This window comes from Rhipicephalus microplus, chromosome 10, assembly GCF_043290135.1.
Source record: "Rhipicephalus microplus isolate Deutch F79 chromosome 10, USDA_Rmic, whole genome shotgun sequence".
Lineage (NCBI taxonomy): Eukaryota > Metazoa > Arthropoda > Arachnida > Ixodida > Ixodidae > Rhipicephalus > Rhipicephalus microplus.
The window spans coordinates 66325983-66386930 of NC_134709.1; the positions used below are offsets into that span (position 1 = coordinate 66325983).

At 45.8% G+C, this 60948-nt stretch overlaps 2 protein-coding genes and 1 long non-coding RNA gene across 3 annotated transcripts; all 3 read right to left on the reverse strand.

Moving 5' to 3' along the window:
- Window positions 1–4037: 4037 nt before the first annotated feature.
- Window positions 4038–10556, reverse strand: LOC142774290 (solute carrier family 2, facilitated glucose transporter member 8-like). The gene is made up of 3 exons (XM_075874687.1): window positions 10250–10556; window positions 8607–8830; window positions 4038–4331 (listed from the first exon to the last, which is right to left on the reverse strand). Exons 1-3 carry the CDS (start codon window positions 10554–10556, stop codon window positions 4038–4040), a joined length of 825 nt encoding a protein of 274 aa, XP_075730802.1.
- A 20679-nt stretch (window positions 10557–31235) lies between these two features.
- LOC142774292 (facilitated trehalose transporter Tret1-like) lies at window positions 31236–38045 on the reverse strand. Its single transcript, XM_075874688.1, has 5 exons — window positions 37775–38045; window positions 37119–37342; window positions 35013–35299; window positions 34065–34337; window positions 31236–31578 (listed from the first exon to the last, which is right to left on the reverse strand). Exons 1-5 carry the CDS (start codon window positions 38043–38045, stop codon window positions 31236–31238), a joined length of 1398 nt encoding a protein of 465 aa, XP_075730803.1.
- Window positions 38046–49946: 11901 nt separating this feature from the next.
- LOC142774434 (uncharacterized) lies at window positions 49947–60418 on the reverse strand. Its single transcript, XR_012886396.1, has 2 exons — window positions 60225–60418; window positions 49947–51017 (listed from the first exon to the last, which is right to left on the reverse strand). It is a non-coding gene; the product is annotated as an uncharacterized LOC142774434 (long non-coding RNA).
- Between the last annotated feature and the right edge of the window lie 530 nt (window positions 60419–60948).

A 60948-nucleotide genomic window follows, 5' to 3' on the forward strand; every position in this document is an offset into this window, starting at 1 on the left:
TGTAGTCATGTTTTTACATGACACGGACGTCGTGATTATCAAGTTTGTATGTGTCATCTATGTCGTCCGTTCGCGTCGCGTAATACTAATTTTGGTACATGCCAAGCTATGGAAACGGCCGCGAGCGCATCATGAGCGTGACATGTAGTCATGTTGATACATGACACGCATCTCTTGTGTATCATGTCTGCACCAGTAATAAACCTTCGTCATCCACTGACGTCCAGTAATACCAAATTTGTTATAAGTGAACCTGGTGAAAGGGTCGCCAGCGCATCATGAGCGTGGCATGTATTCACGTTGTTACATGACACCCATGTCATGATTTTCATGTAAGGGTCTGTCGCTTGTGTTCACCATGCAATCATAACATACCATACCAGTTTTGCAACCTGCCTTGCGAACGAAACTACCGCAAAAGCGACAGGACCATGAAATCTAAATCATGAAATTCATGGCATCCATGTCATGATTTTCATGTTGCGACTAGTCAAATATGTGCTTCATACAGTCATGTTATGTCATGCCAAGTTTGGTAGTGATACCATTATCGAAACGGCCAGAAGAGCTTAAGATCGTAGGTGGCTAGATAGATAGATAGATAGATAGATAGATAGATAGATAGATAGATAGATAGATAGATAGATAGATAGATACGCACAAAGTTGCCGAAGTTTCCTAAGAAATGCTTCGCATTTAGAAGTCGCAGCTTTGCCGAAAAGGCGAAGCAATGAACATGATATCAACAAACTGGAAGGTCACGAGCAGAATGGCAAGCGATCGAAACGTGCCCCGCGTTTCTCACGCCCAAATAAGGCTTGAAACGTACTCACAGGTGCAGGTGAACACGTATAAGCATCTCAGTTAATACTTCGCTGTGTCTGAACAGCGCACCCTTTTCGCAAACGGAAGCGATTGCGGTGCACGTTGTGCGCCAGGTAACTACAACAGAATTGTTCCGGTGAAACTCAAAGGCTAGCCAAGACGCATGATCTTCACCACTTCAAGATAAAGGCTCGTGATTGAGCGTACACCCCCTTATTCTCTACGGGGGCCAAAGTTCGCGTGAGAGATGAGAGCCGCCACTAGGGTGCCTTGATGTGCGCACCACCGAGCAGAGGAGCGGGTATCGAGGCACTCTAGCCGCCGTGCGCTCACTGTGCCATCTTGCTGATAAGGCTGAAAACACTGGTCCCCCCGACCCCGAAATGTTCGCTAACAGGGGTAAGTGATAAATATAAATAGCTTGCCGTTTGGACGTCGAAAGAGGTTCCTTCCGGTTGCAAAGTGATTAACACCTCGCAATAGACGCAGAGGTCCCTCGTTCGATTCAGCGTGCCGGAGTCTTTTTTATAGATTTTGCTTTTTCGCGTTTTTATATATATAGACACGTATGAATATACCATGCATGACGCCAACGCCGGTGGTGCAGTCAAGCCGAGAGTGTCCATATAATTACTATCGCAATAAAATGCCTGCTCTATGAGCCGCGTATACCTCCTCGTCGTTGCGAAGGACATGCGGGACCAAATCCTCTCCGCATGTCATGACGAGCCCACTTATGGTCATCTAGGTTACTCTCGAACGCTCGCCAGAGCAAGCGAGACGTACTACTAGCCTTGACTTTTGGCAAGCGTGAAGCAGTACGTTAAAAGCTGTCGTCAATGCCAGCGTTGAACGTCACAACCAAGCAAGTCGGCTGGATTACTTCAGCCAATTGATCCACCCCACAAGACATTCCACCAAGTCGGCATAGACATTCTCGGCCTATTTCCTTTATCGGCTGACGGCACCAAATGGGTCATTGTTTCAACTGACTATCTGATTCGCTTTGCTGAAACAGACGCGATACCACGAGCCACGGTTTCTGAGGTAGCAAAGTTATTCATGTACCACATTGTTCGGTACCACGGTGCTCCATCTGCAGTGATAACCGACAGAGGAACAGTGTTCACTGCAAAGCTTATGGATGAAGGTTTTCGACTAAGAAAGACTAGGCATGAAACGACGACTGCTTACCATTCGCACAGAAACGAGCTCACCATGTACATCAAAGTCCAACACAAAACATGGGATCCCATTTTGATTTATGTGACGGTCGCTTATAACACCGCTGTTGAAGAAACAACGCTATTTACACCGTTTCGCCTTCTCCAAAGCCGCTAAGTTCAGACGATGATGGATGTTATGCTTCCTTGTGAAGACGCCGATAAATTAATAAATGACGCCGAAGAATTTTCAGAGCGGGCCGAGGAAACTCACCAGCACGCAGGGCTACGCATTAGGCAGCAGCAACAGGTCGATGCACGACGTTACAACATTCGTCACAATGACGTATCTTACTGTCTGGGAGACCAAGTTTGGGTTTGGACCCCTGTTCGTCGCTGTGGCCTCTCCGAAAAGTTTCTAAGCAGATACTTCGGTCCGTATACAAGTGTTGCGCCGCGTGAGTGACGCAAACTACGAATTCGTTCCGGACCCTGCGTCGTCAACATGGGTGCAACGAAGACAACCAAGCTCTGACATAGTTCGTGTGGTGCGCATGATGCCATATTTTGCGCGTTCATAAAAGAACCTTTTCCTGTGTTTTTTATTTGTGCTACAGCGATTGCTTTATCATTGGTGAACTGTTCGCGTGTAACACTTGACTATTAGTGTCCTTTTCTATAGCTTTAGCTGCTTCATTTTTGTTTCGTTTTTACAATAACTTTACACCATTGAGACGATGCTCGTTTTTGGTTGTGAAGGAGGAATGTTGCTACCTACTTCTAGTACTTGGTCGTATGCCAAGGCGAAGACTCACACCACTAAAAAAAGAAGTGCCCGCTTGCCCCAGTTCTGGCGAGCGAGCCCAACCAACGCGTTTGGTAAGAGCCCGGTTGCTCCGAACTCAATACACTTTCTCTAGACACCTGGAGCGTCGTGACTATATGTATACTTTTTTAGGGGCGAAGCTCCTTGAGGCGGCACCTGTTCATCCCTCGTCGTAGTCGTAGTGTGTAACCAGTCTTACATTTTGACCTGCAAAGTGGTGCCGGTGGGAGATTTCTCCTTTGTGTTATTGAACAATAAAAAATTCGTAGCGTGTGCGTTAACTAAAAGCCGGATTCTCCTGTCTATCATTCCCAATTAGCAGCCATTGGCATGTACGTTGAGCACTATCTGACAAGAAAGGGTTGCTACGTTATATTCGCTGGGCGTAACCTCCTTCGTTTTAGAAATGTTTAGCGAGCGTTGGGCCGCAGTGCCATGAATACAGTGAACTAGTATATACCATGAAGTCGAGGTGGTTAAAGGTGGGAAGTAGACCCGATGCGCAAGCCGTACGAAAGTGTGCGTGTGCCACATCTCGTTTAGTCCTTGGAATGTCCGCTGTATGGTGGTGCTTCTATATCGGGAATATATGATGAAAATATGCGATATGGTGGTACTTGGAGTGTTGAATAGAAGGACGAACAGACACACAGAGAGATGCATGGACGGACTCACGGATGGCTGCACCGACGGATGGACGCATGGACGGACGCAGGGGCGGATGCATGGACGAACGCGGGGACGGACGCACAAATGGACGTGTGGACGCACGAACAGGCGCACGCATAGACGGCCGAATGGACGCACGGACGGTCACACAGACGGACGCATGGACGGACAGAAGCAAGAACGAATGGATGGACGGATGCTTCGCCCAAAGCTCCATCATTCACTCTGTAGATATGCTGCCATTTTTTAAAACTTCGACCTCCCTTCTCCCACTCACTTTGACCTCTTCAATGTCCCGGGCCTTGGGAGACTAAATTGGTACTGCCTCCTGCTCGCTGAGCTGAGTTGGAGTGAGACCCCTGCAGTGAAGGAAGCGGTTGGAGCGACGTGACCAGTATTATGCCAAAATCACCGTCATGGGCCATGCGCGGAAGAGCCTGAAAACGCTCACACATCCTATGTTATGGTATAAAACAATGAGTAGTCAAAAAACACATGTTAGTGTGTTCACAGAATTCGATTTTGACCAGTCCAATGTCCACAGCACAGCTTCCCTACCTTACGTCACTGGGCCACAGGCGGCTGGAAGTAGAGGCTGGTTTATGCTCCTCGGCTCCTTTTTTCTTCCTCTCGCGGAAGTCGGGTGGAGGATCGAGACCGTACAGGCGCATCACGGACGTGTCTGCGTCCAGTGAAAGGTGCTTGGACATCAGCCACCGCGGATTCTCGATCACATAGCGCTGCAAAGCCAGCATGGGAACCGAGGCCATCGCGCAGCCGACCGCCTGTTGCTGCCATGCGAAGCCAGCCATGGCGTACGCACACAGCATGCCCACACTTGTCGACACCTACATGCCACAATCATCGCAAGCACTGTCAAGACAAATTGATTTTAATTGTTTACAGGTAATTTTCTAATTTTGTATGCGATCCACGCATGAGCTGATTTTATTTATGTTGCAAATAGCTGGGTGTTATTATATACAATTGGCTCCGAGTCTGTTTTAACGACTGCACATGCTTCTCAATATAGCACTAGAATATCTTGGTTCTATAAAACTTCGAAAAAGTCGCTAAAATGTGGTTTCCCTCCGATTCATCCAACTTCAACATTGAACATTTTGTTTGAATATGGATAGTTTATACTACATCCACTCAAATGGTAGAGCCTCAGACTCGTAATTTGAAGGTTGTGGGTTTAGATACCACATACGGGAAAGGTAATTTGTCAATTTACACCATCATTGTCACACTAAAGCTAAATATAACAATGAATCTTCTACATGCTCTCTTTGGGCTAATCATCTGTTCGATTCATTTCATTGTAGCCACCCTACCAATAACACAGTGTGCAATTGATGGAAACACTTGGACAGGTTGCTCATTTTGGGAAGCGATTGGTTCACACTGAGCTTTATAGGGCTTGTCCGCAAAGCAGCTATCTATGGGAGAGATCACAAAATGTGCTATTCGCAAGGAGCAGATGGCGATGACAGGAAGGAAAATGTGTATTTTGGCTTGATCACCAACGAATACTACAACCCATAAGTAGAATAACACTGACCTGGTTATAGGTACCCCTGGCTAATGATTCATTCATTCATCATCTGAAAAGAACGCTTACTAACCAGCACGCAGCTGCAAGAGTGTAGCAATCGCTCCTAGGAACATTTTACAAAGCAATTCAGTGTTAGCACACGTAGCGCAGTGGTGTAGAAATTCAGCTACAGTTGGCTGACTGCAGACGGCGAAAGAGTGCTGAGAAAAACCAGGCGTGAATCGCGAATGTTTTCTCCTGAACTTTCCGCCGTTTTCCGAGGACCAACAGTACGCATTTTTGCGCCGAAAATCGTGTCACAGCTTTTCATATTATTATTATTATTATTATTATTATTATTATTGTTGTTGTTGTTGATGTTGTTTTGTTGTTGTTGTTGTTGTTGTTGTTGTTGAGCAAGCCAAGAAAGCGGGTGGTCGCCCGAAATGTATGCAGGCAGGCCGAGATTGTTGTGCTTGAGTGCCAATTTTGTGCCTTCGTCTCATGGCGGTGACAATTTAGACCCTCATATTAACGTCTTTTTACATTATAATTGCCCCCATCGAAAAATATGAACCCATCCTGGCAATCTAACAGGTGGGAACAAGCTGCTTGAAGTACGGCTTGAGGTGGTCTACGTGGACGTTATCACGTCCACGCTGACGATAGTCGTTCGGTGGCGTGAGAGGTACGATAGCGTAGTTCACGGGCTATGCACACTCAACCACGCGGTAGGGACCGTAATAATTGGAGAGTAACTTGGGCGTTAAAAGAGGAGTGCAGGATGGTACATGAAGCCAACAAGTGCCCCTGAACGAACCTTGCTGCAGGAGGATGGTCGTCGTCGTGGGTGTCTTTCTGGCGCAATGTCTTCTGGCTCATTATTGCAATGTCTGTAGATAGTGGAGACCGCGACAGAGCATTATCATCGGTATGCTTGAGCAATATTGGTGGGCACTGTGGATGGGGTTAGCCGTTCGGTGACGTTTGAGGCATCGTTAGGGCGGACAAATAGACAAATGTACAGACAGACAGACAGACAGACAGACAGACAGACAGTGAGACAGACAGACAGACAGACAGACAGACAGACAGACAGACAGACAGACAGACAGACAGACAGACAGACAGACAGACAGACAGGCAGGCAGGCAGGCAGGCAGGCAGGCAGGCAGGCAGGCAGGCAGGCAGGCAGGCAGGCAGGCAGGCAGGCAGGCAGGCAGGCAGACCAAATTTTTCCGTCGAAGGTCCCCAAGAAAGACTATCGTCTTTAAAAAAGGTCAGCATACCCCACGTACCTTAATTGATGTTATGCGAAGCAAGCGAATGGAAGGTGACTGTGTTGTGATTTTTATATTCAGCAAAACATTACGAAGTGGTGTTAATTATAAGTACGCACAGACATACGTAACACAGCCACATAATGTTTATACTAGCCCTGCACTTCTTCACTGTTTCACAAGGATGCCAACAGCTACTTGGATATTAGCAACACCAGAAGCGGTCAGCTGATACGAACGCTGGTGCTTGCGCTGGTGCTCGCGAGGATGGTAGCCCTAAACACTGCTACATAAATCAACGTCAGCAGTTGGCGCATAATTACAATTGGCATTAACCGGACATGACGGTTAAAGCATAAGAGTATATATAGAATGATTATAAAGTTAGATAGCCAAAATTGTCGTCTCATGTACATTACGCTACATTTAAAAATATAGTTCCAAGACCTCGCTTGGCTCTGTAGTATAATACTTGATTGCCACGCAGAATGCAAAGCTCCGATTCCTGGTGATATCCTTGCATTTATTCTTTGCATTTGTTAAGTCCATGCTAACGACATCGGCTTTTAATTGATGCTCATGCCTTAAAACTACCCTTGTGTGTTCTCGCAGTTCCTTGGTAGATATAACTGTCTATCTCCTGTGGCACGTACCTGCATACCAGTGGCACATACCCGCCCGTGGGTATGTGCCACTGTCTGAAGGAAAGCGTTTGACGACCTACGCGACGGGATTGCCATTTTTCATGCCATGACCAGTGAGTCGTATTCGTCAAACCATCTTACCCTCCCATACTAATTTCAGTTTACGCCAAGGGGGTGATCACGAGATCACCCAGACGTTGGCGGATAGATAGATAGATAGATAGATAGATAGATAGATAGATAGATAGATAGATAGATAGATAGATGCTCAAAGAGCCTGCAGTATGTAAAGAAAGACATCGCATGTTATTTGCTTGAGATGAAAAAAACGAGAACTATCGTAAAGTGGCCAGACCTTCGGTGGAAGGGAACGTGTCACGCCGAATTCCTTAGTGCGCTTGTGTACTTGTCACATCCTGTTTTTAATAACAAAGGAATTCTCAGCGAACTTCGGCGACTTTCAGCGAATATTTAGCTCTGTAGCCGCTTAGGTGTGGGTGCTCTCGTCGTCACCCCCTTAACATAGCGTGCACCAAAATTAGCATGGGAGGGTAACATGGTTTGACAAATATGACGCGCTAGTCAAGGCATGCATAATGCCCCAATCCCGTCGCGTACGTCGTCAAACACTTCCCGCCAGACAGTGGCATATACCTACGGGCGGGTGTGTGCCGCTAGTATGCGGGTGTGTGCCACAGGTGATTGGCACTTAATATCTACCCAGCAACGATGAGAACACACATGGGTACTTTCAACGCGTGCGCGTTAAGCGATACCCGACATCGGTAGCGTCGATTCAACGAAGGCATACAATAAATGTCAGTGTTAAGGAAAACCTGACATTGGCAGCGTTGACCCCCCGACGAACGCAAATAATAAATTTCACAATCCCAGCAGGACTCAAACCCAAGCAGTCTGCGTGGCAGTCAAGCATTATAGTATAGAGCTTCGCAAGGTCTCGGAACTACATTTGAAATAGACGCTAATCTTCTCGAAACTTCAATAGTGGTTGCAGTGCTGCCTACCCAAATTTATGTGCTTTTTTTATACAGCCGTCACGTCGGGTTAACGTCAATTGTGGTTAGTTGCCATGCGCTGAAGTTGATTTATGTAGCAGTGTCCAGGGCCAGCATCTTCACGAGCATTAGCGCTTCATATCAGCTTCTGGTGTTGCTAATACGCATGTTCCAGTTGACATCATTGCGCAAGTTCAAACAACTGGTTATATAAACGTCTGCAACTCTTCATCATATGTCTGTGCGTGCAACATTTGTACTTATATTTAGCGTCATTTCATGACGTGTCGCTCAATAAAAAGAAAAATTTCAACATCGTCACCTTCCCTCCGCAAGCTTTGCACAACGCCGATTCCTAGGTACATGGAATCTGCAAATTTTTTTGTGGTACGTACTTTAACCTGCAGCTGATGGGGTTCTTTCGGCCCTAGTAGACCATCTGCCCTAAATAAAAATTTATTGCGCAGGCTGCTGCATGTGGACCCGTCCTCGCACTTTTATCTGTAGTGTGGGAGGTGTTCCATGAGCATAAGCCCTGCAGCCCTTACAGCCTCCCAGCAAATTTTACTGAACTCAGTCCTACTTAATGGCAGTTTTCGTTACCTCATTATGCGTGTCTCTTTCATATAGCTGGGATGATACAAACCTCAACGAGGCCTCCGTAGAGTGTTCTCTTGGCTGGAGGAGCGACGTCAGTGACGTAAAGGCAGACGCAGTTGGTCATGACGCCCATGCAAATGCCGATGGCCACACGGCTGACGACTATCATGGTGACCCTGTTCGCCAGCATCAAGGACACCCAGAAGCTAGTTAGGCCACCCGAACTCAGCAGCAGGGTCCTTCGGTGGCCCGCAAGGTGCAGCAGAATTCCTTCATTGCCAACAAGCATAAATTAAAAACCAACGTGAAAAATACATATTCCCGCCACAAATCACTGAATGCATGATGAGCAATACACAACAGGGAGAATTTTACGAGAATAGCTTGTAGGCCTCATGCGTTTCTCCAAAAAGAAAAGTCGGCGAGAAAACATATATGCGTAATCGGCAATGTTCATGCGTGTAGAATTCAATGCGTTGAAGACATGTCAACACCAACGGCAGAACGCTTTGTTGCACCCATCACAGCAAGCATATAATGTTGAATACTGCAGATTGACACATAGAATAATGCTTTCGGGTGTTGGAGATTATAGGGTCACTGACTGCATGATGAGCAATACACAACAGGGAGAATTTTACGAGAATAGCTTGTAGGCCTCATGCGTTTCTCGAAAAAGAAAAGTCGGCGAGAAAACATATACGTAATCGGCAATGTTCATGCGTGTAGAATTCAATGCGTTGAAGACATGTCAACACCAACGGCAGAGCGCTTTGTTGCACCCATCACAGCAAGCATATAATGTTGAATACTGCAGATTGAAACATAGCATAATGCTTTCGGGTGTTGGAGATTATAGGCCAATGTTGGTTTCACAGTTATAAGTTGCAAAAAAGTCACCTCACTACTGCATGAGCCAACGTGACTCTCGACACGACATCGTAGGCATGCAGCCTTGCGAGAGCGCACATACGAACGCTATAAAATACGTGTAGTACCGCAACACCTGGCGTCATAACAACTGATTCTCTAAATTAAGGGTCTCAATCACGTGACCCATGGGCCGCATGCGGCTCACGACACCTCCCAGCAGTCAGGCCTGCACATCACTTCGTGCCATATATCTTTAAAAGATTTTCTTAGAAAGCATCTAGGTGAGCTCCACAGATATAATAGCCGTCAGTATTATCTTTTACAAACAATCCTATGTAGACCCTATGAGTCAAGACACAACCGAAAAAAAAAGAAACTGTATATTTAGAATTGACATCTGCAGATTAGCGTTGCTATTTCCCCCGAAGAGTGCAAGGTCCAAGTTATTCTCAGAAATGAATATACTAAACACTTCAACCATGAAAGTCTTCATGGTCTCGGCATTTACAGGAGAGTAAGGGTCCTGACGAACTTACTTGCGGAGGCACAGACCGCCAAGCGTAGAATAGAACGCAGAGAGAGTAGAACAAAACAATAGTATTTATTTGCCCTGTAGTTAGCCCATACGTGGCTCCCAAAGGTTCATCGGGGAGCCCTGCACAATAACCATTAGGGCCCCTTAAATTTCAGCTGTGCACTGCCATCACGCGCAACATGAGAATATGTTGCAACGACTATCTAGAAAACCGTTATCACGATGGAATCACTGCTATGCCTATATACCAGACAAGATATCTACAACTGAAACTCGCGTACCAGAGACAAGAGCGCCAACGGTGGCACCCAGGAAGAGGCTGTCCGGGATCCAGCGATTTTCGGGTGGGCTGGACGGTTCGTCGTGCCAGAAGCGGCGCTCGATGGAGGGCATGGCGGCCGAGGCGTTGCCGAGAGCCATACTGGCGGCCAACGTGCCTGAGAGAGCCATCAGCATGGCACGCACATGGTGACCACAGGGCCTGAAGCTGTCCATTTGGCTAAACGGTGTAGCACCTTTTACCGGATGCTTCAGCTTCTGCAGCGCTTGCATGGCCGTGTTGAACGGTGGCGACGACAGTGCATCCATGCAATGACTCATCAGCGTCGACCCCTGTGCGTGCTGCCGTGGTGCCAGGGATGTGTGTCTCGTCTTCGACGGCCTGCAATTAATGAAAAGAACGTGGCTCATCCTTCTTTCTGGGAATCGGTGCAATGCGAAAGTGAAACGTGTTCTCGTAGAGGTATTCGAGCGTCTATTCTGCATTGTTTCACCCCAAGGGCGAAAAAGGTATGTTACAGGAACGAAATGCATTATGTCACAGGAAGAACGGCAAAAAGACCTAAACTTGTAGTGCCCACCCGAAGCATAAAGCACGCACAAAATGAGCGTAGACAGGATGAGCGTGGACAAACAACTGTCAAAGCTAGACACTTGAAGCGCGCTGGCCAAACTGGAAGACGCATAAAATGAGCGCACAGGTATGCACAGGACGAGTGCGAACTGTCACAATACATACTTTTTCGCCTATGAGCAGCATGCTCTTTTCGTAACGCGGCCGCGGCAACGAGCGAAGTGACGTTCATGTTCTCTTTAGCTACTGTAAATTCAGAAGTAAACTTTCAAGGTATTGAGTGCCCAAATCTAGAGATATGCATGCGCGTGAGTGAGCCATGATGCCAGAGAACTTCTATACGCACTTTGACTATGCCTTGTGGAGGCGCGTGCTCATCGCGACCCGTGGGGTGGCGCGGCACGAACCTTTAGAGACGCGCCCGTCGTACCATCTTGCTACTCATAATGAAAAGGCGCTGTGTTTGTTGAGATCAAAGAATTGCCAGTTGTAAATTGTGTATATAAACGGCTCACCATTATTAAGTTCGTAAAGGATCGTTGGTTAGCGTCGTTAGCTCAGGAGCGCAAGGTCACTGGTTGGACGCCCCGCATTGCGAGATACGCCTTCTCGTTTATTTCTTTCCGATCTGCTAATACTATTTACAACGTCATATTCGTGACGGAAATACGTCAGGGGAACCGTGGTCGACCCCGGCATACAACACCTTCGTGTTAAAAAAACTGATCTGTTGTGTCGTTTTCTTCAAATCTACGCTGACAAAGTATTATTCCAAAAGTTTGGGTGTGCTAACTTCCTTGTCACTACTGTAATTACGCCAGCAGGAAAAAGTAAAGGACTAAGCATTGATTGCATGTGCGAGGTAGGCACCGGCCTTTCAAATTACAGATGTCTGAAAGGCTGAGCTCGCCTTCCCTTTCGTTTGTTCTGAGAGCGGTCACTTTGAGGGGCACCCTAGCAAACAAACAACTGTCACGTAATCTGATGTTGAAAGTTAACGTATACCCTGTTTCTAAAGGGAACATTCTCTTCCGCGCGGCTTCGACGCATGCTGGTTTCACTGGAGCATGGCGCGTACAAGGGAGGATATTCGCATTTTGTGCTCTTGAATGACGGACCACGCTACCAATCAGCAAGGGCTCTGTAGCGTCAAGCTATTCCATCCGGTACTTGTTTTTTCTTGTTTACACAATTTTTTGTTTCCTTTTGTCTTTGATATCTCTCTACACCCATTTATTCTGTGGTATGTGGTTGCCGAGTTGAAACCCTCGAATACAAGTGGACAGCTAGGTGAAGTAATTAACAAACAAGTGAATGAGGAGTAACAACCTTTTAATCGTAAGCCTTCCCGAAGGCGATTATGATAGTCACGCAGCGACAGAACTAATTCTCGTTGCTTGTTCCTTCATCGCCTTACCAATATAGTTAGCGATATTGAACAGGCACACCACATTGGTTAACGTCATACCAGCTTGCAGCATCCTATCCATAAAGTTTCTTGACCTTTAAACTGAAATAGATTCCCTGCGCAACTCGTATGGGCGTTAAAAACTGCAGACACCAAAAGTTTGCTGGAAGCAGATTTCTGATTGATAGATTGATACGCGGGGTTTAACGTCCAAAAACGACCATATGATTATGAGAGACGCCGTAGTGAAGGGCTCTGGAAATTCGGACCACCTGGGGTTCTTTAACGTGCACCGAAATCTGAGCACACGGGCCTACAACATTTCCACCTCCAACTGAAATGAGCCCCGCCGCGGTGGTCTAGTGGCTAAGGTACTCGGCTGCTGACCCGCAGGTCGCGGGTTCAAATCCCGGCTGCGGCGGCTGCATTTCCGATGGAGGCGGAAATGTCGTATTCCCGTGTTCTCATATTTGGGTGCACGTTAAAGAACCCCAGGTGGTCAAAATTTCCGGAGCCCTTCACTACGGCGTCTCTCATAATCATATGGTGGTTTTGGGACGTTAAACCCCACAAATCAATCAATCAATTCATCGGAAATGCAGCCGCCGCAGCCAGGAATCGAACCCGCTAACTGCGGGTCAGCAGCCGACTACCTTAGCCTCTAGAACACCGCGGCGGGGGAAAGAGAATTTCTCGCTGATTATCAGATCGCTACAAAGAAGCTGTGGGTATTCGCCAGGAGCAACGTATGGACCACGCCATATATTGAGTGATTTTAACAACCTCTACTGCAGGAAAATGTTTATCAGTTTGAGCCAATGGTTTGAGCTCGCCAACGTCTCGAGGGATAAAACATCTTCGGACTCTGAATGAGCTGCTAGAGCATTTTCAATGGCACACGATCAGCGTCCTACCCCTATCAAACCATTTTCAGTGCTTTTGGCCAACTTACGTTGCATGTACCATGAAACTGACATCTTAAAAGCCATCATACAAATGTGCCTCGCATTATAGGCACCTGCACAGTACATTGCACGCACAGTACATGAAGTGCTTCGCTCCTAATAGTGTATTGGGTGCTTCACTTAGCAACACCACACCGTATTGCGTATTGCCGCGGTGAGGTGAGTCCCTTTCTCCTGGCCGTATCGAGAACAGAAAATCAAATCATTGCTTAACAACATTAAACACGGAATGAAGTAGCATCCCTCAAGGCAGACTCGTTACCGAACACGAAACTGGTATCGGAAGGGGGACCTTTCTGCGTTCATATAGAAGTCTATGACATCGTACTGCCAAAGTGTGCTCCCATGATAGCGACAAATGCAGTAAAGAACTCACACATTTGATTTTTTAAGCCAGTCCATTTTAGGAAACACAGCCTTGACTTTTTCCATCTCTTCTTCTTTACGCGTGCACTTTTTATGAGCGTGAGGCTGCTGGGTAATGACGATGAAAGTCACGAAAAATGGCACCTACCCACAAGGAAGATCGCAAAATTCAAAAGTGAGAGGTAGAGAAATATTTAAAACAGAATGAGATCAGGCGCAAATAGCAGTGATAGAAAATTAAAGCTGAAGAATTACTTGCAATGCTATTTATTCGCATATTGCAGTTTCTCAAGCATGATTTATACGCACCAGAGGTTGTGGTCAAACACTGCAGTGGAATTAGCGAAATATGCACTTTGCGAATCTGCATCCACGCGAAATGTGCACTTGCTTCTGTTTACTTAAAAATAAAATTTGAAAGCCGCGTTTACTTACAATGTATTGCTGCTTGTTATATTCGGTCCTTGAGATCTTTATTATGCCACTGCAGAGATATCTGCTACGCTGTTGAAAAATATTCACTGAACAGGGGTGGTTTTCAAACAAAGTTCGAAAATTAGCACTAATAATACTGAATGATCCCTTTAAAAGCCTTCAATATTCGTGCAATTCATCTGTTCTTTCCTGAGAGCTATTCGTTTCTTGGCCAATCACTCAGGGTGGGAGTGATCCGCATACGTGACATCCGCATACGTGACAATTATCGTGATCATTATCATGATCCGAAGCCATTAGCTTGAAAATATGCGCAAGGGCATGTTTCCCTGACGTAAATACTAATGAAATGCCCTTACAAACGAGTGAAAGTAAGCAAATACCTCCTGATGTGCAGTCTCATCACCGAAAAGTTGCCACTATTCTTGGTGCATTTTTGCGACACCATATAAAATAATTGAATCACTTTGACAGCTGCTTCAGATGTTCAGAGCAATGATTTCTGTTATGACATACGTCGTATAGGACGACACCGAATTCATTCAAGTCACTTGGGATTATTTAACGTGCACATCAAGCACACCTGTAATGGGGGAATTATTTTCAGGAATCAGCTTGGCCACCTCGTGCTCTGTAACAAAAAGCAGTGATTTCTGTAAGCCACCAGAGCAGATGGGGGCTTGCACATGAGGCACTCGTGTTCAACACGGACACTTTGCAAGAGGGTGATGACAGTAAAGCAAAAGAATGAAGGGTTCAATGTGACGCCATTGTGGTGGCCTCCACAGTATGACCCGACATAGGGAGATGGTGCCGATGAACCTTGGCTGATGCAGGCGGTATATGTTGATGCCAGTGGCATGACTAGGACATCCTCACCTCGACGGCATGGCCCTGATGAAAGAGGATGTCATTATAACGATGTTTCATCAGTATGGATGTCATGGTCATAATCATCATCACCATCATCCTGACTGCGGACCCTGCAGGTTAAAGGCCTCTTGCATGTTCCGCCAATCAACGCAGAACTGTGTTTGTTGCGGGCACGTCATACAGCAGAAGCAGAACTTCCCAATCTCATGTGCTCGTCTGACTCTCTGTCTTCCCGTCGCGCGTTTCCTGCATGTCATTCTTAAGAGGACTATAGAACACTTCTCCAAATAGCTATGGAATGAATTCACTAAAGGAGTTTATCGGCCAACGAATTCACCGTTACAAAAAATTACAATCTGTCCAGTACGAGCGAAGCCACAAATATATGTCGCACGCTGCAACTGCATTCTATTTTCTCGTCCTGACAAAAGCGCTGGAAGCTAAGCAGAGAGGGATGGCGGTGGGAAGAATATAGGTCACGTGCGCCTCGTGACACTAAGCACTTTTTCTCTTCTTTTTTTGCCTCGAATGCGTGGTTCTCAGTGCGATCACGTGTGCACGCGTAGACAAGTCGCGGCCTCCCGCCACGGCGTCAGTAACGACCGAGTGCACCATGCTCATATCAGCCAATGGCTCATGCTTGGCCAGTGACGCAGTTATTTTGGATCGTGTCGCGTAAATTGCCCAGAAGAGAGAAAGCTATTTTTTATCTGACCTTGAACATTTATTCCCAGTTTCAGGCCGCGTGTTCATATTTCACTGGCATGACAATATTTAGCTCGCGCGTTCTCGGGAGCCTCGACTACAGATCGGCAACGTTTTCTGACCAGGCTCAAAACGTTTTGCAGGGACCCTTTAATGACCACCACTTCTTATATTGCTTATGCACGACATGCCCTTCCCATGCCCATTTCGCATTTTTTTTATTTTTTAAGCCAATTTGTCCTTAACACCCCTTTGTTTCATTACTTACTCGCCTCTCTTCTGGAACTGACCTAATTCCTCCATCACCCAGACACGATAAACTTTTCGCGAACTAGGTCAGTTTTCCCGTTTCCCATAAACGCCAGCTCTCTCCAGGTAGATGCAGTGGCCGTTGGGAAAACTAACGACGCTGCCGTGCCAGTGTGCTTCACGCCGCGTGCAGCGTCGGCTGCCAGCTGCACACTCCGCGTTGTCATCCCAGTTTTCGCCGGTCGTGAGAATCAGAACTTGCCATTTAGACTTGGACACGAAACTGCTTTAAAAAGCAGAATTCTTACATTTTTCTTCCATAATCACCACAGAAATTAAAGAGCTCTTCCGCTATCTTTGATATGTGGGCAAAAGAAGCTTGGCGTTGTCGTGCCCTACGTAATCTCCTTTCAATGACAATTTATTAATTGTTTATTTATCTATTACAATATTTATTGATTTATTTATTTATTTTATTATTTATTTATTCAAAGGGGTTGGAGCGTACGTAGGACACTGTTCGTGTGTGGAATCGGTGTGTAGTCTTTCACGTTCTTCCCTGCTTTCGTTGACCTGTTAAATAGCCCCACCAGAGGACCATTGTCCTATCATGGAAACGCTGTTTAGTTCAGTTGTCGACATTGCCATTGCCGTTAGATGTGCAGTTTCTTATATCTACCTCATGTACGCGTTGCCCAGTAGGTCACTCGTAGTCCACCAATAGTAAATATTGCAGTGAAGTGCCCAAAGTAAGTGTGCTGCTCTCCGAATGTTTTTCAAAACGAAAGCCGTCGGCGTCTCATCCAGGGCGACGTTTTACAGCGAGCTTCCCGCGTTGGTGACGTCGGGGGCAAGTGCTGCAAATAAAAGCACAGCATATTCACGGAGTTAACAATGATGAGTTGGGCGAAGCCTCCGTCTATCCATCCGACAGTCCATCAGTCTGTCTGTCCGTCTATTTGTCTGTCCATCCGCCATTCCACCCATCCATCCGTCTATGCTTCCGTCCACGCTTCCATCCATTCGTCCATCCGTGTCTCCATCTGTCTGCCTGTCTGTCTGTCTGTCTGTCTGTCTGTCTGTGTGTCTGTCTGTCTGTCTGTCTGTCTGTCTGTCTGTCTGTCTGTCTGTCTGTCTGTCTGTCTGTCTGTCGTTCTGTCTGTCGTTCTGTATGTCGTTCTGTATGTCGTTCTGTCTGTCTGTCTGCCTGTCTGTCTGTCTTCGGCTGTCATTTCTCTAGTGACAGCCGAAGCACATTTATTATTTTTAGGCAAATATGGATCGTGCCTGGCTTCTACACTGCAAAAGCTTACCAGCACCGCAGCGCGTAAGCGCCCCGTAATGGCAGTGACGATACATAACAAGCTAGAAAACAAAAATTCTGATTTGCCATTCGAGCTATAAGGTACACAGTAATAAGTTACACGATGGAACTGGCTGCCCATATGGCAAGTTCCGCTCCTCCTGAGTCGTGTGTGAGCTTCGCATCGATCTCAGATCTGTTTTGTTGATTTTCTCAGAAATCATGTTTATGGTATTTTTCCGTACGCGATTAGTCATAACTCCTTTCCTAATGAACATTTCTCATTAAAACTTGGCAAACTTTCATATCAAATTAGTAGAAGTGCAATAAATCTCAGTAGGCGAAATCGCGCCAAAAGACTTTATACGGGTGCCTGTTATACTTGCGGGCCCCTAATGCTATTGCATACTTTTGGGGGGGATTTATTCACTTTGTCTTTATTATTTATCAGATAACGTTTCATTTAGTATTTTGCATAAGACAAACCTTTTTTATGGCTTTACAAGGAATAGTTTTTAAAGGTTAGTGCTACTTGAATTAAAGTTTTTCGTGTAAGGCCCACTTTTAATAAAATTTTACTTACGAAAAACTAACGAAAATGGGACATTATTTAGAGTGCTCACGTATGCCTGAAAAGTTGTTCTCTCATATTGTAGATTATTATTCTCTGGTGAGTATATCTTAAAAAAAAACTTTGCGACACTTGTTCTAATACCTCAACGTACCATAAAATATAATTTAAAAGACGCAATAATAATAATAATAATAATAATAATAATAATATTAGTAATAATATATGCGGTTTAAGGTCCCCAAACCACCTCATGATTACGAAGGACGCTGTAGGGGAGGTCTGCCGAAATTCGGACCACTTTGGCACAAATGAACACAAACACGAGAAGCGTGAACTAACCGTCTCATTTGTTTGTTCTTTGTGCGTTAGCAACGCACTCCATTCACGAACTCGGCCACCGCGACAAGCGAAGTACAAGGTGGGAAAAGAAGAACAAAAAATAGGGTCATTATGATGTAGGGGACGAGAACGGGGATGTGAATTTACCGTGTCTTTTTTTTGAAGGGGTGGAGCTCCTTGTGGTCGAGGCTTATCGCCCCATCGTGGTAGCCTGCCACTGATAACGCTCACGATGACGTTGATGCCGATGAAGAACAAGAGCGTTCAAGACCACACATTCTACTTCTGCCATCACGGCACAGCACATGTAAGGCACCCGCTATACGTCCTGACGATAAAGATCACGGACACCGACTGGCTTGTGGAGAATATGACGTCTCGATATGGTTATGCATTTTGTATGATTGGAAGCAACCAACAGCAACCAGGGGAACGTGCGCAGACCTCGCATTTTCCAACTTCACGCTAAGTATACGATACGACAAAGCAGTAATAGTGAAGGAGACGCGCTCACTGGATTCCGCGCCGACCGATTGTGCCCTCGCGATCTCTGAGGACAGTGCAGCTCTGGCCGACTGGGTTGGTCCTACGCCACCTCCTGACGCCGGTCCCCGACGACGACGACAGCGTAGCTCTGGCCGACTGGATTAGCCCTACGCCATCTCCTGACGCCGACAAGAGCTCTCGCCAATGGTGCCCCGTCCTTAGACTGCTGCAACCTTGTCCATCTTTCCTATCTTCTGCTTACTTCCGTCAATCGCTGTCCCTGCGCCTCACTCTCTCCTTCCTCTCTCTCTATCTCTTTACCTTTTAATGCTAACCTTTTAATCCCTTCTTTACCCCCATCCCTTGTGAGCTACTGTTGAGGTGTCCTCCACCTGAGAGACAGTTACGGGGCTCACTTTTCTATTCTTTTCATTTAAAATCACTCCCCCCCTTAATAATAGTGAAGGCAAAACGCAATTCACAACTCCATACAACGTACAGTTTATTACTTATAAACATTGTATATAACTGTACACCGCTTTGATATTCATGCACACACGTGAGTGTTCAATCTCACGGGGTCATTAACGGTAACCCCCAAAGATGCCACTACTTCGGCTGCCCATCATTATTCAGTTCGTGGATATGCCGTGAAATTTCGGTTCTACGATAAGATAGATTTATTCAAAGCTGACATGGCATTAGGCCATCTTATATTCAACAGGGAAATATTTTTCGTAGAGCCTGGTTATAAATGGGATGCTCGTAGTATCCATTCATCCATCCAGCCTCCTACAGCGCTAAGAAGAGATGATGCACCAGTTGGGCAAACCAACGTGGGGCTGTTGTAAAAAATGCAGCCGAAGGCCGACAGAAAGATCATTCTCCAATGTTTTCATTTTTTTTTTCATTTTTGGTGACATTAGTGTAAATTACACGTATGCACGAAAATAACATGTATGAACCGACAGTCTACAGGTGGTAGTGTTTCTAATGGCCGAGTATTTGTGCACCTGTGCACATGTCAGGCACATATGACGAGAAGGAACCCACCACCAAAGGGAAGCATGGATGCAGGTTCACTGTGGCGACTCGCTTTCACTGTGAGTCAGGCCTGTAAAACAGGGATATGCAGCAAATTCGAAGTCTGTGGTAGAAATCGGGGTAAGCTCCACTTTTCTTTCGAAGGACACTATCTCTCCGACTTGTCAACACGCGAATCACGACGCAGAAAGCCCAGCATCGACTTTTAATCTATGTGTCTATTAAAAGTCATGCACCCTTACAGCAATGAGTATGGATGTCTTGCTTCTCTGAGTCAATTAAATCATATTTTCTTTGTTGCTACAATAGCAATTCCAGCTATCAACCATAAAAACACACTAGATAAACGATATTTTACAACACTACTATCATTTGTAGGATACCACTGAAAAGCAATTATTGCAATGGTTTTAGTAGAAATTGACGCTAGTAAGTAAAATAAGTAAGTAGACGCTAGTAAGTAGAACTTGACGCTAGTAAAACCCTATATGCTGCTTTGCGCGCCGAAGGCGATGCTTTTATCAATGAAGTTGCTGCGGTATAGTTGTTCCAGCTACTTTGTTTGGTATTAAGATGTTCTAGATAGGCACTAGTCTAGTTTAACAACTTATTGGCATAGCGGGAGCATGCGTGTTGTATCAGCTGCAGGTGTGATGTGGCGAGAAACCTCGTGATAAATTTCTATTTTCAGCTCGTATGCATATCTGATTTGTGATCGTACACGTCCAACCCACAACGGAAATAATCTTGTTGATATCACACCGATCTGCTGGCGGAATTTCATATCGCCAGAAATGCACCTGCGAAGACCATCTCGATCACTTCTGGTGTAATCTATCGAAATGTAATTTTCCGCTAGGCATTCTGACGGCATCGAAAAGTGCTGCTTTTGCCAGCAAGTGTTTCCAAAGGTGCGGCAAAAGCCTCATCTTGAACTTTCCCTGGACTACGCCGAAGATGATAAAGGTACACGCTTCAATGACACTTTTCTAGAAGTACGCGGAACCTAACTTCTGCTTTGCAGAGATTTTCTTTATTAGAGTGCTTAGAATTAGCTACTGCACTGCAATGTACCGTAAATTAGGTATGAATTGAGACTTGATTTTTTTATTAGGTTGCCTTAAGAAAGTCTAGTTCTATTATTTTCAATATGCTAGCTGTTTGAAATCGACTACAACAGCGCTTCTTGAATTCGTTAGTCTTCTAAAGGGTGCATCTGTGTTATATTAGCATATACAGTACTTTGTTTTTGGCATTGCAGTTTTTTAAGTGATTGCATCCTGCAAGTCTATCCCCTGTTTTTCAACTCGCATTCTAAGATTCCACCACCCCCACCGAGGTGTCGACGCTTATACGTACAGTCAGAAATAACGCTTCAGGGCGCAATATTTCTCAGATTAAGAACACACACTAATGCGACAAGATTTATAAGACACATGTGCAAATTAATAGTGAGACCTAGAAAAGCATAGAAGCATTGGTTTTATGTCGTTTATATTCATTGTAAATTGGAAATCATGACATTAGGTGAAAATGGCTTCAAGTAATTGAAGAACAAACTTGACGCTTGTGGAAAGCGTATACCCCGGTGCTTTCTAAACTTATGAACTCAATCTCCACCAGCGTTGTAAACAGATATATATATATACATTTACAATTCGGCTTCTAAACCTCGGTGGGTCGCAAGCCCGGCGCTGTGCTTCGCGCACTAACGCCAACAAAGACAGGCGACCCTGAGTGCCACCTCAGCGTGGCAGTGCCGCGCCAGCGGGAACCACTACACGAGAACCGTGGGGCGAGGTGGGCTACCCGCTGTTCCCTCCCTCTTAGTCGTGTGAGCATCCGACTCCACTCACACGTTGCCCGTGGCGGACCTGTAGGAGGTGGGGAGGGCATGATTCGAGGTCGCGGCTCCAACTAAGCTGGATTACATGGGCGCGCCACCACCCGTACCGTCCAGGCACCTGCATTATGGAATGGACCGGAAACTTCTCTGCTAGGTGTGCAAGGACCGACTCCTTATCAGCGGCATCCACAAACGCTGGATTACAGAGGGACGCAATCAGCTCCTGCCAAAGCTGCCTAGTCTGTCAGATCCTGTCTCGAGGAATGCGTTGCTAATGCTATCGCTACTGAGTCGTCAGATTACAGGAGCTTACCAGTCTGCCAGCCATTCCGGCATTGTTCTCTTCGCAAGGCGAACTTTGGTGTTAGCCTTCCTTGGGAACACACCTTGGCAGAGTGGACCAGTGTCCACTCGTGTGAACTTCATTTTGTAAGGAACCTCGCCCCCAGACGCTGGGTAACGGAGGCTCACCACCACCTCCGGGGTGGATATATATATATATATATATATATATATATATATATATATATATATATAAGTGCTCAGAGTATAACCAATCACTATACATAGCCTTCATAGATTACGAGAAGGCGTTTGATTCAGTAGAAATATCAGCCGTCATGGAGACACCGCGGAATCAGGGCGTAAATGACGTATATATGAACATTCTGAAAGACATCTACAGGGGATCAACTGCTACCATAGTGCTTCATGAAGAAAGCAACAGAATACCAATCAAGAAGGGTATAAGGCAGGGGGACACAATCTCCCCAATGCTATTTACCGCGTGCTTACCGGAGGTTTTCAGAAGCCTAGAATGGGAACAGTTAGGGATAAGAGTTGATGGAGAATACCTTAGTAACCTGCGCTTCGCCGACGACATTGCATTGCTGAGTAACTCAGGGGACGAATTGCAACTCGTGATTACGGAGTTAGAAAAGGAGAGCAGAAAGGTGGGTCTTAAAATAATCTGCAGAAAACGAAAGTAATGTACAACAACCTCGGAAAGGAGAAGCGCTTCGAGATAGGTAATAGTGCACTTGAAGTTGTAAAAGACTATGTCTCCTTAGGGCAGGTAATAACCGCGGAGCCGTACTTAGCTACGAAGAGAAACCTGGAGACTTAAAAAGAGGGTTTATTTATTTATTTATTTAATAATACTGTCAACCCTCGCTTGAGGTTCATAACAGGGAGGGAGTACAATATGAGTACAAACAGAACACCTAAAAAAAACCGCTAAGCAATAAACACAGCTTCAAGTTCAGCTTAAATTGAGGACGACGCAGCGAGCAATAGAAAGAAAAATGGTAGGTGTAACCTTAAGAGACAAGAAGAGAGCAGAGTGGATTAGGGGACAAGCAGGGGTTAAGGATATCATAGTTGAAATAAAGAAGAGGAATTGGACATGGGCCGGGCATGTAGCGCGTAAACAGAATAACCGCTGGTCATTAAGGGTAACAAACTGGATTCCCAGAGAAGGGAAGCAGGTTAGGGAGAGACAGAAGGTTAGGTGGGCAGATGAGATTAAGAAGTTTGTGGGTATAAATTGGCAGCAGCAAGCACATGACTGGGTTAACTGGCGGAACATGGGAGAGGCCTTTGTCTTGCAGTGGACGTAGTCAGGCTGATGATGATGATTATGATGATGATGATAATATATATATATATATATATATATATATATATATATATATATATATATAAATTGTAATGAATTAATGAATCTGAGTAACGAACGCTCTGCTGGCAACGAAGAAGACGATGATGATCGGTGGCTGCAGTAGTAGCTCGCGCACGCCGCTCGCCATTAGCCAGACCTGCCTCATAAAGGACATTTTGCTAAGCTACGTCTGAAGCTTTCTCGACGTACAACACCTCTATTTTAAGTGGTGGAGGAGCCGGGGTTCCCATCATCCTGGAACTTCGCAATCGGACGCTACCCTCACCGTTCACCATGACTGCTCCTGGCCCTTCTCAAGCTGCCTTACCAACGACAGTCTACTGTACTGGCGCGCCTCGGCAACGCGACCCACCAATTTTTCGCGGCAACGATGAACAAGACGTCGAGGACAGGCTCGTCGAGTACGAAATCGTAAGCGCTTCCAACAAGTGGAACGCCTGTGACCAGCTCACAAACGTGCGCTTTTACCTCGCTGATGTGGCCAGCCTCTGGTTCAAGAACCACGAAGGCGAAATTACCAACTGGTCCGCCTTCAAGACCACCATCTCCGTGGTCTTCGGCCGTCCCGCCATGCGCCGGCTTCGCGCGGAACAGCGTCTCCGTAGTCGAGTCCAGCGCAGGGACGAGACCTTTACGAGTTACAATGAAGATGTCTTGTCCCTTTGCAAGCGAGTCGATGAATCTCTAACCGAACGCGACAAAATCAAGCACATCATCAAAGGAGTTGACGACGACACCTTCCAGATGCTCGTCGCCAGGAATCCACAGACCGTCACCGATGTTGTCCAGCTCTGTCAGGAGTACGACGAGTTGCGTAAGCAGCGTGTCTCGACACGCAGGGCCGCAGAAGATACGGCTGAAGTTTCCGCCCTCGTACACGACGTCGCTGCTGATCACACCGCCTTACTGCCCCAAATCAAACAATTCATTCGTGAGGAAGTTGCGCGTCAGCTTTCTCTTGTGGCCGAAGCATCCGCGCCAGTGACCTCGTTAGACCCACGTCTATGCCAGGTCATTGAGACACAGGTCACGCAAGCACTGCCTCCATCGCCACCTGTCCCTACGCCGCTGACCTACGCTGCCATCGTTGCTAGACCCCCAGCCCCACCTGTCTCTGGCGCATACCGCGGCACCGGGTCCTCCTACCCTACGACGCTGCCTACATACACGGCACCCCGTCCCGTGTCGCCCCCTGCACCTTCTGTCGTTAACCCATGGCGCACCTTGGATAATCGACCCATCTGTTTCGCATGCGGTTTCGTGGGACATATAGCACGCTACTGTCGCCGTCGCAACTTCTAGCCTCCAGACCATGGGAATTCTGCTAATTACCAGGCTGCCAAGAATCCCCAGCGACCATCTTCTCCTCTCACCGACTCATTGTCCCCACGACGCCCCGTCGATTCTCGCCGGTCATTACCACCCCGTCGCCGATCTGTCTCCCCGATGCTTCGGCGCACGAGCCCCGCTCGAGAGGAAAACTGACAGCCGCAGTTCCAGAGGCAAGAACTGCGTCGTCGTCGAACTTTCTAAGACCTCCTCTTTGTCCGACCAATGAAATTGATGTGCTCATAGAAGGTGTTGCTGTACGTGCACTTGTCGACACAGGCGCCGTCGTTTCTGTAATTAGTGAAAAACTGTGTCGCGATTTGAGAAAAGTTACAATGCCGCTTACGAATCTTGCTCTGCGTACAGCCACCTCCCATTTCATCGCGCCGACAGCTCAGTGCACAGCACGCGTTCTTATTCAAGATGTTTGGTACGCCGTCAACTTTGTTGTTCTCCCACGTTCATCTTACGACGTCATACTAGGATGGGATTTCCTTTCTACCCATCAGGCCCTCGTCGACTGCGCTCGTGCTGAACTCACGTTGACGAATTCGTGCCTTGATATCGACCACCACAGTCCCTCGAAAGTGTTTGTCGCAGCTGACGTCCGCATCGCGCCGTTGTCCGCCGTCCTAGTGCCTGTGTTTTTCCCTGCTGCCACTAACTCGACGCTCCTGTTCCAACCAACTATAGCTAGTGTGCAACACCGAACCATCGTCCTCCCGTTTGCCATCATCAACTTTTTCAATGGATGTATTCCGCAAGTCCATCGATTGCAACCTCACGCCTGGGCAGCAGAAACAGCTGATCAAGCTCCTACAGCGTTTTCGAGCCTCGTTTGACCACAATCAGCCTTCCTGGGGTCGAGCGTCATCTGTTGCTCACCGTATAGATACCGGTCAAGAGACGCCATTACGGCGGCGTCCATATCGTGTGTCAACTACCGAACGCCGTGCCATCAATGAACAAGTTGACGACATGCCGACACGTGGCATAATAGAACCATCAAGCAGTCCCTGGGCCTCTCTAGTTGTGTTGGTGAAGAAGAAGGACGGATCCATCAGGTTTTGCGTGGACTACCGGCGTCTCAACCGAATAACGCGCAAGGATGTCTATCCGCTGCCACGCATTGACGATGCCTTGGACTGCCTACAGGGAGCCGAATTTTTCTCTTCTTTAGATCTCCGCTCTGGATACTAGCAGGTACCCATGGCAGAGGCCGATCGGGAAAAAACTGCTTTCATCACGCCCGACGGGCTTTACGAATTCACAGTCATGCCCTTCGGCCTCTGCAACGCGCCAGCTACTTTCGAGCGGATGATGGACTCTATCCTTCAAGGCCTCAAATGGAACGTTTGCCTTTGTTATTTAGATGATATTGTCGTCTTTTCAACTGATTTTGCAACCCATTTAACCCGCCTCGAGAAAGCCCTCGCGTGTATTTCTGCCGCGGGGCTGCAACTGAATCTGAAGAAGTGCAATATCACCGCTTTAAAGCTTACGATCCTTGGCCACGTGGTTTCAAAAGACGGCATTCTTCCTGACCCTGCCAAACTTACAGCAGTTTCAGCGCTTCCCAAACCGGCCACCATGAAAGAGCTCCGAAGCTTCATAGGCCTTTGCTCTTACTTCCGGCGCTTCGTCCACAATTTCGCGACGATCATCGCTCCTTTGACCAAGCTCCTCGCCGGCTCCAGAGACCTTTCAGCCTGGTCTGCCACCTGTGACGACTCTTTCAATGAACTCCGCCGCCTCTTCACGTCGCCGCCTATTCTGCGACACTACGACCCATCGGCACCCACAGAGATTCATTCCGACGCTAGTGGTGTCGGGCTAGGCACTATTCTTGCACAGAAGAAAGACGGCTTCCAAGAGTACGTGGTTGCCTACGCAAGCCGAACTCTCAGCAAAGCCGAAAGCAACTATTCTGTCACTGAAAAGGAATGCCTCACCATTATTTGGGCGATAGAAAAATTTCGACCTTACGTGTACGGGCGCCCTTTTGACGTCGTGACTGACCACCACGCCCTCTGCTGGTTGTCGTCATTGAAGGATCCAAGCGGTCGCCTCGCCCGATGGGCATTACGCCTCCAAGAATATAATATTCGCGTGGTCTATCGCTCCGGCCGGAAACATTCGGACGCAGACGCCCTATCCCGTTCGCCTCTACCCCCTGACCCGGACTGCTGCGGAAGTCTAACCTGTGATGCCACTGCCGTCACCATCGCCGACATGCCATCTGAGCAACGCAAGGACCCTTGGGTTGCTTCGATTCTAGACATCCTGGCTGGGCGGACGGCTTCCCCCCCTTCTCGCACGTTGCGTCGGCAATTGGGGCACTTCGCCACTCGCGACGACGTGCTGTACCGACGCAACTACGCACCCGGTGGACGTCAGTGGCTACTCGTGATTCCACGTCATCTGCGATCCGAAATTTGTTCCACGTTTCATGACGACCCCCAATGTGGCCACGCAGGTTTCCTGAAGACTTATTCTCGCATACGTCTCCGATATTACTGGCGTGGCATGTACCGTTTTATACGACAATACGTTCGGGCCTGCTCGACGTGCCAGAGACGAAAAACTCCCCCTTGTCACGCCAGCGGTACCTTGCTACCCTTACCATGCCCATCCCGACCATTCGACCGCGTCGGCATCGATATCTATGGTCCTCTTCCCAACACTGCTGACGGTAACCGCTGGATCATAGTTGCCGTCGACCATCTCACGTGGTATGCCGAAACTTCACCCCTTCCCTCGTCTACAGCAAAAGACGTTGCGACTTTCGTTCTTCACAACATCGTATTACGTCATGGAGCACCTCGGGAGTTACTGAGCGATCGTGGTCGCGTATTCTTGTCAGACGTCATCACAGCATTGCTGCGTGAGTGCCACGTCATTCACCGCACTACAAGCGCCTATCATCCCCAGACCAATGGAATGAAAGAGCGCTTCAACCGCACCCTTGGTGACATGCTGTCTATGTATATCTCGTCAGACCACTCCAATTGGGACCGAGTGCTCCCGTTTATCACGTTCGCTTATAATACCGCCATTCAAAGCACTACTGGGTTCTCTCCTTTTTTCCTCCTTTACGGATGCGAACCTTCTTGCACTATGGTCACCATTCTTTCGTACAAACCTGACTCCTCAGAGTCCACGACTTTGTCTCAAGCCGCTACATACGCTGAGGAATGCCGCCAACTGGCAAGATCATTCACAACACAAGACCAAGGACGCCAAAAGCACCACCATGACGCATCAAATAACACTACTTCCTACGATCCAGGTTCACTCGTCTGGCTGCATGTTCCTTCTGCTACACCTGGCCTTGCTACCAAGTTGGTCCCCAAGTATCACGGCCCATATCGTGTGCTACAAAAAACGTCACCGGTAAATTACCTCATAGAGCCACTGGAATCATCTTCTGACTAACGTCGTCGTGGCCAGGAAATTGTCCACGTCTCGAGACTTAAGCCCTGCTACGACCCTCCCGTGTTTACTTGTCCATAGGTCGCCAGGATGGCTCCTTATTTCGCGGGGAGTAATTGTAATGAATTAATGAATCTGAGTAACGAACGCTCTGCTGGCAACGAAGAAGACGATGATGATCGGTGGCTGCAGTAGTAGCTCGCGCACGCCGCTCGCTATTAGCCAGACCTGCCTGATAAAGGACATTTTGCTAAGCTACGTCTGAACCTTTCTCGACGTACAACACCTCTATTTTAATATATATATATATATATATATATATATATATATATATATATATATATATATATTAATTATGGAACTTTTTTCATGTGGCCCACTCAGCATCGAGTCACGCACTTCAGGAATAACGAAGTTTTCATGTGTTCATTCATCTGACCACCAACACCAAACTTCATCTGATGCCACCGCGTGAAGTGAATGATATGAGATAGTCTTTTCTTGTGTAAACAGTTGCATGTGAAGGAAAGCTGTCTTGTCCGCAAGCCTTGTGTGTGGCCACGTTCACTTACACCTCCGAGCAGTAATAAAAAAAACCCTCGCGGTGAACACTCGATGCTGAGATGCCTCTGTTTAACTTGAATTGTGCAAAAGACTGGGTTCTTGTGGCGAATGAAGCAGCACTATACTTGAAGCTTAGCTTTCTGGAGTCAGCCGACGTGGCAATATTTTTTCTCACTGGCTACCGGGACTAAGTAACGCCGGAATTCGTGCCTTGCTAGTGAAGTATCGAATGTCTTCGATTTTTACTCTTTCTTTTGTTCACCTAGCACACAGATTCAGTTTTTTCGCTTGCCTGTGTCGGCCTGAAATGAAGGTGTCGGTTCAACATCTATAAATGCTAGGCTTTCATGTGCCAATCAAGATATCATTTTGAGGTTCGCTGAAGTGGCCGTATTGAGATTGTGACCACTTGGGGTTCTCCGATGCACACATACATTTGGGTTCACAGGTGTTCTTTTTATAATTCACCTCCATCGAAGTACGGCCGCCATGGTCGCTAATCTATCTTGCGTCCTCAAGAATAGAAGCATGACACCACACGTGCTATGATGCCACGATGGGTTGCTTGATCTCTGTCCCCGTGCATAGATACCACAGACGAGGTGTACAAAAAAATGACGCAGCTACCACTCACTGTGCTTTTGATTTTTTCTTACCGGAGATGTTTTGCAGCGTGGTACCGTCACAGTGCTGTCTTATCAATGGGGGAATGTCAGCAAGCATTACCATTAGCCAAAAACCTAGCATGCAAGCAAAAAAGGAGGACGAGGTAGTTGCCATATCACAGCACAACACTGTCCCTTCGATATCATGTGTATAGACGCAGTCCACTTTGCAGGGCTTCTCTCCAGTTTGTAGTGCTTTTTATGTGACAGTAGCCTTCGGACCAGGTTATTTTTCTAAACCACAGTGCAGTATTACTGACGCAATGGCTCTTCGAGCTGTTCGTTCCGAAATGAAGCACGGCAGTGGAGCACGCGCGTGCTCTCAGAGTGGCCGGTCAGCTGGGTGCAAGCAGCTGAGCTGTGCTGCGACTCTCCGCCAGGTGCTCTTTTTCGGCGCGCCACCTATCCAGCACTGCTCTCCCATACCCACCTGGATCTGCGAGTCACACAGATGCTCCCGCGAAGATATTCTCCAAAGAGCTTAGACAAAGAGCTTAGACAAAGAGCTTAGAGAACTGAACGCTGGGCGAGTTGGTACTTCATAACTACAAAACTGCGCAAAAAAAGCGAGAAAAAAACAAAGAAGGCACGCACACGCGCAGACTAGCAACTGAAAGTTTACTGAATGATACACATATATAACTAGCAAGAAAAATTATGACATGAAAGATCAGAGGTTGGCAGTAAGATAATCTATCTCTAGTTGGTGTAAAGTCACCGAAGGCCTCGCAACATACGTTTCGCAATACTTGTGTATATAAAAAAAGCGATTCAGCAACTTCTCTCACTGTCCTATCTCTAGGCACCCTTGTTTCGCGAAGTAATGGGTAACGCTTCCAAACCCTGCAATGTAGGCACAGCTTCGACGAAGGGTGAGTCTTATCATTTAAAACGCGCGCGCGCGCGTGTGCACACACACACACACACACACACACACACACACACACACACACACACACACACACACACACACACACACACACACACACACACTCACACACACACACACTCACCAAACAGAGAAGAATGGGAAGTGATCTTAGGTATGACAGACAAGCACGGCGTAGTACTGAATAGTGCAGGTGTGATAATAAAGGCAGCATCGCATACCGAACGTTTCAAGAAAAGTTCTACAAAGTTATGTTCATAGACATTTTGAGTGACTTATAGTTTTTAAGTGGCATAAGATTGGTGTTCAATAGGTGTGAGAAATGTATAGTTTGCTAGAACCTCAAGAAGTTGTTTCATCACCCATTAATTCGATGTGCTTCGATACGCTTCGGAAGCACATCACCCAGTGCTTATGGTGATGGCCTTCAGACCCAAAAGTTTCGACCTCGATTGCAGCCACGGTGGTCTACTGTCGATGGTCGCGAAATGCTGCTGGGCTCATGTACTATCAGTGCGCCGATGAAATCAAGGTAGTCGAAGTTATCCGAAGAGCTAAACCATGTCACATCTTGTAGCCTTAATCTCCTTCGGATTCCAACGAATCATCAAAGAACTCCAAGGAAGGTCCCCAACAGCACACAAAAACGCACTTTTTATTACCGTTTTGATAGGAGGGATTTGGTCAAAGAAAAAATTGTATATATATATATATATATATATATATATATATATATATATATATATATATATATATATATATATATATATATATATATATATATATATATATTCAGGTGGACGTATTTCAACTTATTCGTAATGAAGCAATGCATCCTATCCTATCCTATCGATGAAAATTTCTATAGTGCTCTTTATTGTTTACTGAATGGAGTTCGTGCGTACTTTGTGCCATTGGCCACAGTGCAGGCACAAAAACCAGGAGTTCATATATAACAATTCAAAGCTGCGACCCGAAGCAAGGGTTTTGTCTTTATTACAATGCACTGAGTATCAGTGAAAAAATAGACAGGGCAGCAATTACCTCACTGATGGAAAAATGAACAGACGCAGTAGGACTGCGAAAGAAATATTTCATGCATGAAAGACGTAGAAATCAGCAACATAATTACATAGAAGATACTCGGCTTAACACCGTAAACAACATCACTTCCTGCCTACTCCACGTTGCAGCGGCAAACCAATATTTGGGCCACGTGGAGCAACGGCGGGTACGACGCGGCCGACGGTCTGTCAGGCGGTTATCTATGGATGTCCGTCAGCGTGCGTCCTTCGGTTTCGGGGATGAGAGCAATGGCAGTGACCGCCACCACTGCGACCACCACGCTGAGCGTGAGCAGTGTTCCCCTGTTCTCGAAAGCGGCGAGCACGTCCTCGTCGAAGTGGATCATCACGAAGGTCAGGGACCACCGCGACGCCCACACGAACGAGGAGCCGACGTATCGCCGCCGCAGAGGGACCAGCTCGCCGGTGAGCAGTACGGGGATGTGGCACAAGCCCACCGAGTAAGCCAGCACGAACACGCCCACCGAAAGCAAGACCGTCCAGCTGGCATTGGTGGAGTCCTTGTCTACAGCCCAGTCTCTGTCCAGAAATCAGTATGCATAGTGGTCATTTTTTAATAGAACTGTTGCTTTTTTTGCTTATAATAGAGAATAAAGGAAGTGTGGATGAATCTCGCTGCAGCTGCGTTGTAATTGAATGTGAATTGTTTAACTTCTCCTGCTCAACTGAAAAATCTTTAGTGTTTCTCGATTTAATCAATAATTTCTTGTGAGATGAAAACATTCCCACATTAAAGAATGCAGCCTGTTTAATCTGTTCGACAGTACGTACGGGTAATAAGATAAATGGAAGAGATATGCACATTTAAAAACATCGGACAAAGGTATGCCGCTTTTCAGCCTGCTATTTCGGGAGCCAAGTAAGCAATTTTTTCCTTACTGTAGAGGGCTAACGTCTGCGAAGCACTTTATTTTAATTTTAATAACAGAATATTTCCCAGTACTGAATGCACGCATAAGTATATATATATATATATATATATATATATATATATATATATATATATATATATATATATATATATATTTAATTTTTTGCAAAACTCGAAGGAAACCAGCCACTCAAGAAACATTTCGCTGAAATCAACATATTGATGAGAAGCCCCTCTGAATGTCCTTTTTCGGACAAACACTTGCACAGTATTACGCCTACTCTACAAAAACTGAGAGAAGCGTTACCTAGGTCCCGGTGGCAGAAGCGTCATTCCGGATTAGGAAGAAAGAGGGAAGGGTAAAATGGAAGCGGACGAAGTGTTACTCTAACCTATCTGCCAGCAGTTACTTCTGTAGGCTACAAATTTTAAATTAAATGAACAAACAAACTTGTGCACCTTACGAACCTACGAAAGTAGTTCAGAATTTTGTTTACCACAACGAATTAATGGAAGAGAATGCGCAAAAGTGCCATTGTGCCGGAAACTTGGCACAATTGATTTTGTATGAAACAACATGGCTTGACTTATGCGCGAAAACATGATGCGAGAACAGTACTGCGTTCTTATACAGCACGAAAACGACTAAATGGCTCCTAAATATTGGTTTCACCAACAAAATTACTTATTTTTGTATAGATGGCTCCTGCCTAGACCCCCCCTCTCTTTAATGACTCGGGCTTGTCTATATGCATTTACGTTCTTATCAGCCTATCACTATCTGATAAGCAGTGTGAGCTCCGTTGATTAGAGAACCTCAGGCATTGAAAAGCTCAACAACATTTTCAACGTTTTCACTAAAGGACCGAATGATGGCGTTGTTAAAGAAAAAATCTCTACCATAAAATATGATGGGTCGTCTCCTTATGCACGGGCTTATAATAAACTGTTAAAAATTTACACCCTCAATGATGTCACGTTGTTCTATAGGTTTTACAACACCTTTATCTCTACAAATTCACTACGAACGATGTGGGGCTCAAGCTACATGTATTATGAGCATCAGTGTCAATAATTTTTAATGCTTCGGATAAACAGACATGCATACCTCAATAAGACATGATCTTTCAGCAGGGATGGCCAAGAAGATAGTTATTGGCATATGTTTCACCATTGTCGGAATTGCTAGTTACAATGAAAACTCCTAAAACAAGGAAATTATTATCACTGCTGCCTACAAACTGATCGTATGATTTCTTTGTGAACCAAGGGCCTTTTAACCGTTTCTGTTCTTCTAGACGCCTACGCCAGGATGCTCGATTGATCTTCTCGTTGATTTGGTCTATACTAAACCTGGTATATTTCTCCGGGGGGGGGGGGGATGATGGCTGAACCATGAGCACAACTAACAGCTAATGGCACAAATAACATGACAAACCTGTCGTCTACGTCATTAAAACCCTTTGCGAAAGTCCCTGTCAATCGTATAGGGGCATAACATGCTCCATTGGCTCCATTGTACGCGGGTATGTCGCACAGCTGACTCTCACTCAACATCTATTCACGTGAGTGAAAATAGGCATCAAAACATTATTTTAGGGGGTCCAACATATCATACGTAAGAGATCGCTCTGCTGCTGTAACTCTGCACTTGTTGATTTGTACGCATGTGCTTCTGCCATTCAAGATATAGTTCGGCACTACTCACCCCGCCAAGAAAAACTCCGAAGAACGCTATTTGTACTTGCACTTTGTTTCGAAAAGGGGAAGTGTGTGCTGCAACTGGAGTGTTTGCATTGCGTCAAAGAAAAAAACAACTATTCCGTAGGGGGCAGACTCTAGACGGTATGCCTGGTAAGCCCATGATATATATGCACGCAACAACAGAAAGTAAGCAATTGTGGTAATCGTCTTGGTAATACCTAACCGAAAGCGGGGTTAAGCGGCTACAGCCGCAGACTGTTTCGCATAGCAATGATTCTCACAATGCGTGAAATATACAGTTATTTCTCACACTGACAAGGTTCTTCAAAATTTTCGTTTGTAGGCATGCCGTCAAATTGTCAAATTACGCTGAAGAAGCTACGGGAACAGGTTATACGAAGTCCGTGTTATTTAATAGGAGAACGCTTACATGAAGCCAAGATGATCCAGTGGTCGCAGTTTGAACATAACAGCTGCGACCAGTAAGGCCGACAGACCAAGCAGTCCACGTCGGCTGGCTTTTTTTGTTGCGTTAATGGCTAAAGTGGTGCATCCTATGTGCAAGATGATTAGGAACATAGCGAAGGCCTGTGGGGGCACGTCTGCCACTGCGCCGGCCATCACCTGCACAGCTCGAAGCAGGCAAAGCTGAGCGCAGGAGATGTTCTGAAGAAGGTAGAGTAGCAGACAAGCCGTGAAATTCCTGCGATTGTTTCAAAAAGAGCCATACAGAAAACAAGTGCAATTACAACAGAAATCCATTAAAGTAAATTCATTGTCAGATTATTTTTTCGCTCAGCGAGGCCATGACGCACTCTCTGGTGCCCTGCTGGAGTCAGCCCCATGTGCACGAAAGATTTTTCTTCCAGGTCATTTCTGTAAATTATATTACGATAAACCTCATTCGTTCATTTCAAGGCAGTGTCGATCATTTCTATCCTTGTAATGACCTGTATAGTAGCTCCCCTTACCTGTATTGAACGCAGAATACCATGAGCGTTACGACGCCTCATGATATGGATGGAGGGACGTAAGGCCGCGTCCGTGGAGCGCTCCGAATTACAAAAAATCGTGGGAATGAAACTCAGACATGCAATGGATGTTGCATAAAAAGAAGGCAGTTAAAACAGCGTATAGCATACACTAATGTTTCCTTAAAATGTTGAGTAATTGTTATACTTAGCTATAACCTTACCGACACTACGAATCAGTCAAAGGTCAGGTAAAAGCTGTCACTGTAGGTGTCATGTGATTACACACATTAAGTAATTAAGGGAGGCCTCTACTAGGGACAAGTTCAATAAGTAATGGATCAAGCCCTCTTACAGACAGATAGTGTTAGAGGCCGCGCAAGGCGTAGTCTTCAAAGTATTTTCACCTGGCTTCCTTCGGCCATCGGCTGGCATCTGCGGATCTCTGCTGGTCCGAGGCGCCCTCGACTTTGCGCTGTCGGAAGTCAGCGGGCGGGTCGATGCCGTACAGTCGCAACACGGCCGTGTCAGCGTCCAAAGAGCGGTCCCGTGCAAGCAGCCAGCGCGGGTTTTCGACAATGTAGCGCTGCATCGCCAGAATGGGGACGGCCGTGAGGGCGCAACCGCCCGCCTGCACTTCCCAGGGAAATCCGGACAGCGAGTAAGCCGTCAGAAGCCCGGCGCTCATGGCTACCTGCAGGTATACCGACGTTAAATTCACGAGTGGCCAATAACACGCGGCGAAAGATCTCTCTTGGAAGAAAATGCCGAAAGTCGTGGCCACTTCGAGGTGCCTCACTGGCCACACGATCACCAGCTGATACAGGAGATGCAAAGTACAATTTCCGATCTGTGCGAGTACATTCCAATGCTAGAGAAGTTGCATTTGGAAATGAAACACCTGCGTCAGAACCTGTGTGTAAGTGAGGCATGATCCGAAATGACGCGAGTAAGCGATTGCATTACTTAAAAGGTACATGTCGTGTTCATACTAATTATTTTCATACTGCACACAACGTACTGTGTCAATGTGCACAGTGTTTGCTATAACTTTCCATGCTTCTATAAATTCACATATCAACAGTTTGGTACTGCGAGATGTTTTGGTTCTATTAAAAGGACGAAGAGTGGCACCTGGGGCATGGTCACATAGAAAAAAGAGAGACCTAAAAAGTGGGGAGCCTTAAGCTTCGCGTTCAAAAGTTGAACACGACAGTGATACTCTATTCCGAGTGCGCACTTCAAACACTTGGTATATGAAATATTTTCAAGCTGCCTGTGCACGCACTACGTGACCATAAGGTTGCAGTAGCGTGTGTGTTTTTATTAATGGGTGACTGACTTTAAACTATGAAGTTGTTATATTAATTCCATGTACTGACCCCCAATAGCAAAGTAAGCTTGTACCACGAGTTATTGCGCAATGTTTCATGGTGTATATATACAGGACACGCGTGTTAGTAAAGTATGAAAGTTATTTCCACTGCATTTTCATGCAGATAAAGATATTTTAACTGTACCCAGGAGCAGAGACATGGCTGTGTGATAGCACACCCGCTTGTCACGCAAACGACCGCGGTTTGACCCCACTCAGTACCAGAATTTTTCATTTCATTTTATTTGCATCTTTCTCAACTTTTCGTCACGCAAAGAAGCTTGTTTATTTTTTTTTTGGTCACGCAACGACGATGATTTCTCGCTCACAGCCAACGACACCAATACGGACTCCGTAATTTCGGCTGAACGAGCTATTTAACGCTATCGTGTAAAAATGTTTAGCATAAATAAACATTAAATTAGAAGCTGCCCCACGACACTACCACTGGAAGGGTTTCAGAGCAATTCCCTGTTCAACTATAGCTCTTCGAGCTCTCAGGAGGCTGCCGGGGGGGGGCGAGTTCCTTTTAAAACGACCCAGCCGTGTATTGGTGTGATCCAGCGTTGTCAGCCTGAAAGTAACATTTTCTTAGTAAAAGTAGTGTATGACATGTCCATTGCAGATTGTGCACTGTGATTCGATCAGACGTGCCCCAAGTGCATCACTTGGAATCTAGTGGTATATGAAGGTACTGGGCTCTGGGTGTACTGGCTAGTGTTCGGGTGCTCAAACAGCAGAGCGGAGCAGGACGAAGAAGAGTGGCGGAAAAGCGCGGCTTCCAATATTAGCTCCGATAGCTCACCGCAATGGCCCATGCACTGCTGGTGATAATCGTGGAGTTGTCACCGAGCTGTTAGCGAGGTGCGCGACCCAGCCATAGTTGACAATGGAGAACAGTGGTGGTAGGTGGTTTTCATGCCAGGCTAACTGGGAACTCAACCACACAAATTTGATTTGCTATTCTTGTTATGAACATTCGGAAACCTATATAGGGTACGTAGTCTAGATCAAAGTACGACCAGGTATTATGACTGTCGAGATGTGCGGCATCGGATCGAGCTGGGGTCTAAGCCCCTGAGGGAGAACGAGTCGCGGAGCGAGCTTAAACCGGACGGCATAAAGTAGTTCAACGTACCTCCGGAAGACCTCCAAAAGTCGTTCTCTTGGCTGGAGGCGCGACGTCGGCAACGTAGAGACAAACGCAGTTGGTGACAACGCCCACAAAGAGACCGCAAGCAACCCGGCCGACTAGTATCACGCTCACGCTGTTTCCTACGGCCAAGCACATCCACGAACTGATGAGGCCGGCGGAAGACAGCAACATGATTGTTCTGTGGCCGACTAGATGCATTAGAAAGCCTGAAACGTGCATCACGAACGAAGAAATGGTGTATTACTTAACCACACTAAAGAACAACGCAGTGCATGTTATTTAGTTTTTAACACATGTGCGTGAAGTACCGTACCATAGTTATGCAGAAATACTTCTTCTAACTTATGATTTACAACGCGTTAAAAGTATAGCCATCATAAAACGATTTCGAGCAGCTTCTGCTTCGTATTACGAAGAGAGCGTCTTTAAGGACATAAAAAAGCAGAGCAGCAAAATGCATATCACTCGAATATTTTAGTACTTCAATAAAATGTAGGTTGATTTGGAAGCGAAACGTGAAATGGCAGCTGAAGCTCGCCGTCCTGGCTCAGCTGATTTCCTCAAACAAAAACATGCACTGCATACCATAGAAGTAAATAAAAAGCTCACGTAATTTCTCGGCTGCGTTGCTTGCTCACCTGAGAACAGAGAGCCCACAGTGGCACCCAGGAAGAGGCTGTCGGCGATCCACCTGTTCTCAGGTGGAATCCGTGGCAGGTCGTACCAGGGTTGGCGCTCAATGGATTCCATGGCGGCCGAGGCGAACCCGAGTGCGGTTCCAGCAGCCAAGGTACCGGAGCATGCGACCAGCATCGCGTAAAAGTGGTGACCAAAGGGCAGCGCGCTGTCCGGGTCCGTGACCGGCGTCGCACCCTTGGCCGGCGGCCGCATGCGCCGCAGCGCCTCCATCGCCGCATTGAATGGCGGGGATTGCGGCTCATTTGGCGAGCTGAACTGGGCGGGTGCTGTCGTGGTATGCCGCGAGGACGTCGACTCGTGGCTATGCCTCGACGAGCTACGAGTAGGACAGTATAGTGATAGAGCCACAGCGTTATACAAGTGTGGGATGGTCACGAACGCCTCCATGCGTCTCCTCACATTACCCTAACCCAACCTAACTTCATGGCACATCTAATGCTCGAACTTTCTTCTTGTTCTCTTGTGGTGAAGTTCCATGGCACCACCTAAGTTCGGAGACCGTGCTCAGTGCATCGCTATACGGGCCACGTGTTGTGCATCTAATAAAATGCTTTTATATGGTGGATCCCATGGGCACCTTTAGGCTACATGACCCAGTGTGTTGCGGGGCAGTATTAAATGCGAATGCGAAGCATTCCTTAACGAACTTCAGCGACTTAGCGCGTATCTATCTATCTATCTATCTATCTATCTAATATATATATATATATATATATATATATATATATATATATATATATATATATATATATATATATATATATAAATATGAAAGTAGATGCGCTTTCACATAACAACTGTTTATTGTGCCAACGTTTCGACAGGAACCCTGTCTTTTTCAAGGCATGCTTATTCAAGGCATGCTTTTTCAAGGCATGCTCTTTTTCAAGGCATGATTATGCCTTGAAAAAGACAGGGTTCCTGTCGAAACGTTGGCACAATAAACAGTTGTTATGTGAAAGCGCATCTACTTTCATATTTATAACCTTGCGGCAACCGAAGTTATTCTTCTGTATATATATATATATATATATATATATATATATATATATATATATATATATATATATATATATATATATATATATATATATATATATATGTGTATATATATATATATACATATATATTTATAGATATATATATATATATATGAATATATATATATATATATATATATATTTCTATCTATCTATAATCTAGCCGCCTACAACTTTTAGCTTTCCTGGCCGTTTCAATAACGGTATCGATATCAAACTTGGTACGGCATAACATGACTGCATGAGAACATATTTGACTAGTCATAACATGAAAAGCATGATACGGATGTCATGATTCACATTCCATGATACCGCAGCTCTTACAGTGATTTCGTTCACATGGCATGTTACCAAACTGGTATGGCATGACATGATTGCATGGCGAACACAAGGAACAGACCCTAACCTGAAAATCATAACATGCATGTCATGTAACAACATGACTACACGCCAAGCTCATGATGCGCTCGCGGGCGTTTCGCTAGCCTCACATTTACCAAATTTGGTATTACAGTACGCGCATAGATTAGGAAGGTATGTGACTGGTGCAAACATGATAATCATGAGATGCGTGTCATTTAACAACATTACTACATGCCACGCTCGTGATGCGCTGGCAGCCGTTTCGATAGCTTCACTTATACCGAATTCGATATTACGTGACGCGAATGGACAACATAGGTAAATGACACATAGAAACATGATAATCATGACATGCGTGTCATGTAACAACATGAATACCTACAACACTCATGATGCGCTCGCGGCTATTTCGCTAGCTTTACATATGGCAAATTTGGTATTACGTGACGTCGATGGATAACGAAGGTATGCGACTGGTTCAAGCATGATAATCAAAAGATGCGCGTCATGTGAGAACATGACTGCATGCCACAGTCAAGGCGCCGATACATTTCGACGAGACGGGTTGCGCGTGCTCATCGGCGTTCATTTCGTCGGGTGACGCCGGCGTTTCCACGCCAGGCACCAGTCCTGCCATGAACTCGCAGGCGCGCGCCGCGCCGCGTTGCTTTGACGCATGCGCGTTCAGCGCGTCCGGCGTCCCTCCGTCACGAAACGTGGGAGACACAGAGTTTTCTGGGCAGCGCATCAGTGCGAAACGAAGCATGTCTCATTTCGCGCCGTTTGCTGTCGGTCGCACCTTGCATCAGCCTATAGAGTGCTCGCGTTTGGCTAAGGTAGCGTCGCTGTGCCCAGCGATCGCGCACGTCGACGCTACATTGGAGTATATTGGGTCCTTCGTGATGTGCTCGTGGCCGTTTTGCTAGATCCACATAAACCAAATTTTGTGTTACGTGACGTCAATGGATGACGAAAGTATATGACTGGTGCAAGCTTGATAATCCTGACACGCGTGTCGTGTAAGAACACACCACGCTCATAGCATGCTTGCGGACGTTTCACTTCTTCCACATATACTAAATGTGGTACCAAGTGGCGTGAAGAGATGACGAAGGTAAACGACACATCCAGACATGATAATCGTTACGTGGAAGCCATGTACACCCCGCCGCGGTGGTCTAGTGGCTAAGGTACTCGGCTGCTGACCCGCAGGTCGCGGGTTCGTATCCCGGCCGGCTGCGGCGGCTGCATTTCCGATGGAGGCGGAAATGTTGTAGGCCCGTGTGCTCAGATTTGGGTGCACGTCAAAGAACCCCAGGTGGTCAAAATTTCCGGAGCCCTCCACTACGGCGTCTCTCATAATCATATGGTGGTTTTGGGACGTTAAACCCCACAAATCAATCAATCAATGGAAGCCTTGTAGGGCATCATTTACCTCCACCTCGAAACGTTGGGCTGATTTTAAAGTGGCCCATCAATCTTTTTTATTCGTGCTTCGCATATCAACGATTCGCACTTTACGTGGGATCTGCCAATTTTGTTCAACCAATGCGAACAGAGACAAACCAGTCCTGCCGGCAAAAATCAGTTGGCCGCAAGATTCTATTGATTTCAGGAGTGCAAATACACCTTCGAAATAGACGGTGGCGGAAACAGTAACTGTCATAAAAATTACCCATGCTCTCGCATCATCTTAGATAGAATGCCCCTCGCACAGGTCCTCCGGGTCTTCCGTGCATTAAACAGAGCCTAAAAGTTAATCGTCGAACATCTGAGAACATTGGGGGTTAGTTCTGCGAAACAAAATTACACGCGTGCGCCATTGACTCTGCGTTTTAATGGCGAACGTGCCTACTTCCCACAGAAGTAAGCGCAAAGTCTTTCGGTATGGCCCATTCGTGGAGAAGTGCTTGTCAGAATGTTGCATTCAAAAGCAAAATGTCAAATTTGGTTAAAGGAGTGGAAAATGCTGGGCAAGGGTTAACCCTAATAGCTCCTCATATTGGCTACAATGGCTGTCTTACCGCTTATTCTGCAGTTAAGGCACCGCCACTTGAACGCACCTCGGGAACAAAACTAGTCCTCTGTTTTAAGGTAAATATAGAAGTTACTACCTGCTCGATCTCCTTCTGGACGCCAGGGCAGCAGCGGTTAGAGACAACGTTCTTGCCTTTCGTTCTTCTTCTTCTTCTTCTTAGTCTCTTTTGTCGCAGGGCAAGCTTGCTTGCTTGACCCGTGTGATTCAGCTGTTACCGAGTTTGGGAGATTTGCTCTGAACCGGTGGTTAATATAGGCATAATGTTTAGAATTGAGACGAAGAAAAAAAAGCCTAATCGATCAAGGTGGAAGTATAGAATTTTTTAAGATGATTGTTTTATGTACCATTATACGAGGCTTAGAACAACGCAGCGGCACATGCAATCACCTAACAACAACAAAAAAAGGCTGACCTGCAATAGTTGGAACGAAAATAAATTACCATGGAATCCTCTCTATGTCGCCGAAGAAATCACCTATGAGTAAGCAAATGTTCATTTTTTTCGGAGGGGGGGGGGTGCCAGAGAAGAAGCTACAAAGAAATAATATTTTCTGAGTTAATAGTTATTCCAAAGTGTCTCAATAGAATGTCAAGATATTTTTTTTTCACTGCTAGAGAAAGGACAAGTTAGTGAAACGTGATCATTAGTTTTCTTTGTTCTTGACAGTTAAAGCATAGTGGAGACGGCACCGCACCAGCCCTGTGTAAATCAAAATGCATGTGTGTTTCTCTTTAACTTATTTTACTTCTCAATCTCTAAGATGCGAATCTAACATAGTGTGGACGTTTTCGCTTATTTTCAAACATACGCATGAACCTCCCTTCCTCTATCTTCTGTCGCTGCCTTCGTGATTGAGGTTCCTCAAGATATATCTGTACCAGCTGGCGCTTTGTTTCGTCTTTCTTGGAGTATTGCTATAGAACTTACAGAAAACGGTCATTTATCAAAGCCCCAGGTATTATGCGGATAGCGACTGAACAATATATGCAGATAAGCAATCCGGCCTCTTATTGGATGCGAAGCAGCCTATAGTCAGAGCTTTTCCCTTGCACGTCGTCATAGCCACGCTAGTACTTGTAGAACCCACTAGGTGGTTCTGTTGTAGAGCGCTCACTCCATTCTGGAGCCCCAGGTATTATGCGGATAGCGACTGAACAATATATGCAGGTAAGCAGTCCGGCCTCTTATTAGATGCGAAGCAGCCTATAGTCAGAGCTTTTCCCTTGCACGTCGTCATAGCCACGCTAGTACTTGTAGAACCCACTAGATGGTTCTGTTGTAGAGCGCCCGCTCCATTCCGGAGCCCCAGGTATTATGCGGATAGCGACTGTACAATATATGCAGGTAAGCGATCCGGCCTCTTATTAGATGCGAAGCAGCCTATGGTCAGAGCTTTTCCCTTGCACGTCGTCATATCCGCGCTAGTACTTGTAGAACCCACAAGATGGTTCTGTTGTAGAGCGCTCGCTCCATTCCGGAGCCCCAGGTATTATGCAGATAGGGACTGAACAAGATATAGAGGTAAGCAAAATGGCCTTTTATTAGATGCGAAGCAGCCTATGGTCAGAGCTTTTCCCTTGCACGTCGTCATAGCCACGCTAGTACTTGTAGAACCCACTAGATGGTTCTGTTGTAGAGCGCTCGCTCCATTCCGGAGCCCCAGGTATTATGCGGATAGCGACTGAACAATATTACAGGTAAGCGATCCGGCCTCTTATTAGATGCGAAGCAGCCTATGGTCAGAGCTTTTCCCTAACACGTCGTCATAGCCGCGCTTGTACTTGTAGAACCCACAAGATGGTTCTGTTGTAGAGCGCTCGCTCCATTCCGGAGCCCCAGGTATTATGCGGATAGGGACTGAACAATATATAGAGGTAAGCAAAATGGCCTCTTATTAGATGCGAAGCAGCCTATGGTCAGAGCTTTTCCCTTGCACGTCGTCATAGCCACGCTAGTACTTGTAGAACCCACTAGATGGTTCTGTTGTAGAGAGCTCGCTCCATTCCGGAGCCCCAGGTATTATGCGGATAGCGACTGAACAATATTACAGGTAAGCGATCCGGCCTCTTATTAGATGCGAAGCAGCCTATGGTCAGAGCTTTTCCCTTACACGTCGTCATAGCCGCGCTAGTACTTGTAGAACCCACAAGATGGTTCTGTTGTAGAGCGCTCGCTTCATTCCGGAGCCCCAGGTATTATGCGGATAGGGACTGAACAATATATAGAGGTAAGCAAAATGGCCTCTTATTAGATGCAAAGCAGCCTATGGTCAGAGCTTTTCCCTTGCACGTCGTCATAGCCACGCTAGTACTTGTAGAACCCACTAGATGGTTCTGTTGTAGAGCGCTCGCTCCATTCCGGCGCGTGCTCTGGTGTCAGGGGAGACCGCTATAGCGACACTGCGCTCCTTTGTATAATTAAAGCGCTTACTCCTCCTAGATAGGTCTGCGGTAGAACGTTTGCTTAACTCCTGCAAGTGATCTGGTATGAGTGGAGATCGCTAGAGGCGCTGAGCCGCTCTGTATAATAAAAGCGTTTACTCCTCTTCCTCTCTCACACACAGCGTAATAGTATGAATGATGACATAAGCATAAGTGTGGTGGAGGCGAGCGCTCGGAAAGCGGCTGTGCACGCAAATGATCAAAGTCTACAGTGACGAATAACGAACACCTCTTTACAAAACTTCAAGTCGACCCATGGCTGCTCCCACGCTCGTCTGAGAGATGTGTGCGACTTTTATAAAAGATATTTTGTAGCGTTCGCCACAGCCGAGCCAAAGTGGCTTCGCGTGCACGTACAAGAACCGTGCTGTGCATGCACCACAGTGCGTGCCTCGCCAGTCTGTGCATTCCGGAGGAGTGACGTCATAGCTTCTGTAGACGCACTTTGACCATACCCAGTGGCTCATACACCTCGAGCCGCACTGCCCTCTTTGGCCACTACTGCCGCGGCAGGATTAAAAAAAACTTGCTGGAGTGAAGCACCTGCAATGCTTTGACAGCAAGTGTGAAGCCAGGTTTTGCCCTCCAAAGATTTCGAAAACATGCTCTGTTCTGGCAGTGTGCACTTAGAGATCAAGGGATTTTGATTTGTTAGTGTAACGATTAGTTAATTATGAATTGAAGGACAGTTATTCCCTACAATGCAAAAGAGACGAGTATTGGTGACTTCATTTTAAATAAAATCTGCTTAGAAATAGAGGCTTACTAAGAAAAACGAGTAACACGAAGATGCCTTTTCAGCACTTTGCGACCCGAAAAAGTTACATTAAACTCGTTTGGCCTGCGAGCAAAGTGCTCTGTTTCATTCGCCGAATGCTGGCAGTTTATCACACCCCCTGTAACTGCAGCCGCCATTTTTTGATGGATACGGTTTCACCCCTGTGCAGTGCTCTCCGCTCCAGCAATTTTTGAAAACTTCTTTGGACGCTACGTACATACAGCGGGGCATTTTTTCCTATGGTATAGCCATGTAGACAGAGAGCGAAGAAGCTCAATGTTGAACTAGTTGCTGGGCAATTAATGGTTGAGCATAAGAAGAACAAACAAGAGAAGGCTAAGCGTGCTGCGCCACCCGCCACGGTGGTCTTGTGGCTAAGGTACTCGGCTGTGGACCCGCAGGTGGCGGGATTTTCGATGGAGGTGAAAGGCTTGAGGCCCGTGAGCTTACATTTCGGTGCACGTTAAAGAACCTTAGGGGGTCTAAATTTCCGGAACCTTCTACTATGGCGTCTCTCATAATTATATGGTGGTTTCGGGATGTTAAACCCCGAAAATCATCAATAAATGTGGTGTGGAGACACCGGAGCAAAAGAAGTAACGTCTAGCAAATCGGTGTCGCCAGGAGGCCGATTGACTGATTATGCGGTCAAGTTTAGCGAAAGTGCCAGTGGGACTCGAATCTTCCCAATTGACCTCGTAAACAACCCGTTTGGATGCGTGTACGACGATGTGTGAAAGACTTCACGCCTGTAATTATTAGCATGCGTGAAACGGTGATTTTAGCGCGGCTCCCTTAGCTCACACTACGTATATATTCGCATAGGCCAGCAAAGCCCTTGCTAGCCATATGGAAGCTTTTTGCTTGCAGATAGCGGAAAAAATTGGGCCTTCATGGGTACTCATTTCAGCTACGCGTATAGTGAGGAGATGGAATGGGAGGGAAAATCCTTTATCGATGACGAATAAATTTTGTGATTTTGTGTATATTAGGTCATTGTTATCAAACATGCGGTTATATTTCTAGCACTACATGTAGTTTAAGAAGCATGAATATTTCGTCATGCCAATTCGGAAGGATAACTTTGACTAAACAGAGATATCTAAAAAGTACATAAGCATGTTACAATATTTTGAAAAGAGAATAGGCAAACAAAAAAAAAGATGGGGTAATGTGAGTATCTTTGAACCGATGGTTACAACATGGCCAAGATCTACGCATGAGTCGACACTTTACCATGGTCAACAGTAAACTGAGGATCGACTGGTAGTTGAACATACCATAAGTTATGTTTATCGATAGGTGTAAAATATTGATTTTTTGTTTATTGTATACAGTTCCCATATCACTTTACTGTGATAAGCCGATTGACAGAGCAACTATCTCAATAAACAAAAAAGAAACGTTGCTCACGCGGAAGTACATCATATGTTCGAGATCTTTAAGAAACAACACCAGAACTGCATATAAAGACTGAAAAATTGCTAGAATACCTGGGAACTAACAACTCACGCAATAACAGGACAGAAGTATGCATAAACACTGGGAGTTTCATAAATTAGGCATTTTTTTGATTGATTGAAATCTGGGGTTTAACGTCCCGAAACCACCATATGATTATGAAAGACACTGTAATGGAGGACTCCGGACATTTCGATCACCTGGGGTTCTTAAACGGCACCCAAATCTGAGCACACAGATCTACAGCGGTCAGTCGGGTATTTTATAAATATGTTTTATCAGGCAGTGTTCTATTTAAAGGTGCAAGGTTATACTGTAAAACAAGCCTATCAAGAATGCAGCGAGATTCCGACAGCCTTATGCTAACACAGCCAAATCTTGAGCAGCTGGTTGTTTTATATGTAATAAATCAAAGTATAAAAGAATGCTGGTAACACATACGTTCACTTCAATCCACCTAGAACATTTTCTGAGCAGTGTGAAGAAACTTCGTATGTGCTTCTCAGTTGTAACACTCAGAGGCGTTTGCACAATTTTTTTGAAGGGCATAAAGAGTCACCAAAGAGCAAAAGGATATTCCCCGTATTAGTAAAGTGCACTTTCACAACCCCGAAAACACCACTATTACCGCGAAATTACGCTTGGTGAAGCTGAAAACGCGCGAAACTAAAATGAGTTCGGACAAGCCACCGTGAAATTCTTGCACCAAACACCATGCCGTTGTAAATTTTGAAAGCTGCTACTTGGTTCTGCGTAGCTTCTAGTCATTGAGACTGAAGCACATTGTCTTCTGTTGGCGCCGTATATAGAGTTTCCTAAAATAAGCTAGAGGGGACTCTTGCGCTGCGATTATACAGCAACCATAAGAATGATGGGTAGCACACAGATTCGCCTACAGTCTTTGTACTTGCGGGTAGCGAATCGTACTTGCGGCTTGTTTTATTGCTGGTTTCGGTTTTGTTTTGAAGGAACGAAACTTCGTGACCCGATTCGAAATAGTAAGCCTGAAAGAGATAAGGTCGCAACCGCTGAACATTTGCAGATTTTTGTTTCGTAAGAAAACAGCTCCCAGCCACATGAACACATACGGAGCTAGAAGCAGGCCAGAAGTACGAAGATTATACAAATTCGCGAACTACTCATCATTCCCACGCTCGCTGAAGCACCGTGCGTTGCAGCTCGCATAGGCACCAGTGTCCGAGTTCACTCTAGTGTATATTATGAAATTCTATGGTTGGTGCCATAGACCTATAGCATATCAAGTTTCAGAAAATTTCATGGAGCCAATGCCGTGTAATTACGAAGATTGCATTGAAATTCGTTACGTCCCGCGAGGATATTTCGGCGCGAAATTTAGAATGAAAGTTGAACCTTGATTTGCTCCTCTAATCATGCACTTATGAGAGTAAAACTTATGTAAATAAATTTTCAAAAGTGCAGTTAATTTATCTAAACCAAGTTATTGCTTCTCTGTAGTGTTCCTTTATATACTGCTTGATTTAAATAAGTTTAACACCCTACTGAAAACATAGTTCTTCACCGTGAACATCAAGCCCTAATGTCACATTTAGTTCTTCCCCAATTCAAGTGGCTAAGGTACTCGGCTGGCGACCCACAGGCCACGGGATCGAATCCCGGCTGCGACTGCTGCATTTCCGATGGAGGCCGGAATGTTGTATGCCCGTGTGCTCAGATTTGAGTGCGCGTGAAGAACCCTACATGGTCGAAATTTCTGGAGCCTTCCACTACGGCGCCTCTCATAATCATATGATGGTTTTGGGACGTAAAGCCCACATATCAATCAATCAATCGATCAATCAATCAAACAAACAATCAAATCAAATCAGTTCATTCTATACACGCGGTAAGCAAATTACACGGTTCATGCCACACCCTTGCATCCACTCTTGTTAGGGCGTGTTAGAAAACACCAGGTGATCGCTATTTCTAGAGCCCTCCCCTGCGGCGTGCCTGATAATCATATCATAGTTATGGCATTTAGAACCTCACGAATCATTTACCTCCAAATGAACGAGAGCTGTTAAGTTGATTAATGAATTCTGCTATGATTTCCCTGTAATGTGCGGATGAAGGGTAAATGACGAAGCGAGCATCACGCTGAATGTATGGCAGAAAAATAAGGAACAAAAAAATTTCTATGCCTCAACAACAAAAAAATGAACTACTGTCGTGGTACAATTTTTGGGCTGTTGCAATTATTTTTTACCTCGTCGTAAAAATCGAAGAGAAATTGAAACGTACCATTCTAGGTTGAAAAAAAATAATACTTCCCGAAATAGTTCTGGAAGTGTATGAAACAAACTAGAAAAGATGATAAAGTATTCCTGCTCTGACCATGGAGGGTGATACTTTGTGCACCGATGAAGAAAAAGCTGAAGCTTTTAACAATTATTACCAATCAGTTTTTACTCAAAGCACACCTGGCGATGTGGGGGCGCTTCCAGTCACGTGGCCTTCCATGAAAGACGTGGAGGTTGACATTTCTGGTGTTGATTGCTTGTTACGGCAGATAGATACAACTAAAGCAGTTGGACCAGATGGTTTATCAAGATTTGTTCTTAAAAATTGTCACAGCGTCATTGCAAAGTATTTGTGCGTTATATATAAAATTACACTAAATACTGGAGTTGTCCCACATGACTGGAAAGTAGCAAACGTTATCCCGGTTCATAGATAAGGTAATAAAAAGATTGTCGAGAACTACAGGCCCATCTCTCTGACAGCAATTTGCTGTAAGTTATTTGAGCACATCATATACAGTGAAACAGTGAAACACCTAGAGTCAATCAACTTTCTCACTCCATCTCAGCATGCTTTCAGAAATAGACGCTCATGCGTAACTCAACAAGTCGAATTTCAGCATTACATCGCACAATCTATAGATAGTGGTGCTCAAGCAGATGCAGTGTTCCTTGACTTCCGGAAAGCCTTCGATACCGTCCCACACAATCTGTTAGAATTTGCAATGCTCTCTGCAAACATAAACCTTAAAGTTATCAATTCGGTAAAGAACTATCTAAACGATCGACAGCAGAACGTAGTGCTCAACGGATCAAAATCATCTGCGGTAACCGCTACGTCCGGTGTACCACAGGGAAGCGTATTAGGACCTTTGCTTTTCCTTATTTATATTAATAGCATAGTCGATGGTATTACCTCTCCCAATAAGTTATTCACAGATGATTGTGTAGTTTTTAGAGTGATTAAATCGCACAAGACTGCTGAAATTCTGCAGCATGATCTGTACCGAATATCAACGTGGTGCCAAAAATGAAAAATGAGTCTAAACGTCCATAAATGTTGCTGTGTATCATTCACCAACCGGATTAGTAAACTAGTAGAAAAAATTCAATAATTAGCAATGACTCCTATTATAAGTATCTGGGCGTCTATTTTTCCGACAATTTCAAGTAGAATAAACACATTGACATAAGTGTGACCAAGGCAGGTCGGATGCTATACTTCATACGCAGCCATTTAAGGCAAGCTTCACAGACCATGAAACAAACCCTTTATCTCATGTAAGACCTATCCTAGATTATGCTTGCATAATCTTGGATCCCCATCAGTAATACTTGATTGACGCATCGGAAAAAGTTCAAAACCAAGCAGCCAGATTTGTTAGCAACAACTATAATTCCTTTGCAAACATCACAGAAATGAAACAAGCATTGAAATGAGAGACACTGACGGTAAGGAGACAGAAACTGAGGCTTAAATTTGTTCATTGTATATATTATAGTGGAAATGCCATTAACCCTCTTGATTATCTGTTCACACCAACGTACGTCTTTAATCGTCAAGACCATTCACGAAAAATATTAGAATACCGCTACAAAACCCACTCTTTCGGTAGTTTTTTCGTAAAAACAATACAGGAATGGAACCGTCTACCGGATGATCTCGTCAATGAAACTGATAATGAATCCCTTTTTTCTTCCTTGTAACAACTCCTACAATATCACTGCCACTAAGAATGATTTGCTGTCTCGAAGCGTTTGGGTGTTTACAAATGCATGACTGTGACGTTGTTTTCGCTCATCAATATTCGAGTGTTTTTTTTCTTCTCTTAAAATATTTTGAGTGCTGCATTATTTGTTGAATCAATTGTTTCGATTGAAAACTATGTAGTCAAATTATTATGTGCACCTCCCCTACCCTAATGCCTAACGGCGATGTTGGTGAAATGTAAATAAATAAATAAATAAATAACTACTTTTTTTCTGCTTGGCTGGTGGTTTTTGGCAAAAAACTGAATCTGTTGGCCAATTTGGGAATTCTCTAAAAAACTTTTATCGAGATAAAAAAAAAACATCTTATGTTTTAAACGCGTACGCAGAAAATACAGCACATCAAAACCATCGCATATTCGTACTTATTATTCCATTACTGCATAGACAATAAAAAATCGAGCAAAGATTTTTAAGGTAATGGCCATCATCAACACGTATTATCAACTGGCGGATTGCAAGCGAATGCTCGGCCAAAAAGAGCCGACGTGTTGGTCGCGAAGCGCAGGAAGCCGATGTAATCCTCGCCGCAGAAGGTGCGGCCAAAGCGCACGAAAAAGAACTGGTCAAAGACGAGCTTATCCACGTAATTGTGGTTGCGTTTCATGGCCATGAACGCCACTTCCAAAGCCCACTTTATGACAGCGTAAACCTTCCATTCCTTGGGATCAAAAGTAATATTTAGTGCTTTTTTCGCATACGACGCGAGGCACCTTCCGTAATCTTCCACCTCCTGGTCCTCAGCGTCTCGCGATGATGGTTGCAGGGCGGATTCAATTAGCATGTTTGCGATCATTACGCCCATCGTGGCGTAGTTTATACTTGGCTCCGGGGCCAACGGGTACATGAAGTCTGGCCGCACGTGGATGGCGTCGAAGTTCCCGTGTGTCAGAGGCAAGGACGCCAGCCCCCGGCTGATGTTGATCTGGTTCCCCGTGAGTCTTGTGTTCAGGACGAGGTTGCTGAGGAAGTCCAGGCCATAGGCCTCCTTCAGCGAAGGTGCATCTTCATCGCTAGGTTCGAGTGCATCTGCAAACGAAAAAGTGGTGAATATGGTGCACGCTTGAAATACCCCTCTTATTACGCGCCGCCCTCGTGATTACATCATAGGTCAGTAATAAAACTGTAGTAAGAGCTGTAAAATGATGAAACGCTCTGGGCACACATGACAACCAGCTATATCATCTAGCAGTTATAGCTATCGTCAGCCAGTTTCTGGTGTGGAAACATCAAGCAGATGATAGGGCCTCTCGATAGATCAAAGATGCCATGACGAAAAAATAAAGCTTGTCAAAAGCATTAAAAACGAATTAAAAAGCTGCATAAACTTCAGCCAAGGGTGGAAAAAGCTGCCAAAAGTAGCCACGCGTGTTAAAAAACAAACTCACCATTTTCTTCATTAAATGCGAATCATTTCTTCGAGTACTACAAGCACTTTGAGTGGTGTCTGTCTGTCACCTACCTACCTACCTACCTACCTACCTACCTACCTACCTACCTACCTACCTACCTACCCACCTACCTACCTACCTACCTACCTACCCACCTACCTACCTACCTACCTACCTACCTACCTACCTACCTACCTACGTACCTACCTACCTACCTACCTACCTACCTGTACCTACCTACCTACCTGTACCTACCTACCTACCTATCTACCTATCTACCTATCTATCTATCTATCTATCTATCTATCTATCTATCTATCTATCTCTGGGTGCTCTAATGATCACTCCCTTAACTTGGGGTCAGGCAAAATTAGTATGGGAGTGTAAGATGGTTTGACGAATATGACTTGCTGGTTGCAGCGGGCATAAAATTGGCTGTCTATCTGCGTGCTTCGCTGGCAGAGCTTGTTGAAACACGATTTTCTTCTGTCTGGAGAGAGAGAAAGGAACGTGTATTTGTCGTTCCGCGCTAGAAAATCTGCGACTAGGCGCTGCGTAAAATATGGGCGAAATCTAGCAGTAATTTGAAGAAACTAAATTTTTTATAGAAGGCAACGTTACTGGTAGGTGAGAGCACCATGTAGTTCTAATGAAGCGTAGGAAACACAGTTTTTCTTTTCGGTCATAGCATCACATTGCCAGCGCCGCGTAATATGCACTGCAGTGTTTATAATTACGTATCTATGCAATTTTGAAATAAAGTAGCACAATACCGAATGACCATGTACTGCTCTCGGTCCAAAACATGAATAATATTTGTTTTTTGATTGACAATGTTGGCATGTATGAGAGCAGATACCGTATGAAGATGACTGGTCACTTGAGAAAGGGTTAAACTTTCACCGGGCTATAGAATTCGGTGAAAGATAAAAATGCTACGTCGACATGTCCTAAGGTGAAGTGACAGGGCGGCTTTATGCTCTCCCATAGTAGAGTACCTAGTACTCGATATCGTTAACCACTTTTGTAAACACACAAGAAAACATTTGTAGCCTTGACCTCGTCTGCTTGTTTGGGACGGCTTTTCGCTCCTCCATGGTAGAGTACCAAGTACTCAAAATCGTTAGCAACTTTTCCAAAGCACACAACTATCGCCTTTAAATCTGGTCATGCCGTGGGTTATGTCACAAGCTAGTCCCGTACGTCGTCAAACCCTCTCCGCCGCAGGTGTGGCACTTACTCGCAGGCGTGTATGTGCCATGGCTATGCGGAAACAGGTACCCCAGCTGAATTATTGTTTATTAGTACTATGAGGAAGAGCTTTATTCGAGGCGAGCTCAAGCTGGCACACACTGATGATGATATCTACAGATGAGGAAATTATACAAATGATGATGACACGTCCAATTGATAAAGAAGAGTCGGTAACTGCGCTCACACTAATTCCCCGTCACACTGGAAGCGGCCTCCTGGCCGCGCGAGAGACAATTATTAGGAATTGCGTCGGGTGTACAGTTTCAGCCGAGAAACGTGCACAATTTTTGTCCCACGGCAACGGTGGTCGGAGGGAGCGTTAAGTGGTGAGATACGGTAATTAACGGGGGACGTTTGTTCAATCACCGTATAAGGCCCTATAAAACGACTGAGGAATTTTTCACATAAGCCGGGCACACGCACGGGAGTCCACGGAAGAACTTCGTCTCCTGGGGAAAAGGTGACAGCACGGTGAGTTGAGTCGTAGCGAGACTTGCGAGCTTCCTGAGAGATGCCGGTGTTGATTCGGGCCAGATGACGGCAATGCTCGAGGCGGGGCAAAAATTGTGTGGATAAAGGGCTTGCTGAGGTAGCAGGAGCCGAAAGGAAGGAGACGTCCAGAGTTACACTTGGAGAGCGGCCATGGACCAGAAAATAGGGAGAAAAGCCGGTGGTGCATTGCGTAGCTGTATTGTAGGCGAACGTTACGAATGGCAAAATGGCGTCCCAGTTCATGTGGTCAGGGTTAACGTACACGGCAATCATGTCCGAGAGGGTACGATGAAAGCGTTCCGTCAAGCCATTTGTTTGAGGATGATAAGTAGAAGTTGTTTTGTGGATGGTGTTGGCGGCACGTAGAACCTCAGCAACAATAGAGGAAAGAAAGACCTTGCTGCGGTCACTGAGCAGAACACGTGGAACTCCATGGCGTAAAATTATGCTACGCAGAAAAAAAATCAGCTACTTCAGTAGCTGTACCAGCGTGCAGTGAGGCGGTTTCCGCGTACCGAGTGAGGTGGTCAACAGCCGTTACAATTCAACAATTTCCATTAGAGGTAATGGGAAGGGGGCCGTACAAGTCTATCCCGACGACTTCAAATGGCAAAGCGGGACAAGGAAGAGGTTGAAGAAAGCCAGAAGGAGCAGTAGTGGGTCGTTTCCGCCGTTGACATAAGGCACACGAAGAAACATATTTGGCAATCGCGGATGAGAGGCTAGGCCAGGTGAACCGACTGCGTATTTTGTCGTACGTTTTGTGATAGCCGAGATGCCCAGCAGCAGGATCATCGTGGAATGTCTCAAGAACCTGACGTTGTAGACAACGTGGTATAACGGGGACCCATTTGTTTTCTTCAACGTGGTAAATATAGCGATGTAAAACACCATCGTGAAGCTTGAATGTTTTCAGTTGTCGGCAAAGTGGGGCGTTCGGAGGAGTGGATGTACCTTATAAGCGTGCTATCATGGAGCGGCAGTAAGGGTCAACGCGTTGATGCGACACAAGGGTAGAAGGGCGGCCGGATCTTAGCCAACTGAGACCTGCGATGGGTAATGCTACGGCGGAAATTGGTGATGGTGGGCTATTACGGTTGGGTAGAGGGCTGCGAGAGAGAGCATCAGCATCTTGGTGCTTCTTACCAGATTTGTAGACGACATCAAAGTTGTGCTCTTGTAAACGAAGCACCCAGAGGCCAAGACGACCCGATAAGTTCTTTAGCGACGAAAGCCAGCACAATGCGTTGTGGTCGGTGACGACTGTGAAGTGGCGGCCGTGGAGGTATGGACGAAATTTTCGTACTGCCCATACAACAGCAAGGCACCCTTGTTCTGTTATTGTATAATTTTTCTCAGCAGCAGTCAAAGCACGACTGGCGTAAGCGATGACACGTTCGCGTGCGGTCTTGTCACGCTGCAGTAGAACGGCACCGAGACCATGACCACTGGCGTCAGTGTGAAGAATTGTGCGTGCACCGGGATCGAAATGACATAGTACGGGGTCAGATGTCAGGGCTTGCTTCAACGCCAGGAAAGCCTTTTCACAGTCTTCAGACCAGACGAATGCCGTGTTACTTGCGAGCAGTTCATGGACCGGAGAGGCAAGCCTTGCGAAATTGCGTATGAAGCGCCGAAAGCAGGATGCCAAGCCTAGAAAACTGCGCAGGTCTTTTTGACGCAACGGACGGGGAAACTCGAGGACGGCGGCAAGCTTTTCAGGATCCGGTCGAATACCGTCTTTGTTGACTAAGTGCCCTAGAACCTTGATCGTCTTGCTTGCGAAGGTGCACTTTTTCGTATTCAGCTGTAAACCAGCTCTTGCAAGGCAACCTAGGACTTCTTCCAGACGTTGTAGATGTTGCGAAAAGGTAGACGAAAACAACATGATGTCGTCTAGGTAGCATAAGCCGGTTTTTCACTTCAGGCCACGCAGTACGCTGTCGATCATACGTTCGAAGGTAGCAGGCGCGTTACACAGTCCGAAAGGCATTACGGTAAATTCATATAACCCATCTGGGGTGGTAAAAGCCGTCTTCTCTTTATCAGATTCGGACACTGGTATTTGCCAGTAGCCCGATCGCAGGTCAAGGCTCGAAAAATACTCTGCGCCATGCAACGAATCGAGTGCGTCATCTATTCGTGGGAGAGGGTAAACATCTTTGCGCGTTATTTTGTTCAGTGCCCGGTAATCAACGCAAAAACGTACCGTTCCGTCTTTCCTTTGCACCCACACAACTGGCGAAGACCACGGACTCGAGGAAGGACGTATGATATTTCGTTGAAGCATGTCTGATACGCTTTCCTCGATTATCTTCTTTTCTGCGAGAGACACGCGGTATGGGCGCCGGTGAATTATTCGGAAGCCGTCAGTCTGAATTCGGTGAGTCGCAGAAGTTGTCATACCAAGGACAGTGGAATGAACGTCAAACAAAGGGCGATGTCTGTTCAATAAATTCAGCAATTCTTGACTCTGGGCTGCTGTCAAATCAGGGCTTCTCGTCACCGATAGAGGAGTGGGAGATTTGAGTTGCGGCGTGCTTGGCCCTGGTAGGTCTTCTTGACTTGGAAGGGCAACAATTGCAACGGGATGCGGGTCAATAGCGCATGTGACTGTTAATCTACAGGGCAACAATAAGGGTTAGGGGATCTGATTTAACGCAGTAATAAAAGCAGACCCTTCAGAAAAACGAACAAGGCCTGGAATGATCAGAATGCCTCGATGTACCGTGTGGCCATAAGGTAGTAGAAGCACGTCGCCATCCACAATGTTGCTGCAATCAACGCTAATTACTTCTTCTAGGGATGGCCAAACAACATAGTCTGAAGTGGTGACGAGACGAATGCGCTGTTTGGGTTCCGATACAGAAGAGTCGGTGGGATTGAAGTGGATGAGGCGCTGACGACAAGATATAGAAGCGCGTGCAGACGACAGAAAATCCCACCTCAAAATGAGTTCGTGGGTGCACTCACGGAGAACTGCAACAGCAATATGATGACGAATACCATCTATGAAAACGTGAACTGTACACTGGGCGAGTAGACCACAAATGGCGTTCGTCGCAGCCCGGAGAAACGGGCCCGTGTAAGGTGTTGTTACTTTGCGGAGACGGGAGCGAAGGTCAGAACAAATAATGGAAATAGCAGCGCCAGTATCCACTAGAGCTTCGACGCGTATACCTTCGACTAACACTATTAACAAGTTAGATGGTCTGTCTGGAGGAATCGCTGGCTGTCCGGTGGATGCAGTTTCCCCTCCAAAAACTGCATATGGGAGTTTTCCGAGTGGACATTCAGAACATTGGAGGCGGGTCACAGAGGCGACACGGAATGGCGATTGGGAGATGGTGAGCGGTGGCGAGACTCACGGGAGTTCACAGGCAGACCACTACTGAAAGGTGGAGAGGGCGATCGCTGAAAAGAAGACCGGTAAGGCGTGCGCTGGTAGTTCGTGAGTGGACTGAAGCGTCCGCGTTCCTCTGGAGCGTAGCCACGTTGCTCGTCCTGTTGACGCCTTCGGCAAAAGCGAGATATATGACCCCTATAGCCGCAATAATAACAGATTGGGCGTTGAGGACGCGGCATGGCGTAATGCGGCTGTGGGCGCATCGGTGGTGACACTGACGCCACAGGTACATGGCCACCTGGTATCGCCGTTGGGATATTGGTGGGTGCTGAGAGCGCCGCGACTTCTGCGTACGTTGGTACCTGACGAGGTCTGGATTCGGAAGAACAAGGTGAATGTGACGCAGATGCAATCTCTTGCCTAATGATGTCCCGCAAGTTGGTTGGAGTTGAGGCTAAAGTATACGGTGGGGAGCAGGAAGAGCAGCGCCCATCAAGCTTCTCACGAACGATGTCGCGGACCAGGGCACGGATGTCGAGGGCCGCAGGAAGACGAATGTCCGAGACATCATGGCAAAGACGAAGAGACTGAAGTTCTTCTAGTCTCTGGCAAATGGTGACGACATCTTGAGTCGTGGTAGGGTTTTGCAACGCAAGGGCGTTGAAAGCGATGGTATTTATGCCTTTGATAATATGGCGTATTTGTTCACTTTGAGGCATAGCTGAATTTACACGCTTGCACAAGGCAAGAACATCCTCAATGTATGAGGTGTATGATTCACCCGCCAGCTGAATGCGTTCAGCAAGCTTCTTTGTTGCTGCTTCGGCGCGAACACTGGGGGAACCGAAAATCTGACGGAGCTGCCGTGCGAATGTGTCCCAGTCGGGAAGATCTTGGAGGTGGTTCCAAAACCAGGTTTTGGCAACATCAGTTAGGTAAAAAGGGACCGTACGCAACTTGTGTAAAGTATCCACCTGTTCAACTCACTGACGAGGTTGTAGGTGTGCAGCCATTCTTCAACGTCATCCCCTTTGAGACCCGAGAATACTGGCGGATCACGCTGGTGGCTGTGGATGGCCAGGGTCGATGGCGGAGGCTGCACTGGGCTGGTGGTGTTGGATGGACCAGGATTGTCTTGCACTGCCATGGCAGGTGGTAGTAGACGACGACCTGAGCGGAGCTCCCGTGGTAACGTGGGAGAGGACTTGGGGATCGAGAAGCACCGTCCACCACTTATGAGGAAGAGCTTTATCCGAGGCGAGCTCGAGCTGGCACACACTGATGATGATATCTACAGATGAGGAAATTATACAAATGATGATGGCACGTCCAATTGATAAAGAAGAGTCAGTGATTGCGCTCACAGTACCCAAGAACAGTGAAAACATATACGGGTAATGTTTACGCCTGAGAGTCAAGGAAAAGGTAACATAGGCAGTGTTGACCCGATGAAAGCAAAGAATAAATGACAAGGTCCCAGCAGAAATGAAAGCCCCAGGATTCTGCGAAAGAACCACGCCAGATCTCGGAAATATGCTTTTGAAATAGACTCCGATGTCCCTGAAATACCATTTTGGGTTGCATTGCTAGGTTTCTAATTTTATAAACCTTACATATATACTTTTACGATACAGCCGTCACGTCAGGTAACGTCAACTGTAATGGAGTCTTCCTGAAATCCACGCGCGCCCACTAGCCTTGCCGCAAAGCATTATGGAAAGCCGGCGCGCCGGTGGAGTGTCATCTGCTCGTGGAAGCGTTGGCTCACCTCGTTTCCCTAATAGTTTTATCTCACATCAATCTTGCGCAGATAACTCCTGCACCGTATTTCGGAGCCATATCAATGAAATATTTTCCTGTATACATTCTTTCTCCTCAGTCGTAGATAAACCCGGTCAAACTGACGTCATCTTCCTCGACTTCAGCAAGGCATTCAATAATATACCCCATTCTAAATTAATTCACAAACTTAACTTGCTTGGTTTTCCCTCGACCATTGTTAAATGGGTGACATCGTATCTGTCTTCTCGCACGCAGTTTATCGATATAAACGGTACCTACTCCAATCATCTTCCCGTTAACTCCGGAGTTCCCCAGGGTATCGTCCTGGGACCACTACTATTTGTAATCTACATCAGTGATATTACATCCTGTGCTAAATATGGTGTTGAAATGCGGCTGTTTGCCGATGATTGCCTTCTGTTTATTTCCGTGAAGTCCACAGATGACCAAGAGTTATTGAACTAGAGTGTTGATGCAGTTAATACCTGGTGTGAATGCTGGGACATGCACATTAACTCTGAGAAAACTGTACTTATGCGCATTACTAACAAAAAACAATCCCTGATTTACTCGAACAGTACTAAAGGAACTCCAATTTTACTTACACAAAGTTATAAGTATCTTGGCGTCACAATTACCAACAACTTAACTTGGTCCTGCCACATTGAAAAGATTTGCTCATCCACCCGTAGAAAATTAGGGTTACTAAGGCACACCCTCAAAAGCTCTCCCCCTAAAACTAAACTGCTCGCTTTTAACACAATACTCCGGCCTTGTTTAGAGTACGCGTCTGAAGTCTGGGATACGCACACTAAAGAAGATATTAATAATCTTGAGGAAGTTCAAAGATTAGCTGTTCGGTTAATTTACAATCCCTTCCGCAAGTCTGGCTCCCCGAAAGAACTAATAACAGCAAAATTCCAACTTTAGAATCCCGAAAAAAACTAGCTAGACTTAAATTTCTTTTTCACCTATCTAAGAAAAACACTATCATAGACCTTTCGCACGTCCTCACTCCGTTATCTTCCCGTCCTACTAGAGGATACCATTCTTACAAGTTCACACCTGCCTTTGCCCGCACTAGCAACTTCAACTACTCTTTTTTCCCTCGCACAATAACAGACGGGAACGAACTGCCGCACCATTATTTTGAGTCTGCAATAGTACTAAAATATCTGGAAAATTACTTTGAAATGTCATTTATGTAACCCGCAAATATATTGTACACCTGTCTGATTTATTTTTTCTGTCGTTGTTTTCTTTGTTTTTTTTCTTCTTTCTCTGCAACTGTACATCTATTAGTTGGTCATATTATTATTATTGTACCACCTCCCACTTCTGCTTAAGCCATTTTTTGGCCTGCAGTAGCTTTTCAATAAATAATAAATAAATAAACATTCTTATGCTTTCATAATTTACACGGGATGATATCAAGCAGTGTTGATATTGGAGACATAATTAGCGAGCGCCATCAGGCAATGTGAATCATTTGGATGTCCCATTTAAGTTTACACTACGGGAACTCCTTCTGTATATCCTTATCTTGCTTATTGTTCTGTGAAAGAATAAAAATTGATTTGATTTAAATGCTTACGAAGAAAACGAAAGTTAACCTCTAAGTACGTTCGAAGCAGCTCTAGCCTAATGAATACCTACGTGAACATTCAACAGAGTGGATGCCAGCTTGTGTTTTTGGCAGCATTACTCTCGGTGGTTTCCTAAATGCGAAACACCTCTCACGAAGAATTAGACGAGTGAATTTAATTTCTCGATTACGCATCCCGACAACGCAATCGCGTTGGTATGATTGAGGTAAGAGTGAATGAAATAAAAGGATATGGTAGCGAAACCCGAGACTCTACTGCATCACCGGCAGAAAAGATTCATTTTTAGACAAGTACTTTAGCGGAAAACAAGCTCTTCCTTACAGTGCAATTGATCAGCGGTAATGGAAAAAAGGCTCTTCCTTACAGTGCAATTGATCAGCGGTAATGTGGTTGCGCAGTATCGTCCTGTTCAGCTCCAAACCTGTGCGGACATTTTACAGATCCAATGCCTGTCCGCGAACGTGCTTCCAGATGAAAATGACGGTATCCGCTTCCCTGTCTTGGCTGTCCTCATCCTCAGCGACCGCATCCTGTAGCTCTCGGTTGAAGTGGAACTGCGCGACCTGCACGCACCTGCATTTGGGTACAATAGGAAAAGCACGTCTTCGGCGAGATACACACAAATTAAGTACTGTCACGTGGTTGCAGCGTTATATCATGGTTGAGTCGTAGGAACACATTTTTCAAAATTGGGTACCATTCCCATAGTGTCCAGATGGTGTCAAGCCAACAAGCCAATAATCAACACAAATGAAGTGCGAAAGTACCACCAATTTATTGATTTTTCTTTTCAATTCCAATAATATTTGGAACATTTAAATAAAAAACCGTCACTCATGTACGAAACAGCATTGAAAAGCCATTATTGATTTTCCACAGGGATAATACGCGCAACTACGAGCGATAGCACCAAACTTTTTTACATTCTCTTCAACATAATATCAATGTGGCTAAATGCACGTTTTCAATCGCCTATTTAATGTTACTTGTTGATTTCTCCAACAAATACGTGCTTGACTTCACCACTCAAGCACTAAAACTGATCGGAAAGTAACTATTTGTGAACCATAAACGCGTTATTGGAAAAT

Excerpts from the sequence above, each read along its gene's own strand:
- LOC142774290 (XM_075874687.1), bottom strand. The coding sequence starts at position 10,556 with ATGGATGCACTGTCGTCGCCACCGTTCAACACGGCCATGCAAGCGCTG. Across the intron at positions 8,831-10,249 it reads CGTTGGCGCTCTTGTCTCTG|GAATTCTGCTGCACCTTGCG; the intron begins GTACGCGAGTTT and ends TTGGCAATGAAG. Across the intron at positions 4,332-8,606 it reads TCTACGGAGGCCTCGTTGAG|GTGTCGACAAGTGTGGGCAT; the intron begins GTTTGTATCATC and ends TGTGGCATGTAG.
- LOC142774292 (XM_075874688.1), bottom strand. The coding sequence starts at position 38,045 with ATGGAGGCGCTGCGGCGCATGCGGCCGCCGGCCAAGGGTGCGACGCCG. Across the intron at positions 37,343-37,774 it reads TGTGGGCTCTCTGTTCTCAG|GCTTTCTAATGCATCTAGTC; the intron begins GTGAGCAAGCAA and ends TGCACGTTTCAG. Across the intron at positions 35,300-37,118 it reads CTTTTGGAGGTCTTCCGGAG|GTAGCCATGAGCGCCGGGCT; the intron begins GTACGTTGAACT and ends GTATACCTGCAG.